This window comes from Papaver somniferum, chromosome 7 (genome assembly GCF_003573695.1).
Source record: "Papaver somniferum cultivar HN1 chromosome 7, ASM357369v1, whole genome shotgun sequence".
In the NCBI taxonomy this organism is placed as follows: domain Eukaryota; kingdom Viridiplantae; phylum Streptophyta; class Magnoliopsida; order Ranunculales; family Papaveraceae; genus Papaver; species Papaver somniferum.
Genome location: NC_039364.1, coordinates 164,099,944 through 164,172,032, shown reverse-complemented (window position 1 = coordinate 164,172,032; position 72,089 = coordinate 164,099,944). Strand labels below are relative to the sequence as shown.

Below are 72,089 nucleotides of genomic sequence, written 5' to 3'. Positions count from 1 at the left end.
CTTACTAACACATATTTCGAGATATAGATAGGCGAGGTATACTCGGCTCGAAATACCAAATGTGTATAATCTAAGTCTATATATAGCATACGACTTTTTGTCTCAAGAAGTAGGAGATAGAGTAGATAGACTTTTGAGTGACAGATAAGTTCAAGTCTTCACATACCTTTTTGTCGAGAAGTTCCACCGGTTCCTTGAGTAGTTCTTCTACTTGTATGATGAATTGCCATGAAGTCCTTGAGCTCAACTACACTTTCTATCCTATTCCGAGACTTAGCTATAATAGACTAGAAATCAAGACTTATAGTTTTGATCACTAACATTGACAAACAAGCTTGAGATAGCAACACATGCGAGATCGACCGAGCAATGCTCTAACACATGCAACAAAACCTGCAAATTTTTGGTATCATATCCCGTAAGCGATAATATAAATTCCATGTCTAATAATAGATAAGAAAAAGTTTTTATGAGCTTAAATCTTAAAGAATATTCATTCAATAAAATCGTTGTGCAGTTTACGGGAAACGAGTTTCAAAAGTTCAGTGAATATTCCAGGGATTTTTTGAATTCACGTTCGCTCCTGAAAACGAGAAACCAACTTACCATGCTATCCTGGGTGAACGAATACGTACTGCGTTGACCTAGCTGTTAGTTTTGAAACTCGACAGTGTCACGGCGATACTAGTAGCTACATGGCCTTAGCTTGATTAGTAGCAAGGCAATGGCTGCTGTAAAATTGATTTAAGCTTTGATTACCGGTGTTGGGGCTAAGGTTCACCTATCTGCATTCTGCATCAGTTTCAGAAACTTACAGTTACGAATTCAAATTTTTTGGCTTATCTTTCGATAGAATTGTACTGCTACAGCTTACATATTGTTCGCCAAGGTTTCTGAAAATGATGGTACACAGATTAGCAGGTATAAATGGGAATCAAAAAGCAATCATAATTGAAAGATTGCATTCAAACTACTACTACTAGATGCAATTCTCAAAGCTGAGTTGATTTAAACAATAAGTTCTTGTTCTGGCATAACAACGATTGCCACCATTGTGATATATAAAACAACATTTTATTGCCATAATTTCACCGGTATGCAAGTGTTAGTGAAATCTTGCATTTCTCCATCACTGACATGGAGGAGAAATTTGATATCCACGCTCTGTTAGGTGACATGAATGATTGATTTCTCTTCTACTTGTACGAACGAACCAAGGTTTTATGTATTGATTTTTTTTTTGTTTTTTTGTAAAGATATATAGAAAAAAAAGAGATAATCATGATTTAATCACCTGGGTACCTAAAATTTACGTTTTTAGTAAATCTGGTACATTTGAAGTCAGAGATTACTAAAATGTTTCATTTGAAGTTTCTTTGCAAATTGTTCCCAACCTTCGTAATCTAGATATTCACATGCAAATCACTGTCACTGAACCTTTTTGAAGATATAGTTTTGTCGATGTTCAAAATATTTATGGTTTGCATTAGATGACTCATAGATGAAATTGGTTAATCATAGATGAAATTGGGTTTCCAGGGTTTATAATTGTTCTGCACGTTTAACAGGAAGAACAAAAGAAGAAGTGTTAACAGGAAGAACAGAAGAAGAGGTAAAAGAAGGAAAGATATCTTTTTTTTCTTTTGAAAAGGAATTTGTGTGAGGATAATTTTGTCCGACTCATACAAAAGTATTGACTAGATCGTATTAGGTGGGTCGAGTACGAGTTTCCACTCCCTTGATCCAAAACCCCCCTCCCAATAGCAAAAGTGCAAAACTATATCTTAATTTATAGTCTACTAAAGTGAAGTCTCGGACTAGGATTAGAGTATGGTACTTGAGTATTAGACTTCACGGAATAACCCTCGGAGATTGAAGAACAAACGAAGATATTTGCGAGAAAAAGGGTATATGAAGACTGAACCATCCTATTTACTCACGACGTTTGAGACTATGTCGTATGATTTTGGTAGATTTAATATTGCAAAATAAAAAAATTCGAGTCAAGCATGTCTTAAAAAAATGTTGTTTTCATCATGTGAATGTTGAGTCATATCTTGACTCCTAGTAACTGATGTATCTTGTTGATTAATCATGTGCTCTAATTTGAGGTCCTTCTTTTGAAACTTCTAATTATCAAGCTATGAAGATCTATGAGATAACTGAAAAAACAAATACTTTATTTGCTTTTTGGATCCTGGTTGATCCATTAAACGGTCCACGAACGTCTGTGTACTCTTATCCCTATGAGTTTGTATAGGGTTTCTATAACAAGGGATTTTCCTTATCTCTCTTGTTCAGGAATATATACATTATATATTTGTTCGTCTCCATCCCTATCTCAAGAAAAATAAGTATGGAGAACTCTTCAAGATATGTTGAAGTGATTGATCTTGATATGGAAGAAGACATCAAAGGATGCAGCTCGTTTCAAGAACTAGTTTTGAAAAAGATGATTGCAAGAAAAGAGTACAAACTCTTGGATTGTTGAGTCTGTCAAGGATTTAAGTTATTACCAGAATAACTCAAAGGTCGAATTTGTAAACCTACAACTGTAAATAAATCATCTAATTGATGGTCAGACCAAAATCCTTGAAAGACAAAAAAGTCTTGATACGAAACCAGAAGAAGCTTATCTCTGAATGCATCAAGGCCAGACAACTTGCTCGTATTGTTGATTGAAAGGTGAATGTTCTAACTCATGAACATGGAGTCTCCACTGTCAAGAGAATCAAGGACATCAATGATACCTTTTATATGGAGTCATGGAAAGGTATGAAGTAATAAAAGAAGTCTGAATCTCTTTGTCTAGGAAACTTCTCATGAGAATTTATTCTTTGTCTATGAAACTTCTTATGAGAATTTAAGAAGGATAACTAGGGTTTGGTATAACAAATATTGTGATTATACATAGCTATTTCCAACGTTTTTCATCTTGCAATGTTTTTAGATTTATTTTATATAAATTCTAAGTTATTTGGAGGATGATCTTGTGATAAGCACGTAAGTGCTACATTTTATACCCATATTTATATTAGCTAAGAATCAATATTTTGTCTAATAACAATATTTTAGTGTTTTTGTCGAAAGTACGAGCAAATCCGATTACCTTCGATTACCGAAAGGATAAATGGCTAAATAATGAGCTAAAAAGCATTTGCCACAAAATGCGACAAAAGTTGTTGCTCATGGAACCAAAGGAATTAGCTTAGCTGTCATTTCTTTTTGCGGCAACACCCAGATGATACACTAAAGTGGGCCGAGTATTGATCTAATTGAAGTTCAAGCAGTGCTGCAATAGGGTGCGTAAGTGGCGTTCTTTTGTGGATGAAGTTGGTGTGTACACATATATCTCACTATCGGACACGTGGATACAGAAAGGTACGTGGAAAGCATGCAAGCCAAGACATCAAAACACGATGCGTCGCGAAGCACCAAATAAACCCCTAGGAGTTGCTTTATCTCATCCCCAGAAGAGGAGCTAAGATCAACGGTGGGGAGAAAGTCAGCTGACACGGACTGACAGGGGCAGAAGACACTTTTCTGACACGAGCAGACCCCTCAACCACCCGCATTAAACACTCTGAGCAGTGCACGTGTCGACCGACCTGTGGAACGAGCGAAGATGCCTCCGCGGGATCTAGGGGGAAACGCAGACCTCTGCGTGATGGACACAAGACACTAGAAGATAAGGTTCCAACGGTCTTCAGAGATGGATCCCACATTCCTACCTTATAAATACCCAATCTCCACAAAGGGGGAGGGGGATCGAAAAAACATCAGAGGAGAGAGAGAGAGAGAGAGAATAGCAAAGGTAAGGAATCCCATAGTGGAGAGAAATATGTAAACCCCAAGTCATTCAAACTATTCGTGTAACCGTGATTAATATAGCAGAACAACAAACCCCGTGGACGTAGGCCTTAGTGCTGAACCACGTAAACCTTGGTCTTACTTACATTTCAGCACTTTGCATTTATTTAGTTCCGCATGCATTTGCTTATATATGTTGTTTTCCTTTTATATTTGTACCCCATGCATAATCGCTACGCATGGGGAAGTTGGAGGAGGCCATGATAAACCCGTGGGTTTTGAGCCAATGAACCCACATCCGGGTATCATCATCGTAATCTCTTTAGACTTTAACAATTGATTGCGGGCATTCGGACCCCGCGTAGTTCGTGTGTCCACAATTTGGCGCTAGAAACAGGGACTTCGTCCCGGTAAAAGATTTATCTTGTCCTGTGATTTCATTCTAATTTGGCATACGATTGCTCCGATTTTATCAGCTCTGACTGTATAGATCATTCGTCAACATTATTATATTCAAAAACCCACCTTTTGCCTTCGATAAGAGTTAGTGTTCCAAGCATGGGTTATTGTCCTAATCCGTCGGATTTACAGTTTTCATAGTTTTTTTTATATATACTAAAGATCGCCTTTAATAAACCCGCTTTTGAAAAATTGTATTTCGACAACTAACCCGCTTCACGCGGATATTCCCGTTTCTGTTTGAATAAATTTATACAGAGAGAACGTGTTGTGAGTAAAGAAGGCGAGTTTACGCTAGATTTCGTCAACAAAAAGGCACGTGATGGAGAAGACGCAGGAAGCAGGAAAATCCAAAGCTTTGTCAAAAGAAACACCCCGGACAACCCCGATCATCACCTGAAGCAAGCAGAAAGGAGATAAAACTAAAATGACCAATCGAAGGCAGGATACAACTGAAATCACTTCACCCATGAACGCTAATTCAGTTGCAATGGCGGCTCTCAGAGCAGCAACGATAAAATACGGGGAAGCCGCGGTAGTCCCGAAGGCCGCGGAGGCTAGCAATACCTTCGCCATGAGTCAACTTAACCAACCAAGGGAAAGGGTGGATGAATCCAGAACATTCCAACCCGCGCATCTGCTAACCTTTGGAATGCCGCTAACAAATAACCAGAACCAAACCATACCGACGGCTCGGGCACCGCAAAGGGGCGCTCACTCCAATTTGGAAACACCAGCAACAGAAGTTGAACCCCTGCCACCTTTGGTACAGACCATGGAGGAGGGTGGCGCCACGGCTGTAGCGGCACGTGCGGGGACTCCCAATCAGGGGTCCAACCAATCACACCAGCTAATGGCTGAGCTCGAGGAACTGAGAAGGAACCAACAGGTTTACGCAGAAGCTGTAGCACTTTTGGCCAGAGAAAATCAAGATTTAAAGGAGCGGATTGCTCTAAGCACAAAGACCAACCAACAACTTGATGAAGCAAGCTCCAAAGCACCAGAGCCAAACCAAGACTGCAGAGTCGTCCTAGCGACTAATGAAGACGCAACAAGGAGACATAGCGTATCCGACCCGGACTATGACGATGGAGAATCAAACGGAAATGATCTGAAGAACTTAGAACACCAACGCGCAATGGAGGAACTGCGAGATGAGATGATGGCAGAGATCAGGCAATTGAAAAATAAACAAGGAGGGGGAAGGTTAGAAGAGGTTATGAGAGAAGCTAACTCCACGCCCCTGACGCATCGCTTGGCCAACACCCCTATTCCCCTGAAATGCCCTGTCCCGACGTTCGAATGCTATGATGGGTCCAGCGACCCTGCTGCACATGTTCGGTACTACAACCGCGTCCTAGAAAGATGGGGACAGAACGACGCCGTACTCTGTAGATACTTCCCGTCAAGTTTGAAGGGATCGGCGTTATCATGGTTTGATAATCTGCCACCAAACTCCATACACTCATACGACCAACTGGCAGAGAAATTCTTAAGAACATACATGTACAACAAGACTGTAAACACTGGGATGGATAAGCTTTTCTCACTAGCAATCGGCTACAAGGAAACCACGAGAGAATACACAAACAGATGGCATAGGATCTGCCAAGCCATAGGAAGCGTGGACCCAGTGGTGAGCATCAATTGCTATAAGTGGGGCTTGGACCGAATGAGTCCCCTATTTGTTGAAATTCACGGGAGCGTGCCCAAGACAGAAGGCGATCTCCGAATAATTATCGAGAAGCACGCTCGACTTGAAAAAATTCAACGGGAAAACCCGAGGGCATATCCGCAGAGGTCTCACCGCACCAATTCAGCAGAACAAACCAATGGGGCCAAAAGGGGTTCCTCAGATGAGAGACCTCACGAAGATAGAAAGGAACAGAGGGATGAACGAAGAACAGGCGACCGAAAATTCGAAGACCAAGTTTACACGAAACTCAACGCTAGCTATGCTCGTATCCTGCGGGAGATCAAAGGGAGGGAAAACTTAGAATGGCCATGGTCTAAGGGAAAGCAGCCCCCAAGATCCGAAAAGTCTAAAGATTACTGTGAGTATCACTGTTTCAACGGACACCAGACCGAAAAATGCAAGAACCTTAAAATAATGATTCAAAAATTAATTGATGCGGGAGAGCTCAAACATTACATACGGAAGGAGGTTACCGAGGACAGATCCAAACGAACCAAGCCAGTCCAACTTCCGGAAGAAAACCGAACAATCAACACCATCTCGTGTTCCGCAGCCATAGGACCCTCGCTCACAGCACAGATTGGAAAAAGGTTACGGAAGCAATTCGAAGATCGCTGCGAGTTATATAAGGTTGATGGGATAACAGTGGACGAACATGAAAAATGGATGGAATTACCCGTCATCTTCGATGCCGAGGATATCGAAGAAGATATGGAAGACCATAACGATTCCTTGGTCCTGACATTACCAATAGCGGGGTGTAACCTCAAAAAAATCCTCATAGACGGGGGAAGCTCTGTGAATGTCCTATTCTATGACGCATTCAAACGGATGAAGCTCCATGATGAACAGTTGATGACCTCTTATCACACCATCTACGGATTCAATGGAGCGGCCACGAAGCCCTTGGGAGACATTGTGCTACAGGTTAACGCAGGGCCCATGAAACTGGATACCCGATTCAGTGTGGTGGATACCCCTTCCCCCTACAACGCCATTATTGGACGACAGTGGGTACACAAGCTCAAAGGAGTGGCGGCAACATACCACCAGTACCTAAGATTTCCAACACCTGAGGGAATTATGGAGATCAAGGGAGATCGAATCGCTACACGAGAATGCCAGGCCACTCAGGATCATATCAACAACGAGCAAGAAGAACAGCGAAAAATCCGAAGAGTAAGAAATCAAGAAACCACGCAAGAGAAAGCCGTAGAACTATTCCTTAAGGAAACCACAGGAAAAGGCTTGATGATACAGGGTAATGTCCGAGGCTCGGAAACAAGTACCTCAACAATCAACAAAGAGCAGAAACACGCCAAATAGCAATTAAAGAGCGCCCCAGTCCTCGGAAACCCAAGGCCTATGTTCACACCCGTGGAACCCACTAAGGAAATCAACATAGGAACGGAAGAAGACCCAAAGAGGGTCAAAATCGGGACCATCATGGGCGAAGGGAGAGAACATTCCTTAACCAAATTACTCAAGGAATATGCGGATGTGTTCGCCTGGAAGTTAGGAGATATGCTAGGGATCGACCCAAAAGTAATCCAACATGAACTACGCATCAAACAGGGCACACCCCCGTTCAGGCAGAAAATACGAAAAGTGGCTCCAGAATATCATGAGGCGGTAGAAACAGAACTTCGGAAGCTACTAGACGCAGGATTTATCAAGGAAGTCAAGTATCCTACCTGGATATCCAACATGGTCATTGTTCCTAAGAAAAATGGAGGGGTTAGAATATGCATCGACTTTACTAACCTCAACAAGGCGTGTCCAAAGGACAGCTATCCCCTGCCGAGCATAGATCAACTGGTTGAAGCAGTTGAAGGGTACGAGGAGCTGTCGTTTATGGACGGATACTCTGGCTACAACCAAGTAGCCCTGGCAGAAGAAGATCAGCAACACACAGCATTCTATACACCACATGGCCTTTATTGCTATACCAGAATGCCTTTCGGGCTCCGAAACGCAGGGGCAACATACCAAAGGATGGTCGATGCTATCTTCAAACCATGGATTGGAGGAACCCTAGAAGTCTACGTGGACGACATGCTCGTCAAAAGCAAGCTGCGTGAAAATCACCACCAGGACCTGAGGAATATTTTCAATGCAATGAGACAACATCACATGAAAGTAAATCCGGAGAAATGTACTTTCGGTGTCACCTCAGGGAAGTTCCTCGGTTATCTGGTGACGAAAAGGGGCATCGAGGTAGACCCAGCTAAGATTCAAGCCATAGTAGAGATGCCGTCACCAAAGAATCTAAAGGAAGTGCAGAAGATCAATGGGTCCATAGCAGCGTTGGGCAGATTTATTGCACGATCTTCGGACAAGTGCAAACATTTCTTCAATATTCTTAAGAAAGGAAGCAGGTTCGAATGGACCGCCGATTGCGAGGAAGCATTCCAAAAGATCAAAGAACATCTAGCTTCGATCCCTATCCTGCAGAAACCTGACCCTGATGAAGTTTTGGCACTGTACATAGCAGCAACGGAGGACGCAGTCAGCGCGGTATTAGTCAAAACCAATACAAAGATAGAACAGCCCATCTATTACGTCAGCAAGACACTCAATCCCGCGGAAAGAAATTATACTAAGATTGAACAACTCATCCTCGCACTGGTATGGGCTACCCAAAAACTAAGAACCTACTTCCTAACTCACTTCGTCAGGGTACCATGCAGAGCACCATTGGAAGCAGTCCTCAAAAGCACAGGAAAAGTGGGCCGAATAGCCAAATGGAACACCCATCTGGACCAATTCAACATCATTCATGAAATTCAGCATTCTCAGAAGTCCCAAGTTCTGGCAGATTTCTTAGCAGACCTCCCTCTGGACAACGACGAAGAGATCAAGGGAATACCAGAAGCCGAAGAAGCAATCAAGGATCCAATGGATATCCTCGAACCTGCGAGTCATAGACAATGGGAAGTCTTCGTCGACGGATCTAAAAATAAGGAAGGGGCAGGAATAGGTATTGTCATCATCACCCCAACTGGAGAAAGAATCATACAGGCACTTAGATTGGAATTCAAAGAGCATACCAATAACATTGTTGAATACGAAGCTGTCATACATGCCCTACGTATAATAATAGAGATGGGGATAACCGATGTAAGGCTGACAAGTGATTCGCAGCTGGTCATACGGCAAATCGCGCTCGAATATAATGTGTACGACGACACCCTTTCAGCTTACATGGCATTGGTCCAAACATTGGCTTCACAAATCCCGAACATTAAGTTCCGGCACTTATGCAGAAGGGACCTCAGGCATGCGGATGCCCTAGCATACATATCATCCATGTTGAGGGATAAAAATGCCGAAGGTATTAAAATAGCAAGGGTATACGAGCCTTCGATTGCATCTCAATTCTCCTTCGCTACCAATCAAGATACGATGGAAAAAGATATTGAAGACCAAGTAGGAGAAGACATCCATAACGACTTTGATGAAGAAGACATCTTGTCAAAAGCAAATCAAGACGAAGATTTCAGCAATGAAGATGACTGGAGGGTGACAATACATGCTTTCCTCGACAAAGGAAGCCTACCTGCGGATCGGAAGCAAGCTAGAAAGACGCTCTCCAAAGTGGGAAGATACGATCTTCGGGACGGGGTCCTATATAGAAAATCTTTCCTCGGACCATTACTACGCTTTTTATCCCGAAAAGAAGGGCATCGAATTCTAAAGGATATCCATTATGGTGACGCAGGGAATCATAGCGGTATGAGATCACTAGCTGACAAGGCAAAAACGCAAGGATATTACTGGCCGACCATGATACAAGATGCTGCGAGGATGTCCCGACGATGCGAAGAATGCCAGCGCTTCGCGAAAAAAATCCACGCGCCGGCAACATTGCTAAACTCTGTCGATAGCCCGTGGCCATTTGCAAAATGGGGAGTAGACATCGTCGGGCCTTTCATCGAAGGATCCAGGAAGAGACGATTTTTGATAGTAGCCACGGACTACTTCAGTAAATGGGTGGAGGCTAAGGCCTTGGCCAGGATCAGAGACGCGGATGTGTTCACTTTCATATTCCAGAACATCATTTGCAGATTTGGTATACCTGCTGAAATTGTGTCTGATAACGGCAAGCAATTACAGGGAAAAAATATAGACATGCTCTTCGACACCTTTAAAATAAGAAAGAACAAGTCCACTCCCTTATACCCTCAAAGCAACGGACAAGCGGAAGCTACCAACAAGACCCTCGCCCTTATACTCAAAAAAAAATTAGACGAGCATAAGGGAAGATGGTGCGAACAACTGCACAATGTCTTGTGGGCATACAGGACAACACGAAGGTCCGCTACCGGAGAATCCCCGTTTCTTCTTACTTATGGAGCTGAAGCAGTCATACCTACAGAAATCCTCATGCCAACCACGAAGACTGAAGCCTGGGAGAAAAACCTAACAACAGATATGATGTTAGAAAGGTTGGACGATTTGGAGGGAAGGAGGGAAGTAGCATTGCAAAAGATGGAAAATTATCAACGAAGACTAGCAAGGGAGTACAACAAAAAGGTAAAGCTACGAAATTTTGTAGAGGGACAGTATGTGTTGAGAACAATCCCACGATATCAGCAAGAAAAGAAATGGGGAAAGTTAGCACCTACATGGGGAGGACCGTTTATGATCCACGACATCGCGGGTAATGGTTCTTACTACCTCCGTAATCTAAAAGGTGAGGTTCTCCGGCATCCTTGGAATGCTAAATGGCTCAAACCATACTTCCCATAGAAGCAACGCAGATTTGAATCTGCTGGGAATATACCAGAAGAAGAAAGGAGCCTCCCCGCCCAACATGTTTCTATCTCTGGAAGAGGAATTGCAAACCTCAACTTATCAATTAAACAAGCTTTCAAATTATCAAGTCTGAGGAATCTACCTACAATATTGGGGAAAGTAGTTAATCTACAATCTCTCAGGGCTCCCCCATCAGTGTCCATAAGTGTAGGACCAGGGGGAAGGCACCCAGCAGAAAGAGATACCCAACCAATCTTAAGGCAACGGGTCGACGGAATGGGTGCGTACATATTTTACGCCCCATATCCTAGAACGTTGCCCAGGCCCCCGCCGTCTGGGAATCCTCTGGCCCAGGATTTGCCAGCGGGGTGACAGGTCTCAAGACGATCACGGAGGTACCTTCCTTTCGTATCGCACTCAAAAACACTTAACTTTTGTTTTGATTTTTCACAAACTTAAAATACAAAAACATTGTAGGTCTATCAAGAAGAGAATTCATTTCATAAAGGGTGATTACAAGAAGTGAACGGCCAAGGCCAAGGATACACAATCAAAAAACATTCCTTTTACATCGTTACAAAAAGCACAATTATGCCGCGGACCCTACAGAACGCTGCCAGCTCTACCTAGGTGGCGGTCCCGTCATCCGGATTCTTCCGCAGACTTGATGGGACGCTCCCACCAGAAGAGGGGCCCGAGGAGCTGGGCAATGCAGCAGGAATGGGACGACGAGGGTAGTTCTTCACGAGACCATGTTCATTCCTTAGGCCAAGCTCAATCCTCTCCAGCATCCTGTTCGTCTCCTCAGCCAATTGACAACGAGCCTTATGTTTAATAACTGTTGTCCGCTGTTGGGCTTGGGATAATAACGAGGATAGCCGGTTCACTTCTCTGGAAGCAGCACCAACGGCCTCCTCGCGGGTGGCTGCTAAATTCTTGAAGTGATTGGTTTGTTCCTTTTGCTGTGCTAAGGAAGATTGAGCCTTTTCAAGTTCTTCATTTGTGACGCGAAGCCGTTCCTCGATCCCTGAAAAAGACAACACCACGAAGTTAGAGTAGAAAACAAACAAGATCACACTCGATGAATTGGGATTATACCTTCGACACAAGCCGAAGCCTCTTCATATTCATTAACAACCGCATCTCGCGCTTCATCAAGATGATCATATTCCGCGGATAATTTCTTATAGTCTAGTTGAAGGTTGGTGAGAGTAAATTGACAGGCATCTAACTCTACCTGCTTCATCGAGTCCATATGACGAAGGTGGTCGACCTCTTTATTTATCTCTGAGACCCCTTTGCTGAGTCTATACATGCACACTTCAAGATTCCTCTCAGACTCAGCAAGACGGGCTACATCGGCACGAGACGCGGAAAGAGCATTGCTGAGAGCATAGACTTCAGCACGAGCATCATCTCGTTCCCTGGCAAGACCAAGCATATTATCTTGGACCCCCGAAAGAGGAATGGACCGCGCCGTCTGTAATTCTTCTTCCAATAGATGAATCCTAGATTCCAACAAGGAAGTACGCTCGCGGGATTCCCGCAGATTATCACTGGTCCACAGCAGTGTGCCATCAAATAAAGCACGATCATGGTTGTACAGATTTTGCATGTCGACCATCTGAACATGCCGCGCGCGCCATACTTCAGCCCGAGCATCCCATTTCCTAGCCTCACTCTTAATCTTCTCAACCAAATCTCTAATACGAGATTTTTGCCGAGCTCTTTCGTTTCGAAGCCATACCAGCTCGGGGATGCCACCCACTGGACATAGGGTGGGGAGACTCAGACAGAACAACTAAGAGAAAAGAATGATGATAAACGGCGAAGGAAAAGAACCAAACCTGTGAAAGTGGAAACTTGGATACGAGTTTGCTCTAACTCAGCGCGCACTGCAATAAGTTCTGAACGAAGATCAGCCTCTGCTTCACCCAGTCTTTCTTTTTCCTTAAGGCTTTTCTTCAGCTCTTCTATTTCCACCTCCGCCGCAGATAATTCCTTTTCCCGATGACGAAGCTTAGCCTCGAGCTTCAGAGATTTTGCTTTAAAGAACTGATATAGCACGTGGTTGCAATGCTCGCTCCTCATCATCTACACATCAAAATGACAAAACATTATTCAACCAAAGCGTCCTATTCTCACGAACAAGAATGTACGAAAATTTACCTCCAGCACGCGCTGTTGCGGGAAGCCATATTGATACCCGTCGGCAACATCCATCATATCGGCAACAGAAGTAGTAGGCTCCGGCACGAGGGTAGCTTCGGGAACGGTCAACCTTGTTCCCCAGGCTTCAGACACCTGCGCCTTCGAAGACATCTCCATCATACGACGGGTATACGCGGTTGATTCCTTTTCCCCAACAACCACAGGAGCAGGATGAGAGACAAACAGAAGATTCTTCTCCTTGAACCAACTCATGATGGCATCCTCACCCTCAGACATTGGCGACTGGGGAAGACTATCGGCGGGCGCGTCCACAACAGATTTTCCTTTGACCGAATCGACCCCCTCAGCACGAACGTTGGCATGTTCTCCCGCGCCTACATGCACAGCAGGCTCCTCCGCACCAACACCTTCTACAGCAGCATCACCATTACCATCACCACCAAGAACATCCCAATTGTCATTAGGGGAAAGTAAAGAGAAGTCCTCGGGAAAATCGAGGGCTTCGTCAAAGAACTCTCCCGTGGAATACATCCGATCGAAAGAAAATTCTTGAGAAGTAGGGAGGGTATCCATAACATCACCCGCAGGGACGGAAACATCCTCGATGACAACATCATCCGCCACTACACCCTTGTTCCTTCCTCCATCACCGGTGGGACCAGCAAAGACCTCTTCTTCGGCATTGATAGGGGAGGTACCAGTACTTCCTCCCCATCTGTAATCTCGTCCTCGGCAAACTCTTCGTTCACAGGACTAGTAACTTCTTCTTGGACCTCAACCTCACCCACCACCATAGTAGAAGACTGCTTCGGCCTAATCTTTGTCTTCTTCAATACCTGAAACCGACACCACAAAGGAATTATTCTTCCCGTCCGATGGAAGTTATAAAAACGAAACACAACTAGAATCTGCGTACCTGAGCAGCTGAGACATTCTTCGAGGGGAGTATAGCACCGGAACCATCCTCCTCGTCTCCCTCTACGACATCCAGGGCATAAGGAAAATTCATGCCCGCAAAGTTCAGACGCCAGGGGCAGAAATCTCCATAGCGAGCGGGAGGAGATTCGCGCGGCTTACTATTCTCGGTTGGCCGCCATCCGCGGGAACCGGGAATCCAACCATAAGCCCACGGACCTACTATCTCAATGACAGTGGCGTGCCACTCGTAGTCATGATCACGCTTGATCCTTTCTCGCGCGGGGAAGAGTTTCCGAAGATTGGACGCCTCCGTGCCAGGAACATACTTCAGCTTGGCATCGCTGACCTCATTTAACAGACGAATCTCGCCTCGAGGAGCAGGAAGATTCCGAAGGCTGACACTCCACGGCTTGCGATTCCTGCTATTGACGTAATCACCGAAGGAGTTATTAAAATTCTCAGGAGTGTACCATTCCTTCTCCAAGGGATTGGGGACGTAGCAAGTCATCGACGTTTCCCCCTTACTCCGCAGATAGCATTCCTTCAGAGCGCGGAGATAATTCCCCGATAATTGGGATACGGAACGGCTATGAGTATTTGTGGAAGAACCCTCACGACTAGCAAGCACGTCGTAATAGAAGGAATCACCCGATTTGTACAACGGCAGCATCAGACCAGCCTCGAAGGCCCCAACCGTCGTTAACAAGTGAAATTCATCGAATTCGTACTTAGAGATCAGCTCATACGTAATATCATCCTCGGGGGCATAAAAACGAACCCCGAAGGCTTGGAGCTCATGTTTCTCCTTGAATATTTCAAGATCGATATGCTTGAAGGTTACTTTTCTCCTGCTCACAGAAACACTGCGTATCAAGGGAGCAGCCTCTTCCTCCTCGGCGGGACCGGATGAACTAACAAACGCTTCAGACGCTTTTCTCTTCACGGGGGGATTCTTTGAAGATCCAGCCGCAGGAGCTACGCCCTTTGTATTCTTCCCTTTCAAAGTTGGAGAAGACCGTGGATGATGCTCGGGCACTAACGAACGTAAAGGAGGAACGTCAAAAGCAACAGCGCGGGGAGGAGCCTGCGTACTCCGAGTCTCTTCACGAGGACGCACCATTGACTGATTAAATATTCTCCGTGAGCCAGACGGAATTATTGGAGGAATCTCTTCCCGAGAAGAAGAGGCTCTCGCTCCGGAAGACACTCGACTCCGACGAACATCATCCTGAGACTCTCGACGCTGAGGAGATCTCGACAACCTAGAATCAGGAGTCTCATAGGTAGGCCGTGGACGGTCAGACATGGCTGCGGAAAGAATAAAATCAAGAACAGGTTACACACAATAACCAAAAATCAAAAAACACATTCATAGCAATACAACCACGACAACAAAGAAACCCTAAAATTAGGATACAATCTCAATACTCCACCCTCGAAGTAATGGCTGCCTTAATTTAAGATGAAGAACAGGGGCAAACTAGTATGCAAGCATCAGAAAGAGTTCTTCATCACAAACAAGGAACAACAAATAGCAGAAAATTCACAATTCAACACGGCATAAAACAGTGAAATCAAGAAAAGAAAAACTCACCGGCAAAAAACAGCAAGTAGAAGAAACGAACAGGGGAAGATCCCAGGTGCAATAAAGACTGACAGAAGATAAGATCACAGGTGCAATGAAGACTGACAGAATTTAAGGTCACAGGTTTAATGAAGGCAGGTAGGAAACTTAAAGGAAGAATGAACTGAGAGAGTGTTTAGGAAGAATGAAATTAAATTTCCTCTCCATCCTTAAAATACCCGAAAGAAAAGAGGAAATTAAGGGAGAAATAGGAAAACGTGCCCGTTACATAAGCAGTTAATGCACGAATAAAAGACGTGCCCAAGTATCTAGGAGAAGTTATTAGGAGTGAGAAGGATATGCGACGATAGTTTTTCTTCAAGGCACCCCTTAGTCAGTTAAGCCTGAAGAAAAGGGGCAAATTGTGTACACATATATCTCACTATCGGACACGTGGATACAGAAAGGTACGTGGAAAGCATGCAAGCCAAGACATCAAAACACGATGCGTCGCGAAGCACCAAATAAACCCCTAGGAGTTGCTTTATCTCATCCCCAGAAGAGGAGCTAAGATCAACGGTGGGGAGAAAGTCAGCTGACACGGACTGACAGGGGCAGAAGACACTTGTCTGACACGAGCAGACCCCTCAACCACCCGCATTAAACACTCTGAGCAGTGCACGTGTCGACCGACCTGTGGAACGAGCGAAGATGCCTCCGCGGGATGTAGGGGAAACGCAGACCTCTGCGTGATGGACACAAGACACTAGAAGATAAGGTTCCAACGGTCTTCAGAGATGGATCCCACATTCCTACCTTATAAATACCCAATCTCCACAAAGGGGGAGGGGGATCGAAAAAACATCAGAGGAGAGAGAGAGAGAGAGAATAGCAAAGGTAAGGAATCCCATAGTGGAGAGAAATATGTAAACCCCAAGTCATTCAAACTATTCGTGTAACCGTGATTAATATAGCAGAACAACAAACCCCGTGGACGTAGGCCTTAGTGCTGAACCACGTAAACCTTGGTCTTACTTACATTTCAGCACTTTGCATTTATTTAGTTCCGCATGCATTTGCTTATATATGTTGTTTTCCTTTTATATTTGTACCCCATGCATAATCGCTACGCATGGGGAAGTTGGAGGAGGCCATGATAAACCCGTGGGTTTTGAGCCAATGAACCCACATCCGGGTATCATCATCGTAATCTCTTTAGACTTTAACAATTGATTGCGGGCATTCGGACCCCGCGTAGTTCGTGTGTCCACAGTTGGCTTGGACATTTGTCAATTTCTCCTCCATATTTCTTCATCAGCGTCTTATGTTCTCTACCGAACACAAAAGACATTTTTATTTCTTATGCAAGCTGGTGGCTGTCTGCATATGTTAGTCGTGAATTGCAGTTGGCAGCGGGGTTTAACAACATGTACAGATCTTAAAATGAATGAATATGGGGTACTGATTGTTTGAGATGGATCGAATTAGCTGCTGGCAGTGGTGGTGATTGATTTGAGCTGAAGGTACTGTTGGGTTAAGGCATTGATCGTTCTTGTATGGAATGGATATCCAGGAAGGAAGTGCAGAATGGGTTATGTAGGAAATGATCTTGGTTAGGAGGTCGTTGTATTACAGACCTGCAGTCCCAAGACCTGAATTGCTGTCTTTCGAACAAAGGAAGAGTATAGGTTCATCTGTATGAGAATAAATTGAGAAATAATACAACAGTAAAGTTAAGGTCCGTGTGATTTGAGTTCAAGTCTGGTTGAGTTCTAATGATGGTTGTGAAGGCTGGTGTGTACATGAACTGCCGATACTCGAATGGAGATGGCAGCAAAAGCTTGGATCAAAACTGGTGGTGATGAACTGAGCTATAGAAATGGAAACTGTTGATGGGGTTGGATTTCTGCGGTGAACGGAAGTGACGAGAAATTGTTGGCTGTCACTTTTGATGAGATAGCTTTCGAAGAATTAGGGCATGTCTTGAATACCAAATCAGTGGAAGGCAGTGATGGTGTTTTCTGTACTTTGAAAGGGGAGTTATGGTCCGTGAATTGGTTGAATCTTTCTATGGGGAGATGCTGGTCTCGATAACTCAGAAGAAAAGGGCAGCAAGGTCCCAAAACAGGATATTGGCTCGAATAGAAAAGATTACGGGGTTGTATAAACGGGCTAGACGAAAACAGAGATGCATATAGCTTAATTGGTTCGTATGCCAAAAAGAGTAGGTGCTCTTGTGAAATGGAGAAAGGGAAGAAGAAAACACAAAGTAAATACAAGAAAAAGGGATAAATTCTACTAATCTCTATGTATTAGACAAACATTATAGCCTCTATTTATAGGATTAGACACAAGGGCATCCCAGTAATAAACGAGATTCATCCTAGATGTTCTTAACATACTTACACGTTTATAACAGGTGCTTGTGTTGTTTGAACCTGTTCCTGAGATTCAAATTAATAAGCACCGAAGATGAAGTTGTTGTTGAGTTTCGAAGGAACTGAGGTTAGGTGTCAGAGAATGGTAGTTGGGCTCAGTGAGAATTGGGCTTCTAGAAACACTTATATAGTCCAGTTGCAGGACTTCACAATACATATATTTTCCGAGATACATAAAAGAAGAGTGGGGGACAGGTTTGGAGGCTACAGAGCCGACCAACAGAAGCAGAAAAAGAGGCCGACGTCCAGAGAGCTTGAGAAGACAAAACAAGGGAAGAAGAAGAGGATCGATTGCCGACGGCGATAATAGTTTAATTTATTTTTTTCTTTTAATTCATTTTAATGGGTTTTAAGAAATCAATTTTCATGTCTTGCGAGACTTTTATGTAACTAGGTTTTATGGTGAAAACTACTTGGGGTATTAGGCTATTTGATTTAAATAATTGAGCAAAGACCATTATGATTTGAATAAAATAATTCTTGAATCTTGTTTATTGATTGATTGAAAATTAGTTGTTGCTTCGCCGGTTTTAAAAACCTATGTGCTTAATGAATTAGTTTTACAAATATGTTTGTCTTATAATTTGATGATCCATGCTTGGTTAATTCTTTGACGGGTTATGCTTTGAAAAGCCAAATAAAATTTGTGAATTATATTTAGTCTCATATAATTTTCTCGCTTATGCAATTTCATGGTACATGCTTAGATTTAGTCTTTTGATGTGTTATACTTAGGGTATACCAGTGATATTTGTGACTCTAATAAATATAAGGACAATTTGATAAAGTGCCCCGTTTTTTTGGTACACACAAAAAAAGTGCCCCCGACATATTGAACTTTTGTAAAGTAGCCTTAGTGTTTAATTTTCCGTCATGGGCCCACATAATCCAGTCAATCGTCATTTACCTAGTCAAAAAAAGGCTTAAATTACCATAAACCCCTGTACCAAGACTAAATCTAGTCAGTGAAAGTAATCTCACATTTTCTTCCTCATGTCGTTCAGTTTCAGAAGAGGGGAAAAAATTGGCGATTAACTGAATCGCAAGGATAGTTAGTAGTATTTGATTTTGGTTTAACTGATTTATTGTATTGAAGATGAACTCTAATTATTCATCAATGATGACGACGGGAAAGGAAAAGGTGATGTCCAGGTTAGAAATTTTAAAACCCTAACTTTTGATTTCTTTTAGATCTGTACTTGCATGATTTTTGTCGATTTAAAGTGGAACCCTAACTTTATTGGATTGAAATCTAACTTTTTCATTGTTTTATCATTTTCTTTTGTTTTGTCTGTGAAGATTCTTCATGACCCATCATTTTTTTCGTTTTCTTTTTTGGCTGTGACTCAACTGGATAAAACCTATCTGTGAATCGAATCTGGAAAAAACATGTGCACTCGAATCTGAAAAGCAATGTTATAAAATCCAAGAAATTTTCCCCAGAAAAAAATATATTTATATTTCTGTATTGCTGTATTTCTGTATTTGTTGTATTCCATTATTTGTTGTATTTGTATTTGCTGTATTCCCGGAAAAAAAACATGTCTTTGCTGTATTTCTATATTTGTATTTCTGTGATGACACAATTTTGTTTGATTTTTTGTTTTTTTGTGTTTCTGTATTGCTTCTGTATTTGTAATTAGAGTGTTTGTAATATATTTGTATTTCTTCTGTATTTTTCAGTGGTAACATTGATAAGGGAAAAATCAGATTTAGAGATATAAATTGTTATTGCATTGAGAGTAAGATTGAGTTTGCTTTCAAACAATTAGAAAGAGATAAGACCGGTTTGAGGATATTTTCGCAAATGATTCGGAGAAAGTTATGTTTGGAAGATATAGATGATGTTATTTTACTATGGATGTCAGAACATGGAGTTCCATGGACTCTAAAGAATGATCATGCTTTCTTTTGGTTTTGGGAGAATGCTGCAGTAAACAACAATGGTTGTATTCAGTTGCTTGTCAAGGTTCAGAATCCAGAATGGGATAAGGAGCACACACCTAAGAAAACTGCACCAAAGTCACCTCAAGTGAGAAGAAGCCCAAGACTTGAAGGTAAGAATAACAAAAGTGTAGGTGGTTCTAGTGCTAGGAAGTTGTTTGGGCAGGATTGCTCACAACCTATTCAAGCAAGTGTTGTTGGTGATAACTTGAGAAGAGGAACAAGTAGCAAACCAGTTCTAGTAGATGAGGAACCAGTGCAAGTAGATGATGATTGGGATGAGGACTATTGGTTACAGAAATTGAAAGAAAATGATGAGATTGTAGTTCAACTTGAGAACAAAGAGGTGGATGAGTGTCATCCTGTAGAAGATCCTGAAGCTGCAGCTGCAGCTGCTTATAATAGTGATGAAGACAATGAAGATGCAAGTGATGTTGAACATGTTGGAGATGAAGGTCCTTATAAACTCCACCCTCATTTACTCTCAAGCAAGTTTTTGCAATTATTATTATGAATTATTGTTGTACTAACACTTTAGTGTTTTGCAGATGATTCAAGTGATGATGGTGCAGAAGTAAATGAGGAAGGTACAAAATGTAGTTACCCTTTAATATTTTTTTTTAATGGTTGTGTCATGGAAATGGTAAGTATGGTGGTGTGTTGATGGCTGCAACAGGGTTAGATGGTCAAAATGGATTAGTTTGGAGTTTTCAAATCTGAGACAATTGAGAATTGGATGATATTTCTCACTGACTTGAAGCCATTACTCGAAGGCCATCCAATGCCATTGACATTCATTTCAGATAGGAAGAAAGGGCTACTTGAAGTTGTTCCTGCTGTGTTCCCAAAAGCACATGTTAGATATTGTTGGAGGTGAGATTCTCAACTGTTTATTTACTTGATTAAGAAATAATCTTATTGAGTTTGTTATTTATATTTTGGTGTTGTTTCAGGCACTTGTATAGCAATTTCAAGAAGCACTTCAAGGGACAAAAGTTGTATAACTCACTGTGGAATGCAGCCAAATGCTACAAGAAGAAACATTTCTACGTAACAATCTAATATTACTTATATCAGTTATTGTATGGTTATATGATGATATTTTTATTTTTTGTGTATGCTGATATTTTTATTGTTTGTGTGTGTTGTTTGCCAGAAACACATGGAAGATATAAGGAAAGAAAATCTTGCAGCTGCCAAGTACCTTGAAGATGTTGGTATTGAGTCATGGTCTAGGGCCTTTTTTGATGACACCAGTAAATGTGAACACCTAATTAACAATTTTAGCGAGTCATTTAATTTCATGCTAAAAAATATTAGGGACAAACCCATCTGTAGAGTAATAATTCTTTATAATCAGTTGGTTAGGAGTTTGTTTTACAAAAGGAAAAAGGAGAGTGCAAAATGGAATCCTAAAGAATTGGTTCCAACTGGAATGAAACTGATCGGGAAGATGTTGAAGTTGGTTGGTGAATTTCAAGTTGACCCTTGTGTTTTTGGGAAACTGTATGAGGTTACAAATGTAGGAAGCAAGGCAGTTTTTATTGTTAACTTGGATGAAAAGAAATGTACTTGTCTACAGTGGCAACTCAGAGGATTTGTTTGCCAACATGCTGTTTGTTGTTTGAAGCCATTTAGACCTGATTGGACAAAGTAAGTGCATACTCATATTTAACCTTTTTTTGTGTGTTTTATGTCAAATGTCTTATGCACCAATAACTTCTGATGTTGGCAGGTACTGCTCTCACTATTATACAGTTGCTACATACAGAGTTATATATGCACCAACTGTGTTTCCATTTCCTGATAAAGAAGATTGGCCTGAGGTATTTGTATTTTTCCTAGTTATTTGTGGATTATTCCCATTTTTTTCTAGTTATTCCCATTAGTGGCTTGATTTTCTAAGGATACCATTTTAGTTGGAAGAAGATGAAAAGATTGATTTGGAACCTTCACTCAAGACAAGGAAAACAGGAAGGCCAAGATCTAAAAGGAGAAGAGCATGGGATGAGCCTAAAGCACAGAAAAAGACATATTCATGTAGAATATGCGGTTCAACTATAACAAAGCTACATGTGCAGGTGGTGATGTTGGTTAGAATCCTAAAGCAAAGAGGCAAGGAACTCAAGTAGATGGTTCTACCTTCACCAAATTTGAAAGACCTGTTGCATCTACTTCTAAGGCTAAACAAGCATCTCAACCATCCAATATTTCAAAAGCTGCAGCTCTATCTAGTACTAAAGCAGGTAGAACTTCAAAGAAGTAGAAAATGACTCGAGCAAAGAAGTGAATGGTTGCAGTTTAGTCCTGTAATTTGCAATAGTATTTATGTCTTATTTTGATGAGATGATCTGTTTTTTGGTTGATGAAAACTCTTCGTATGGAAGTTTCTTTAATCCCCTTGAAACTTTATGTTATTTTGGAACATACTTATTTATGAAATGAAGTTTGTTTACACATTGACTCGACTGAGCGTTTCGGATCGGTGATTCAAGTAGAATCGTCTCTACTCACCAAAACGGCTTTTAAGACTCTTTCCCGTTGCCACCTAAGCTTTAACGGCTTGTAACGGCCGTTTACCGTTTTTTGAATAAAACGGTCAAGCTAAGGGTATTTTAACAAAATTCAAAAACACGTGGACATTTTAATTGTGTAATTTCAAAAGCAGGGGTACTTTATCAAAAAACCCTAAATATAATATGTGATATCAATAGAATGAACAGTAAACATATATCAATCAAATAAGATGACAGTTGAATCTAAATACTGGATTCTCCTTCATTCTAACCCCACAAAAAGCTGATGTGGACAGCTCTGGCATGAGTATTAGAAAATAGAGTTTTCTCATTGATTGTGGGCCCACACAAAGAATAATTTTACACCACAATTACATCTGCAACTTTTAACCCACTTCCGGTCCTTTTGACTCCTTTCATGAAAAATTAACTGCGTAAATCCACTAAACCCACTTCCTTCATGTGAAGAGATAAAAAATCCATGATCAAAAACCAACCCTTACCTCATGTTTTATTTTGCATTTTACTGAACCAGTTTGTACATGAAAGCACAAATTTCAGTTCTTACGCGGGTTGGTATTATTTCAACAAGTTCAGTTTAGATTTTCACAATTTTTCAATTGATATGGTTAAATTGATGCATTGTTCAGCAGGTATTATAAAAGGTTGTACCTATCAAAATATCAAATGGATCTCCAAAAGTATTGTGAACACATAAATCACGAGGGAATCCACGTGTTCAAAAACAATATTCGCACATACAAAAAACTCTTGAATTGAATGTGAAAGATGCATAGAAAAGATGATATTATCGATTCATCGACTCAAAGCCTTCGGGCTCATCACTGCCTGGTCGAGTAATATCAGGAGTTGATCGTATAAGGAGCAAGAATACAAACACGAACATAAATACGAAACATAAGGGATATCCGATGAATATAAAAGTGTTGAATCATAAATAAGATGGAGATTTACGTGGTTCGACACTAAGGCCTACATCCACGGGGGTTGGTGTTTCACTATGTATTGAACGGTTACAAAGATAGTCGAATGACTTTTGAGTGTACATAGGTCTGCGGAGATAAAGGATATACTTACTCTTCATATTTCTCTCTCTCCTATCTTCTCCTCTAATTCTCTAACTTTTTCCGACCCCTGCTCTCTTGGTGGAGAGGGGTATTTATAGGGTTGGACCGTGGGGCCTACTTCTGAGAGCCGTTGCAACCTTATCTTCTTGTGCTTTGTGTCCATCATGCAGAGGTATTCGTCCTTTACGATCCCCATGCGTTCCATGCTTGATCACGAAGGGTTGTCCTCGTTCGTTCCATGGGTTGATTGACACGTACACTGCTCAGAGTGTTTAATGTGGGTAGTTGAAACGTTTGCTCGTGTCAGACAAGTGTCTTATGCCCCTGTCACATCCGTGTCAGTCAGATTTCTCCTCGTCGTTGATCTTGGCTATTTCTATGGATAAGATAAAGTAGATCTTTGGGAGCTATTTGGTGCTCCGCAGTAACATCATACTTCGGTACACCTTAATTTTCTGCCATCGGATTATCTGGACGAAGATCTGATGTTGATGGGATATGCTTCTTGGTTGTAAGCGTGTCTCATCATGTTTTGATGGCTTGATTCGCATGCTTTCCACGTGTTTCTTCAAAAACACGTGGCTGATGGTGAAATATGTACACACAATTTGCCCCTTTTCTTCTGACTCGGGTGTTAGTGGGAGTTTAGAAGAAAAATAACGTCACATATTCCTCATCTCTCTCCTAATAACTTCCCCTAAATATTTGGGCACGTTTCCCAGCCCCTGCAATAACTGCTCTCTTAAAGGAAAGGGACGGTTATAGTTTCTCTCCCAAGCTTATTAATAAGAGAGAGAATGTGAATTTTGTTTTTAGAAATAAATTTCATTCTCTTTCTGCCAGTCTTCATTTTTTTCATTCTCTTTCTGTCAGTCTTCATTTTTTAGAAAATTTTAGAGATTTTTGTTCTTTCTCCTTGTTCTCTAGCTATTAAATGCTCCTGTCCTAGCATTAATCACGCCCTGCTCCTGATTCTTTCTGATTCTTCTGCCCTTGCCCGTTTGTTGGTGTTTGTCTTCTTCTTTGTGGTGTTGTGGATTCTTTCTATATAGGTATGGGTTTTTTTTCACTTTTTCTGCTGTTGGTTTGTTCATCTTCCGCTGTTGTATCGATTTGTTTATCTTCTGCTGCTGTAACTTGTTTGCTTTGTGATGAAGAACACATATGTCGAGGCATATATGCTTGCCCATGTTATTCTTTACAAAGCGAATACGCCAGTATTTCGATTGATTGATTGTTCTCTAGTTTTTGGGTTTTGGGGAGAGGCTAAGATGAACTGTCAATTTATTGGTTTTTTGATCTTTGGTGGCCCCCTCGTATTCACCTCTAACCTGTTTTTGTGTTTCCTCGTAGCTATGTCTGATCGTCCGCGGGTTCCTTACCAAACCCCGCCGTCTAATCCGCCAAGATCCCCTCCACGTGGAGACTCTGATATATCTCCACTTGGGGGAGGCTCCTCAAAATCTTCGCAAACGGATCCTCGTGGTCATAGGGTTTCATCTTCTTCTGGTACGAAGGCTTTTCCTACTAAGAAAGGGGATCTGTCGAAGGGTCCTTCTGGGTCTAGGTACAATGTTAACCGCGCTCCTTCTCGTCCTCGTGAAGATTCTAGGAATACGCAGGCTTCCTTTCGTGATGATTCTAGGAGTACGCGGGCTCCTCCTCCTTGTAGTGAAACATTGGATGTTCCGCTCCTTCGTTCCGTGACCCCTCCTTCAGTGCCCCTACAGAATCCTTTACCGCATCCTCCAATAGTTTATTTCAAGGGGAAGTACTCCAAGGGTACTTTGTTGAAAGATGATCCGCCTAAAAATCTTCCTTCCAAAAGGAAGGCTTCAGAATTGAGTCCCACGTCAGATTCCGCAGACGAGGAAGAGGCTGCCCCAGTGATACGCAGCGTTTCAGTTGGTAAGAAGAAAGTCACATTCAAGCATATTGACCTTGAGATGTTCCAAGAAAAACATGATCTTCATGCCTTCGAGGTTCGCTTCTATGCCCCTGGTGATGATATCACTTACGAACTCATCTCAAAGTATCAGTTTGATGAGTTTCATCTGTTGACTACGGTTGGAACCTTCGAGGCGGGTCTCATGTTGCCCCCGTATAAGTCGGGTGACTCCTTTTATTATGATGTGCTGGCTGGTCGTGAAGGTTCTTCCACAAACACTCATAATCGTTCTGTGTTGCAATTGTCTGGGAATTATCTTCGTGCACTGAAGAAATGTTATCTGCGGAGCAAGGGGGAGACGATGATGACCTGCTACGTTCCAAATCCTGCTGAGAGAGAGTGGTACACTCCTCAAAATTTTAATAGCTCCTTTGGGGATTATGTCAATAGTAGGAACCGTAAACCGTGGAGTGTTAGTCTTCGTAACATTGCTGCTCCTCGGGGTGAAATTCGTCTTTTAAGTGAGGTGAGCGATGCCAAGCTGAAGTATGTTCCTGGCACCGAGGGATCTGCTAAACGGAAACTCTTTCCTGCTCGTGAAAGGATTAAGCGTGATCACGATTATGAGTGGCATGCCACTGTCATTGAAGTTGTTGGCCCTTGGGCTTACAGTTGGATTCCTGGTCCGCGTGGTTGGCGTCCTTCTGAAAACAGCAAGCCTCGTGAAACTCCTCCTGCTCGTTATGGAGATTTCTGTCCGTGGCGTCTGAATTGTGCGGGCATGAATTTTCCTTACGCTCTTGATGTCGTTGATGGAGATGAGAAGGAGGGTTCTGGTGCTACCCTTCCTCCGAAGAGTGCTGCTACTGCCAAGGTACGGTTTCTTCTTATATTCTCTATTCTATTTGCCCCTTTTTTTTTTCCTTGGTTGAAAAGTCTTTTAAGCGAGGGAGAAAATGAGCCTTTGTTGGAACGTGTACTGGTTTGTAGGTGTCGAAGAAGAAGAAAATTGGGCCCAAGCAATCTTCTACTGTTGTGACTGGTGAGGCTGAGGTCCAGGAGGAGGTTACTAGTCCTGTGAACGAAGGGTTTGCTGAGGATGAAGAAATGTCCGATGGAGAAGAACGCATTGATACTTCTCCCCCTGATGACGAGGGTGGTATAGGTGAGGAAGAAGTTTTCGCGGGTGATGATGGTGAAACTGAGAGAAATATTACCGCAGATGGTACCGGCGAGGAGGGATCTTCCCCTGCTGGCGATAATACTGGTGGTGTGGGTGCTGAAGGATTTGCTGCTGGTGGGAATGAGGTTGTGGGTACTCTGCCTGTTGTTTCCCCAGAATTTTCCTTTGGTAGGATATATTCCGCAGGGGAATCCTTTGATGTAAACACTGCCATGGGTCTTGCCGAAGACTTCTCATTGCTTTCCCCAAACGATGATTGGGATGTGCTTGGGAATCTTCGTAAAGAGGGTGCCACTGGTCAGCAGGATGAAAGCGCAGGTGGTCACGCCGGGGGTTGTGATGTTGAAACTTGCGCGGACGAGGAAACAACAACCAAGGAGAAGTCTGCGGTTGAGTCTCCTTTGGAGGATTTCCCTCACTCGCTGATGCCTGAGGGTGAAGATGCCATTTTGGCTTGGCTTAAGAAGAAGAATCTGATGTTCGTCCCTAATCCTGCCCCAGTGGTTACTGGTGAGAAGAATTCCGACGCTTATACTCGTCAGATGATGCAACTGTCTTCTAAGGACCGTGTTGCGGAGATGTGGGAGAAGAATTTGAGAGCTTCGGAAGCTAACCTCGTGGTTGACCCTCCATCCTCTGTTGCTGATATGATGTCCATAGTCGATGGGTACCAGTACGGTTTTCCCCAGCAGCGTGTCTTGGAGGTAAGTCCTTGTACTTTTTTCTTCGTGATATTTGAACCCTTCGGTGTAATAATGTTTGTCGTTTGAAACATAGATGATGAGGAGCGAACATTGTAACTATGTGATGTATCAATTCTTCAAAGCAAAATCTTTAAAGTTGGAGGCTAAGCTTCGTCATAGAGAAGAGGAACTGTCTGCGGCTGAGGTGGAGATAAATGAACTGAGGAGCCGCCTTAAGGAAAAAGAAAAACTGGGTAACGCTGAGGAGAGTCTTCGTTTAGAGCTTGCTGCAGTCCGCAACGAATTGGAGCAGACTCGCAGAAATGTCTCGTCCCTCACAGGTTCATATTTTACCAATATTTCACTCCTCGTGATTCCCTACTTGTACTTTGGTGTTCTGTCTGAGTCTCCCCACCCTATCTTCAGTGGGTGGAGTCCCCGAGATGATATGGCTTCGGAAAGAAAGGGAACGACAGAAATCTCGTGTTGTAGAGTTGGTGGAGAAGATGAAAAGCGAAGCCGAAAAGTGGAACGCTCGTGCTGATGAGCACAACGCCTTAGCAGCTGAGTGGCGCGAAAAGCGAACACAAATGGTTGATATGCAGAATAAGTACAACCATGACCGTCTTCTATTCAATGGTACGCTGCTATGGACGCGTGATAACCTGCGGGAAGCTCGAGGACACGCTTCAGACTTAGAGGCTAGGGTGCGCCTTTTGAAAGAAGAGTTACGACAGACTCGTTTCTTCTTAGGCCCCGTGGTTAGGGATAGTATGCTGCGTCTTACCGAAGAAAGAGATAATGCTAGGGCCGAGGTCGGCGTTCTTAGTAAAGCCCTAGCAGCGTCCCGAGATGATGTTGCCCGCCAAGTGGAGTCTGAGAGAGATATCAAAGTAAACATATATCGACTCCATAAAAGGATGGGGGAGATGAATAATGAAGTCAACCATCTTCGTCACTTGGATTCAATGAAGCAGGTAGACGTAGATGCGAGTCAATTTGCTCTTACAACCTTCAAATGGATTATAAGAAATTATCCGACGAGTATGAATTTCTTGATGAGGCACGGGACGCAGTTGTTAATGAGTATGAAGAGGCTTCGGGTAATGTCGAAGGTATAACCTCGTTTTATCGAGTGTGATTCTGTTATTTCTTTGTTTTAACCCCTTGGTATTTCTTGTTTTCAGCGCTCGAGGGACAGCTTCACGCAACAAATGACGAGCTTGAAAAAGCTCAATCTGCCTTAGTGCAGCGGGAGGGACAAACCAACTTTCTTAAAGGGTTGGCCACGTCTCGCGAGGAAGCAGCAAAGATTGCCTCCAAAGAGGCGGAACGCCTATCTTCATTGTTGTCTCAGGCCCACCAGCGGACCGCTGCTATCACATATAAAGCTCAATATCAGTTAGCTGAGGAGACCAACAAAGTCCTAGACAATATTGAACTTGATCTTAAAGCCGAACACGGTCTTGTCAAGAATTATTCGCGTCGTCTCCCACCCGCGCCCTTGCCTGGTTCTTCTGGGCCTTCTTCAGGTGGTAGCGTACCTTCATCTCGCAAAGACAACCCTGCTAATGGAGCTGTCTCGTCCAAGTAGATTTTTCTTATTAGTCATAGAAAGTTGATCCTCGTTGATTATACAGTTTTGGATCATTTTTTGATGTGTTTCTTGCTCTATCTTATTTGCTGAACTTATTTGTGGCACCGTAGTGGAATCATTACCAACGGCACGCTGCGCGCCTCAGTGTGAAAAGACGGTGCAAGCCTTGTTATGCCAGTGAGGAAAAACAACCAAATCTATGTTCAATTTGTATTGTAGGTAGCCATGAACCAAAGGTTTGTCCTTTGATGTATTCTAGATGTAAACATATGCCTTGTAATGACATTAGGCAATTACTTAGATCAAACACAAGTGAAACAGATGGTAAAATGTTCTTCAAGTGCTCAATACCTACCTGCACATACTTTGAATGGTTTTCTTTAGCCATTGATGCAGTCAAATGTGTTGATATCAAGCTACCAATTGAGATATGTTGTTGTGATTGTGGAGAAGCTGGTCATTTCTACAAAAACTGTCCACTGCATAATCTTCAGTGCTTCAAAGGTCACTGCAAATCAGTAATGCACCTGAAATTATGTAAGAAAAATCACAACTTCAACATATCTTATCTTACCTGCACAGATTGTGATGCTTTTAGATGGGTTTCTGACCACATATTCATTGCTGCAAAAAACAGAGTTATGCATTCAAGTATTCATGTCAAATAAATATGTGAGGAAGTCGAAAAAAAACTTACAATGTAATCTTCAATACTACTTCGATATAATAAACGTGATTAACATTAAAAGGTACTTGAAATAATCCATAAAAACATTGTTTTGTCATCACTAACAAGTTCAGACCCAGAAAACACTTGAAACAGAAGAGAAACAAAAGAGAAAGGATCACAGTTCCAACAACAAAGTAAAACAGACACATACATTACTTCTTCTTTCCTTTTCCCTTATTTCCCTTAGCCTTTGTGACAGTAACAATATTTCGAGCCAAATATCCAATACCAGCAAAGGATTGAATGAAATTTTGTATGTTGTTAGGTCCTGCATATGTTACGCCTCTGAATTCCAGCAAGACTCTACGCACTTGATTCCCTTTGTTGATCTCATCCACAACTAAGAGTTGCTACGACCCAAAGTCGAAGACTTGATAAACAAATCTGTCTCACACAGAAAAGTCTATTGAATAGATAAATCTGTCTCCCACAGAAGTACCTACGAGTTTTTATTCCGTCTTTTGATAAATCAAGGTGAACAGGAACCAATTGATACACCAGACTTATATTCCCGAAGAACATCCTAGTAATATCAATCACCTCACAATGATCTTAACCGTATGGTAGCGAACAAGATATTGTGGAATCACAAACGAATAGACGAATATGTTTGTGACTACTTTTTATCTTACCTATCGGAGATTGAATCTCGAGCAAATATTAGAGAAGATAGTACTCAACACGATAGAACAAAGTAAAATCAGAACATGCAACTACAGAGAAAATAGTTGGGGCTGGATTCAGAATACCAATGAAGTCTTTAAGTCGTTAACCTATAATGGTTTTAGAAAAACCTAGGTTAAAGGATAATTGACTCTAGTCGCAACTAGTATGACACAAGAGGTGTGGGGATTAGGTTTCTCAGTTTCTAGAGTTCTCCCTTATATAGTCTTCAAATCAGGATTTGCAATCAATGTTACCTTGGTAACAAAGCATTCAATATTCACCATTAGACGAAAACCTGATTAGATTCAAGCTAATATCTTTCAACCGTTCGATTGTCTTAGCTTGTTACACACAAATGAAACATGAGTTCATTTAGATATGGGTAACCATACCTAAACGTGTACACTTAGTTAGATATGGGTACAATAGTTAACCGAAGTTAGCCATATCAAAACTTTCATATCAACCTTGTTCATCTTAATCACAACTAGTTCAAATGACTCAAATGAAACTAGTTATAGAGTTGTTCAATTGTTTATATTCCCATAAACTTGACAAACAAGCTTGAGATAGCAACGCTTGCGAGTTCGACCGAGCAGTGCTCTAATAATCAGTACTTCACATACGTACTGGTGGATCTATATTCCAGAAACACAAAAAACAAACTAAAAGTGTTAGAAATAGTACCTTTCTTCAGTTTTGCAACCTTTTTATTCTTTTTACTCTGTGTTCTTATTTTCGGTCTTTGTAACTCTTCAGAATCATCTTTCGATGAACTATCAACAGGTTTCTTCTTTGATTTTGGTGTTACTACCTTTTTACTGTTCTTCCTCGTTGATCTTCCTGATTCTTGTTCTGATGACCTTTGAGCAGTACTATCATGCTTTATTACTTCTACTTCTTCAATTGTTCTTTTGATTCTTCTTGTAACTATTTTGGAAAATCAATTTGTAAAATCAGAATCTAGGTTTTTAGTTTTTGCATTTTTATGATTGGTTTCAAAATATCTGATTTAGGTTTGCTGATTTTGAGATCTATTTTTGATCTTACTGAAAATTGGTTTTCTGATTTGAGATTATCTCTGAAACTGCTTAGATTTCTCCGTTAAATGATTTTCTGAATGTTTTTTGTGGTTGTACGGGGAAGAAAACCGTAAATGTAGACGTGGTTTACATGTGTGATTCTTCACACGTGGTTACTACTAGGGTCTTTTGGTCATTTTCTTATTTTCAAAATATTATAGACCTAATGATAAGGGTGAAACCCGGTTGGACCCTACTATAAGAACCATTTTTTAGGGACCGTGGTTTTTTTGGGGGACCATTGTATTATTAGGACAACCTCCCTATATTTATAAGAGGTGTCCTAAAGTTAAGTAAATACACATTTACCCTTTACTTTAATTTAAATTAAAACTAACCTAATAACTATATAAATCTAATCATATACATCTAATCTAAATGAATCTATTAACCAAAATCAAATCAAAAACAAAAACATGAGGGGAATCGAAATTTTTTAGTTTTGAAAAAAAAATTATTCTCTTCTTCTTCTCTCTTTCCTTGATGTTCCTCGTTCGATTGAAAAACCCATCAATCTTTTTAATTCGTTTTTTGATTGGGAAAATTGAGTAGAAATCATCAAAATATGATTTAAATGGAAGTTAAAGTGGCATGCTCGGTTAGGAATAGTTTTAAAAAAACTAGTTTTGTAACCGAACATTCTGAAACCAAGAACACGAAGAACACTTCGGTTATCATGAATTTAATTTTTCGTAACCGTACTCCGAGTTCGGTTGGTTCGCAAAAAATAGTTTTAACCGAACTCCTCATTGAAAACCAATATATTGTGTTCGGTTGGTTAGGTTAATTGGAATTTTTTTTTCTTTAACCGAACACTTGTATTCGAAAAACAAATGCTGAGTTCGGCTGGTTCGCAAAAAAGAAAAATTGCTACCGAACCGAATCCTTCTCTGAAAATCAATATGTTGAGTTCGGTTGGTTCGCAAAAAAAAAAGGTGCTAACCGAACCCTTTCTGAAAATTAATATGTTGAGTTCGGTTAGTTCGCAAAAAAAAAAGTTTTCTAACCGAACTTCACTCTAATATTGAGTTCGGTTCAGTCGAAAATTAATGTTGCAAACAGAACATTACTCTGTATACTATGGAATAAAAGTTCGGTTACCTGTCCCGGAACCTGTTAACCGAATTCATCAAAACCTCCATCAAAAGCGAGTTCGTCTACCTGTGTATTTTGGATTTATTAACCGAACTACATTTGCAGAAAGTTCGGTTACATGTTCTTCATATAATATAACCGAACTATGTTGACCTAGTTGAAAATTTTTCTTACGATTTTCATTTTGAAGATATTTTAGGCAATTTATAGCAACATTAACTAAGTTAAAAGCATACCTCAATACCAAAAGGATGTTTTTTCTCCATATTCACCGATCTCAAAAAAGAAAAGAAAAAAGAAATCTCCATCTTCTTCTTCTACTACTTTAATCACTCAATAATTCTACTTCTTTTTAAAAAAAAATCATCTATTAATTTAACCTTAATCAATGGTTAATTATACTAATCATTACACAAAAATAATCAAGAGGGTGTTTTTGGTATTAAAATAAATATATGGATAAGGGGTGTCCTCATACTACTTCAAATAACTTGCCCAAAATAAAAGAAGGCTATTATTGGGGCGTCACACTCCAATAGAGGGGCTTCACTTGGATTCTTAATGTCCGAAAAAGTGGTTATGGGATATCCTAACACATATACAAAATATCTAGATTACCCTTTAACTAAAATAAAAACTTAAAAACCGTATAAGTGATTTTACGTCCAGGTTTGAATTAATTCCAACCATAGAATTTTATTTGCATGTAGTTTTACGTCCGGGTTTGGATTAGTTCCAATCGTAGAAGCTCATTTTACGTCCAGGTTTCTTTTAATTCCAACCGTAGAATCCGATTTTACATCCAATTTTCTTTTAATTCCAACCGTAGAAGTGATTTTACGTCCAGATTTGAATTATTTCCAACCGAAGAAGCGATTTTACGTCCAGGTTTGGATTAATTCCAACCGTAAAATTTTATTTGCATGTAGTTTTACGTCCAGATTTGAATTAGTTCCAACAGTAGAAGCTCATTTTACGTCAAGGTTCCTTTTAATTCCAACCGTAGAATCTGATTTTATGTCTAGTTTTCTTTTAATTCCAACCGTAGAAGTGATTTTACGTCCAGGTTTGGATTATTTCCAACCGTAGAAGTTTATTTTACGACCAATTTTTCTTCCCACAAAAACTTTGTCCCAGAATTCACCAAGTATATAACAAAATTCATTAATTTAATTTTTATCTAATTAAATTAAATTAAAATTAAGTAAATAAGTATTTTTTAGTCATTACAAATTTATTTTAGATAAGGGATTTTTGATATTACATATGGGTGACCTATTTTTGTCCTATTAGGTGACGCCCCTCTAATGGAATGTGACGCCCCAATGATAGCCTTCAAATAAAATGATGGTCCCCTCAAAAAAAAAAAAGGGTGAAAACTACATCCACACCCATTTTTCGGATTTTGAACACTGTGAAACCCACGCTCAAAATAACACATGCGCGCACCTATTTCTTAGGTCAAAATTTTTCCCAGACCCAGAATTTTTAGAATTTTGTTTTTCGTTTTTTAACAGTCTTCTCTTATCTGTATCTCTTTGGTTTTGATTTTCATTACAAAACCTCTCCTCGATTCGATGGGTATTCACCATGGATCTAGACCTCTCCCTAAAGCCGAGAAGAAGAAGGAAGAACAGAGTGAATTGCTGGCGGCCTGAAATTCCATTGAAATTGGTTGGTAGTTGCTGTTAATTGAGTAGCGGATGGAAGATTTACAAATACAAAAGCTTTAGTGGGGGTTAGACTGAGGTTCTAGTGTCGATACTTCTTCTTGCTGGGACCAATTTTTCGCCAACTTAGCAGTGATTTTAGAAGGTGTTTACAAAGGGGATCTGTTGCAGTGATTTTAGTGGGTTCTGTTGGTTCGATTTGGAGGAGATTTAGCTTGTTATTGATCTGAACTTCAGCTGGAAACAAGTCGTTACTGTGACTGATTATATAGACGCATTGACTGGGTTTTGTGTTGTTGAATTAATGGTTGTGGTGTTTCTTTTCCAAAGGGGTTGGGACAAATTTCAGAAGTATAACGAAATGGAACTGTAATGCTAATTCAAGAGAATGAATCTGGGCGACTTTGGAAGCTATAGAAGGTTGAAGCTACAACAAGATGAGTATATCATACAACCTTTTCGAGTAAATGCCTGAAACACTTCTGCTTAAGTTGTTTGCAGCTGCTAGCAATGGTTTGATGGCTGTGTAATGAGGATGTTTAGCACTGGCTAGTTGGTGTTCTCGACGCCAACTGAGAACAGAGGAAGTAGATACGGAAGTACAATTTGTACGAGTAGTTTGAGAAGAAAGATGAAATTGCTGCTATAACTGAAGTAGTAAGAACTGTTGCCATGGAAGTGTGAACGTGATTGAAGAGTCCTGACTCAATTTAGTAGCATTCATGAAGAAACGAAGAAAAAGAAGAGTTTAATGCTTTTGAATTTTCTGATTTATGTCCGTTCTGAATAGACCACAAAGTAACTTAAGTTGTTTTGTTGCAATAATGGGGCTTCGGTATTCTTACTTGTTGATTTAACGCTCATCAAACAGGGAACGTGGAGAGATGACAGCTTAACTTAGGCTGTTTTGTTGTTCATTATCGTGTGCAGTGCACTCAAGCTTCTCCCCATAAAAAGGTCAACCAAATAAAGAACTGTCTTACTTCTCTCGGCAGAACATGAAGTGGTGAAACATAGAATCTTTTATTCCTTGATAAATAACGTTTGGCAAGATGGTGAAGTCCACTAGTAGCTAAAGGACGTGTCTCCACTTACTCCACTCATTTTTGGATGAGTTATAAAGACGCCGCATCTTATTTTCTATAGCAGTAAAAAGAAAGCAAATGGTTTTAAGCACCATTCTTACATTGCCCGTGAAGGAAGCATCTCTCGGAAATTGTGATTGTGGTGAATTGAGAAGGGTGTTAACTCAAGCAGGTGAAGAATTAAGAAGAAGAGAAAGAAATGCATGAATGATGGCTTTGATAATTGCATGGGTTTTGAAATAAATTATTGGTGCTGCGGATGTGATGCATCTAAAGAATTTTTGTTACATAACTTGTTATGCAGTCCCGAAAATGGTTGCATAACATGTTATGCACCTATTATTGTAGATGGATGATAAGTTATATATCTTTTTCTTTTTCCATAACTTGTTATGCAGTACAAATAATGATTGCATAACACGTTATGCAGCTGTTTTTTGTTAGTGTTGGAACCAACAAAAAAAAAGGCTGCATAACATGTTATGCACCTATAATAATATCTGCATATCCAGTCGAGAAAATGGATACATAATCTGTCACGCATCCGAAAATATGACTGCATAATGCATCATGCATCGAGAAAATTGGTGCACAATCTTTTATGCATCGAGAAAATAGATGCATAACCTGATATGCATCCGTAAATATGGATGCATACTATGCATCAATTTATTTATGTACACACTAAAATCAACCAAAACAATGGTTACCTAACTTGTTATAGATGCATAACGTTGTTATCCAAATGCATTATTTGTTATGCAGTGGAGAAAATGGTTGCATAATTCGTTTTGCATCTGCAGAATGTGTTATGCATCTTTTTTGGTGGCTGCATAATGGTTATGTATCAAGTTTTCGAAAATTTTTCCTAAAATGATGATCACCTCCGATTTTTTCGTGAAAAACAAAAATTTGATATTCTTGTTTGTACTCGTTGCGTAGCTCTCTTAAAAATATTTCCAACGATATAAAATTGGTAAAATTCCAAGGCGCGAATTTTTAGATATGTTATATCCAAGTTGCGTTGCCAATTATACCCCTGAAAAATTAGGTTGCACAGCGAATTATGCCTGAAAAAATAGTATGCATAATGAGTTATGCCTGAAAAAATAGTATGCATGACGAATTATGTATTGATTCTTAATAATTTCGGATAATTTTGAGTGAAATAATTATGGGTGCCACCGTACCCAAAATTAATTGTGGGCCCGACAATGAGAATATTATTTATTTTGGGTCTCCCCTAGTTTTCCCAAAAAAAGGAACGATTTTTTTAGGGAGCATGGCTTTTTTGAGGGGACCATGGTTTTATTAGGTCACCTTCCCTATAGTTATAAGGGGTGTCCTAAAGCATTGAAATGACTAACCTACCCTTAACTTAATTTAATTTAAAACCAACCCAATAACCATCTATATATATATATATATAACCACCACCTCCTCCCACCACCACCTCCCACCATTGCCGATTACCACCACCACCACCTCCGATTATCACCACCACAAACCACCGATTACCACCACCACCACCGCCCACCACCGCCAGTTACCACCACCACCACCTCCGATTATCACCACCACCAACCACCGATTACCACCACCACCTCCGATTACCACCACCACCAACCACCACCACCACTAGATATATATATAGCTTAATTTAAAACATTAACAAAGATATTCTCACAAGCCCATTACTTGTCATTCGTTTTTGGTTGAATAAATGAGAAGTAATCATTAAAATGAGTTGAAAATGGAAGTTGCAGAGAGGTTTAATGGAGGTTTTTTTTTTCCAGAGAAAAGTTTTATCACAAATTAATTTTTTCTTAACCGAACTCAGAGTTCGGTTGATTCGCAAAAAAATACGTTTAACCGAACTCCTTGTATTAGAACAACACAAGTCCATAAGTTCGGTTCCTTCGCAAAATAAGGATATCACCGAACTTTAGTTTACGAAAATAATGAGAAGTCCACAAGTTCGGTTCGTTCGCAAAAATATTAAGTTTTCTTTGTAACCGAACTCTACCTTTGAAACTTTGTAACCGAACTCTACCTAATTCGCCAAGAAATAAATTTCGTAGTAACCGAACGTTTGCCTAATTGCATATATGCATATATAAGCCCAGTTCGGTTGATTCGAAAAATATGTTGAAGTTTGCGAACCAACCGAACTTCTAACACTAGGTTACTTTTAACCTGCAGTTCGGTTGGAAACTTGGTTGCGTTGAAGTTTGCGAACTAACCGAACACACAAGATGTACCCAAATAAATTGTTAAGTTCAAAGTTTGGTTACCTACCATTTTATCCTAGGTAACCGAACATTACATTGTACGACCAAAACCTCCATTAACGAGCGAGTTCGGTAACCTGCGTGTTTGGAAAACGTAACCGAACTACACTTACAGGTCTGTTCGGTTACATGTTCTTGACATATGGTAACCGAACTGGCCCAAACTACATAAAAAATTTCATTTTTTTTGAAAGTTTGGAGCAATTCAACCAACATTATCTAAGTTTGAAGCATACCTGGGTACCCAAATACCCTTCCTCCGGTTGTGGTTGGTAAAATCCATCGTTTTTCATGTTTTCCTTCTTCATCTTCTCTAACTTTACTCTCTCAATAATTCTACTTCTTTAAAAAAAAACCATATGATTTTTTAATCTCACTAATTATCTTTAACTTAATCATCTCACTAATCCATTACACTAACTATTGTTAACACTAACTAATCATCACCCAAAATTAATCAGGAGGGTAATTTAGGTATTAATATAAATATCTAGATAAGGGGTGACCTAGATTTACTTCTAATGTCTTTACCCAAAATAAAACCATGGTCCCAAAAAAACCATGGTCCCCAAAAAATCGTTCAATCTTGTTAAAGGGGCGGCATGTTCCATTGGAGGGGCGGCAAGAGTGATAGCAATGTCCTTCTTATTGGTTAGGGGATGTCCTACAGGGGGTGTAAATTGACCAGATTACCCTACTCCTATTTTTAACCTAATGGAATCAGAAAAATCAAAACAGTTTTTTTGATTTTTTTCATCTTCTCTTCTCTTCTCCTCCTCCATTAAAATTGAAATTTTCATCGTCCTCGATTAATCAGCGATTTGAAAAATTGATAATCGTTGATTGAAAACCATATTTCCAAAAGACCCAGTTAGGGTTTTGTTTATTGTATTTGATTTAAGTTAGTTTTGTATCAAAAATTAGGGTTTTGGATCAAAATTGAAATTTATGCGTTGCATGTGAGTTACGGTTGGTAATAACTCCAATTGGAACCGTAACTATAGATTTGGTTGACGTTACGGTTCATTTAACTCAAATACCAATCGTAAGTTCTTGATTTAGAGATAAAATATTCAGTTACGAAATTTTTTTCCAACCGTAAATTACTTACGGTTGGTCTCGTTACTTAAGTTACGAACCGTAAGTTGTCCTGAATGTTTCATTTTCTTTTTACGTACGGTTTGTAATTGCATCACTGTTACCAACCGTATTTGAATTACGACTTGTAACTCAAATAACCTTACCAGCCGTAGGTTAATTACGGTTGATCTCGATTCATTAGTTACCAACCGTAATTTGTTACGGTTGCTATATGTTGTCATTCTACCAACCGTAACTGGTATTATGATTGGGTTTTCCCCAATTGAACCAGTTACGGTTGGTATTCGATACTTTTGGAACCGTAACTGAGAGTTACGGTTGGTAACGAACTAAATTCCAACCGTAAGTTCTTCTGAAATTTTAAAAGTTTCGATTTTTTTTACGTACTTTAGATAATTTTGAGCGACAAAAAGCTAATGGGAACTAATTTAGAGATTCACCCATCTCAAATTTGTCACTGGAATCACTCATTTTGGTCGAGTGAATCAAAATCTAGGATTTCAAAAAAATGTCTTTTTTCTTCTCCTCACAACTTTTTTTTTTCAACTCTAAAAATCTGATTTTAGAGTTATTATAAGTGAAAATTAATTATCAACACTTATCTTGATTATCATCACTAATCTTGATTATTAATAATAAGAGTTAATTGGTCATTTTCATATTTTTTTGATAAGGGGTGCCATGAATTACCATGTAATGATCCTTTTTGTCTTATTAGGTTGCCGCCCCTCTAATGGATCATGCCGCCCCTTTAACAGGATTGAAAAAAAGTGGTGCTCAAAAAACGGTTCTACCATAACTAAGTACGTGGGCTTAGGACCAAATACCAAATTTCTCATTCCATCCAGGCCCGATTAATGTTTTCTTCCGTATATGCACACCAGACTGGATGACTTCCATTGCTTCATGAGGGGCAAGTAATGGTAGCGCCACTGGATGAAGTTACACATTTTCTTTCCCTTGTGCACCGGTCATGATTCTGATGAATAAGAAAGTCAATGATCTGATTTCAAAAGGATTGTTTGACCAAATAGTCAAATTCGTCGGAACTTCCCAACTCCATTTTCCCGGAAATCTCGAATTCCATGAAAATGCTTATTCTTCACTTCTTCCTTCCATTTTCAAAGCATGCTCTGTTTCGCCAACCCAATTCCTTCCTATCGGAATTCAATTCCACGCCGTTTCAATCAAAACTGGTTCCGACTTGGAATCGATTACATCCAATTCACTCCTTTCAATGTATGCAAAATCCGGTCAGATTGAATATGCCCGTAAAGTGTTTGATACAATGCCTGTAAGAGACATCATCACTTGGAATTCTATGATCATTTCTTATATCCAGCAAGGATATTTTGTCGAAGCAATAGAGAAGTTTAAGGACATGTATTTGTTGGTTCATGAACCTAAGAAGCCTGAGTTGGTTGCTAGTGTTCTGTCAGTGTGTGGCAAGACTGGGGAGTTGAGGTTAGGGAGACAAATTCATGCACGCATTGTCTGCGATGGGATGATGACCAGTTCACCATCTTCCGTTTTTGTATCCACTGCTCTTGTGGATATGTATTCTAGATGTTTTGATGTGTTTACGGCTTTAGAAGTATTCAGTCAAATGATTGAAAGGAATGAAGTGTCTTGGACAGCTATGATATCCGGGTGTGTTACAAATGAAAATTTTAGCAAGTCACTTGAGCTATTTCGAACAATGCAGATTACAGAAGGTATTGAACCCAACAGAGTTACGCTTATCGAAGTGTTACCTGCTTGTGCACATTTCAGTGATGTGAAGCAGGGGAAACAGATACATGGGTATGCGATTCGTCATGGGTTTGATTCAGAATCTCGTTTCGAAGCAGCTCTACTAGATATGTATTGTAAATGTGGAGCGGCAACACTTTTCCATGCTTCACTTGTTTTCGAGAGATCAGCGCAGAAGGACGTTGGTATGTGGAGTTCAATGATCAGATGTTATTCACAAAATGGAGATACAGGAAGCGGTATGAAGCTTTTCCAACAAATGAGGATGGCAGGAACCAGACCAAACTCCGTGACTTTGCTTGCAATTATTGATGCATGCACTTTTTTGTTGTCAGTGAAGCATGCTGAAGTAGTCCATGGGTACATTGTAAAATCTGGATTGAGTTTATATGTTTTTGTAGGGAATTCCCTCATTGATATGTATGCAAAATGTGGATACGTTGAGGCTTCTCGCAAGATTTTCAGTCATGAGATCCATACAAGAGATTATATATCTTGGAGTGCCATCATCCATGGTTATGCTCTCAATGGGAATGGCAGAGAAGCTCTGAGGCTATTCCGCGAAATGCAAAAGACAGAGATTGAGATAGATGGAATAACGTTCCTTTCTGCTCTATCAGCTTGTAACCATTCCGGACTCATTGAAGAGGGTCAAGAGCTCTTCAACAGTGTGATCCAAAATAAGAGCATAAGTGTGACAGTAGAGCATTACGCATGCTATATTGATATTCTTGGGCGCTCTGGCAAGCTTGAAGAAGCCTGCCAAGTCTTAAGTAACATGCCCATGAAACCCAGTGCGGCAATTTTGAGCTCTTTGGTATCATCTTGTAAGGTCCATGGTAGACTCAAAATGGCAGAAGTTCTAGCAAAGTGGCTTATTGATTTGGAGCCTGATAATGCAGCAAACTATACCTTACACTCTATGGTTTCTGCAGAAATGAATAACTGGCTCGGAGTTGAAGAAATAAGGAGAGGTATGAGAAGCAAAGGACTAATAAAGTCCTATGGGTACAGCTGGATCGAACCTGATTGCGGAGCTAAACAAAGAGCCAGTATCTTCTAGCTCATTCTCTCTTTCTGCAAGTAGTTCTTTGTAAGTATTCAATTTGACCCACTCTAATCATTCTGAGACCAAGAAATATCTTGCATACCAGTGAAGTAACTAATAAAACTTATCATGATGCTAAGAGCTCTACTAAATTTTTCTAAGAAACATAGAAGGAACAAAAAGCTTATAATTCATTCTAATTATCTGCACATTGTCGCCACTACAGTTTTAGAACTATGGAACTTGTGTTGCCAATTAGCATCATTTGCTTCAGATAGAACCCTATTTATTTCCTGTCATCTTTCGCAACTCAGCCGTAATTACATATTTGGCCTCTCTCAATTAACTGTTACGCGTCGTAGCAAATTTCTTGTAAGAGAAAGAAAGAATACTAATTTGTGGCTTCACTTGAAATGTAACACACGTCGATTCAGGTACAGATATAAACTTCCCATCTGTCACAACTGAAAAGTAGTGATTAGATGTGTCGATGAATCCAGGTTTTCATCTAACAATAATGGGGAATCTGAAAGATAAACTCCAAGCCACTCTTTATACCCAAGCATTTGATATCTTATCAACAGTTTCATGTGTTAGCCTATTCTCAGACTGGATTTAGACAAACTAGTTACCTTAGTTAGCGACACTTAGTGACTTCTGTCAACACCACTTCAACCCCTTCTGACACGTTTGTGATTCTAGAGATTCCTGTCCTGTCACCTAAAGAGGATCCCGCAGAATATCTCACTAAGTGTAACATAAACGATTAATTCTACACTTACGGTAAGAAAGTTTAATTCTAAACTTAAACATAGAGATTATATACTTATTCCATATGATTTACAATGAACAACATATTTATTAAATATAGATTCATCTATCTCAATGTCACATATATCTTTCCATAAAACTTTTTCTCCCCCAACTTTACATCTTTGAATTATGAATCTCTACTTAATATGTCCCATATCAGGTCTGGCTGAATCATTATTGGCTCCTCTAACAAGAATTTTTCCAGAGAAAAGGTAAACATATCAGGTTCCGTCACGCCAATTGCCAAATGGGATTCTCCAACAGCATCTGCTGTGCTTCTTGTTTTACCCGCTGTAATTGGTATCTTCAGGTCACTCTCCAGTTCTGGCTCTGCTGAGCTTGTGGTATTTGTTAAAGATGATGCTGAGCAAGGGACTGACGAAGAGTTTGGTGATGCAAACCTTGTGGCAACTGCTTTAATGTCATTTTTCGAGTAGGAGATTGATGGGCCATCAGGAATTTCAGGTCGCTTCTCATCAGGAAAATTAAACTTCCCTTGTGAACCTCGAAGACAGTAGAGTGCTGCATCATAAGCACGGGCAGCTTTCTCTGGAGTATCAAAGGAGCCTAACCAGATACGAGATTGACTTTGGGGGACCCTTATTTCTGATACCCATCGACCCCATTTTCTCATCCTCACACCCTTGAAAGGTCCTTTGGTTTTTTTCTTTCGGGTAACGACTGTTGCTGTACTCTTGTCAGATGTAGGAACCATCTTAATCCAATGTCTAATTCACAGACTAACAGAGAAAACAAGGAAAACAGATTAGGACTTGATGGTAAAAAAGAAAAGAGGGTGGAGCTTTGGAGGGGAAACTGATGAAGGGGAAGATACAACTCTAGGGGTATTTAATGGCAAATGAAGGAGAGTTTATTTGCTGTGAATGGATAAGTAATGTACCTCAGGTGAAAAGGGATTTGCACGTGTAGACGACTTGAGGATGGCACTTGATACTGTCAACAGCACGTGGCACAGTAGATCGAGTTGTCGTTTACTGCGTCGTATCCAACAGAAATCAATGTAATGTATATCATCATCTAGACTTTCCTGGCTCACTATCCGGTAACACGGAGCAATGAATAGCAAGCCACGAATCAGCAGTTACTTTTGCCGCTTGTACATTTTCTCCAGACACACAAACTGATATCATAAATGAGGATTATCATTTCTGCAAATCTATTATTGTCAATCTTATACATAGAAAAACATCTGTAGCAGAGAATATTTGCTTTGAATTCATGCTTCCCAAATTTGGTATACTTAATAACACTTCTATACCAAATTAAGCAGTTTCAACAAAGTAGGTGTACTTGTGTGACGAACTTCTCTGAAAGGGCTAGCATCTTCCGGGTAAACAAGTTCATTCTGGACGTGGTTAGCCCTCTTATAATAAACTACATTACTTTTTTTTTTTGCCACTTCCCATTTTACTTGAAAGTTTAAAAGACCTGTTCTAGCTTGTGCAGCTTCTTGGTTTTCTTAATTTCCATGGGTCTGGAGTTGTTCACATATAAACTGACTACTGCAGTCCTGTCAAATTTTGATTTTCCAAGTGTAGATGTGTGATTGCTTTAAGATCGTCTGTTCATTCACAGAAGTCCAGGTTTCGGTTATGAAAAGTTTCGACAATGGACTGGAAGACCATAAGCTTTGAAAATGGATTACCTAAGAATCACAACTAGTACTCATAGGGAGGTATAGGTCACTACTTTAAAAAAATGAAGAAGAAGTTGTTTCACCATCAACACATAAGATTGAGTGCCTAGTGGAACATTCCGGACTTTGTTCAAGTTTTCTGCAACAACCTGGTATTCTTTGTTTCTTTCGGCTCAAAATATGCACAATTGCACATCAATTATGAATCAGCCTTTGGGCCAAGGAAGAGGTTTGGTCCATGGGCTACATTTTGGGTCTAAAGGTTGAATTTGGGATGCAGTCATGCAGATCAATTCTGAAGCACGAGGCAAAAATGGCAATGGGTTACTCACTAAGTAAAATTAGATCATCATAGATTTTAGATTATGAGATTTTTTTTTTTGAGTCATGTGATATATTTTTAGTGTCTGAGTATGCTTTGCGAGGACTATATCGGGTCTTTATAACAATTTTAAAATCACGAGTAGATTTTGGATCAACATGAAAGTTTTGGTACATAAGTTTGAGTTTCTATCATGATGCAACTGTTGAGTAGCATGGAAATATTTAGGTTGATCTTGTAGCACTGTGTGAATTTTAGGTCACAAGGCTGACTTTGGAACACAATACAGATTTTAAATTAGGTTTTACCTATTTCCTATACCCATTTTTTCTAAATCCCATCCCAATCATATAGACCAAATTTTATATAACTCTTTTTAATTTAGGTGAACAAAACTCATTCCCGTATTTTCCATTGTTAAAGATCAGGCTAGAACTCAAATCACCATTTTCATTAAGTATGAAGCTTGAATTGGATAATTTATTTTTATTCCCGTAAATAATATGATAGCTCGTTGACAGAAAAATAATCCATAAAATAAAAATTATTAAAACTGGTGATAATTAGTTATAGTGAAAACCTAATTAAATACTGAGAATCCAATCATACGTTCCCTTGGCATCTTAATTTTAATTTCATACATTGTTTCCATCCGGATTTCACATGAATTGGAAATATCAATAAAGAAGGAAAAAAGTTAATTGTCGATTTTGTGGTTGACCATAGGCATCGTTCTTTTACCACCGTTATTAGATCATTAGAAGAACACAATTGTAGCAGTAACATTAGCTACAGAGGTCAGTAGTGGTACCGAAGGAAAAAACAAAAGTTAGCAGATAGTAATGGTAGATAGATTTAGGATTAGATTCCAGAAAAAGGGGAAGAAGGTTAGACGGTGATGAAAGTTACTCCAAAAAGGAAAAAACAGGTTGAGTTTTGCTCACCTAATTTAAAAAGAGTTATATAAAATCTGTTCTGTATGGTTGGGATGGGATGTAGGAAAGTGAGGATGGGAAATAGGTAAAACCTTAAATTATGAGATAAAATTTGGTCTAAGACCTCTGGGACATAATGAGAATTTTAGGTTACACGGTGGAATTTGTATCATAGAGTCCATCAAGTAAATGTCTGGGGTCATAAAGGAAATTTTTAGGGATCTAACGCGCCAGTGCCATATTGTAATCTATGAAGATCTTAGTTTTCATGAAATTGCTGGGGTCACATGACAAATTTAATGTTGTCTGGAAGAGTTTGGTATACAACTTTTGGACTTTTTTTTTTTTTTATATATATAAGAAAAAAGAGTGTGTACTCAAATAAGAGCAATAACTCAAGCTTACAAACTGCCCTCCTCTGGGCAACACATAGCACCAAGAGGTAACACCAGGGGTTGATCATGATTATTACAAATTGTCTCAATATTCCTGACCTGACTTGACTGTCATAGTTCAAAAAGCTGTTGAATATTTGGACTCTTCCAATTTAAGTTTTGGAGAAGTTTAGAGTGAATTAAAATATTGGCTAATGTAGTAAATAATAAGTTTTGCTGAGGGGTTAAGAGAAGCAGGTCTCCTAACACAAAATCAATAACTTGAGAATTTGCGTCCTGCATCTGACTGAGATTTGGTTAGAATCTTTCTTGAACCTCCATTTGGTATCCTCTCTGAATGGCATGTAGAGTTGCTTCATCCTCAGCAGCAAAGTCAATATGGGATTTCTGCATCTCATTTCCCCATCCAATGGCTAGATAAGCTCCTTTGGCTGATCTGGAAGTTCTGCAGACATCATTAGCTGTGTCTTTGTAGTTTCTTGCTCCCATACATCAGCCTGTAAAGGACATAGCAACAAGAGAGAAGTTAGTATAAGGTATAAGATCACCAGTAACATTGTTAGTATTGACTTCCATGATACTAATGCTAATAGTGATTCCAAATTTTCCTTTGTGCATTATTATAAGTCTGGTATTCCTAGAATGCTCCTCCATCATGTTGTCTTGATAATACATATTGTTAAGAATATGTCCTGGATAGTGGATAACTTTTCTGTAGGAGCATAAGTGTTGGGTTATCTTCAAGGCAATACCAGCAACCGAAGGGGTTATATTCTTGAAAAACAAATCACATTTGGCTTTCCAGATGAACCAACATATAGTAGCATAGGTAGCATTCCAGCTTTCATTATGATTCTGATCCATAATACAACTATTAAACCAATCATGGAAGGAGCTATAGGCACTGAAAATATGATGAATATTTCCAAATAATTTGCTCCAGACATCAGAGGCAGCTGGACAGGTAATAAGAACATGAGTGATATCTTCCTTTACATTTTTGCATATGTTGCAGATGGGATCAATATAAGTTAGGATACTGACATTCTTAGCATTAGTAGGTAGGATACCATGTGCACACTTCCAAATGAATAAGTGTATGGCTGGAGTAGTATCAAGATTCCAGATTTTTTTCCCATGGAGAAGTGATTGTATCATTAGCATATTTCTCAGTAATCTGTTTATCATAGAGAGATTTAACAGAGACCACTCCTTTACTTATTAAGCTCCAAATTATAGTGTCTTCAGTAGTATGATTTATGTTGAGTAAGAAGAATATTTTGTTGAGTATCCAAATTGAACCAAAGTTCCAGAATTTCTGTATCCCATTCACTAGTAGGTTTGAAAAGTCGGCTTATATGGATGAGATTGGTGGGCCAGTTGGGTGGCTTAGCTAAGATCTTATCTTGTCCTTTAAACCATCTATCTTCCCAGATGTGGATGTTATTCCCTTTCCCAATTTTCCATCTATAGTATTTCTGAATATTAGCAATGCCTTCAAGAATTCCTTTCCAAATTCATGAATCATTCTGTTTGGGTGTGGTATCCATTATAATTAGTTCATGGTTTGGGAAATGAGCAACCTTCATTGAACAACTCCATAGGGAATTTGGCTCAGTGATTAATCTCCAAGCAATTTTAGTGAACATTGCATTGTTGAAGAGTTCCATGTTCTTGAAACCGAAGCCTCCCAGTTCTTTAGGTTTGTTGATAGCATCACAAGCTATATAGTAGAGTCCTTTAGGTCTTCCTGTTCTTTATTCCAGAAGAAGTCTCTTTGGATAACATTTATCTCCTTGCAGGTGCCTTTTGGGAGCTTGAAGCAGTTCATTTGATAAATACTTGAAGTGGAAGTAACAGACTATATCATTGTGACTTTTCCAGCATTAGATAAAGTAGTTTTCCCCCCTGCTAGCCTGAATTTTAATTTGTCAATGTATGGTTTGAAAGCTTGGACTTTACTTTTGTTGGTGAAGAGAGAAGAACTCAGGTATTTATCCTTGATATCAATTTTTTTAACTGTCATTGTAATGCTTATTCTTTCTGAAAGCTCTGGATCAGAGTATTTCTGCTGAAGAAGATGCCAGACTTGTCAAAGTTGATCATTTGACCAGAGGAGTGACTGAAATCTTGTAGTAAGTTCATGAGATTGTTTCATTCTTCCATATTGGTATTGCAATAGATCATGCAATTAATCATCATCAAAGAGAAGATGACTGATGTTAGGAGCCTCCATACCATGGATAAGATTTTGAGATTCAGCATGAGTAAGATATCTAGATAAAGCCTCCATACAGAAAAGGAATAGATAGGATGAGAGAGGGTCTCCCTATCAAAGACCTCTGGTAGGCTTGAAGAATTTACCAGGAGAACCGTTGACCAGAACAGCAAGATTGGTGGTGGATATACATTGGAGAATGAGATTACACCATTGAGAGATGAATCCCATTTGAATCATTATTTGGATTAGAAATTCCCAATCTGTCAAAAGCTTTTGCCATATCAATCTTGATTCCCATTGTACAATTGCTGCCTTTTTTTCCCTTTTCTAGTGTTCATATAATGGATGAGTTCATGAGCAATGGCAATGTTGTCAGAAATTTGTCTACCATGGATAAAAGAAGATTGAAAGGGAGATATGAGTTTAGGTAGAAGGGATTCGAGTCTTTGGGCCATGAGTTTGGATATTATCTTGCAAGTAGTGTTGCATAGGGAGATAGGTCTGAAATGAGAGGGAGAGGTTGGATTATCAATTTTAGGAATGAGGGATAAAAAGGTTGAGTTCATTTCTTTTAAGATAAATCCAGTAGTAAAGAAATTTTGGACCATAGTTGTGATATCCTCACCCACAGTGTCCCAGTTAGCTTGAAAGAAATTTGGGGAAAACCATTTATCCCAAGAGCTTTATCACCAGCCATACTAAAAAGGATGGATTTGATTTCAGAATTGTCTGGAACCCTGAGAAGATTGGAGTTTTGAGTGCTGGAGATATTAGGGGGGATAAGGTTAATGATAGGTTGGTTGATATTGATAGGTTCAGCTGAAGCCATTGCAGCAAAATGATTTACAAAGCAGTTGGAATTTTCTTCAATTTTATGTAACCAAATACCATCATCCCTTTGAATGGAAACAATCTTATTTCTTCTGTATCACTTCTTAGCACCATCATGAAAGAACTTGGTATTTTTATCCCCTAACTTGATGAATTGATCTTTGCTCTTGGTTTTCCAAAAACTTTCTTGAATATTCTGCCAATGTTCAACATTCTTCTTAGCTTTCCTAATATCTCTTCATCTGTGAATATTGAATTGATTGTTTGTGATACAATCCAAATTAAGAAGACCTTCCTCAAGATTAGTCTTAATATTACCATAAACTTATTTACTCCAAAATTTAACTTTAATCTTAATATCTATAAGTTTCATGGCTATCTTAATTGCATAAGATCCCTTATGGTTTGTTTTCCAACATTCAGCTATGATGTCTTTACAGTCTTTATAGTTGAGCCAAGGTCTAAAGAATTTAAAGGGTATGAGACCTTGCTTCCAATTAGGATTTTGGGTATGGAGCATATTTTATATGGAGCTCGTTTGGGTCACTAGGAATATTTTGGACCAGGTGTTAGATTTACCTCACATAGGAAGATCCAGTGCACGGGCAGCTTGAAGCATGGGTCGTCAGTTTCGCACTTAGCCCAGCTGGCTCCTTAGCTTAGTTTTTGAATCTTCGGAAAATGGACCTTCAATTCCATTGTATTTCTTTTTTCCATGTAGTAATTCACTTTTACTGCTTTTGTCCACCCATACTTACATTCCTAACTCTTACCTTAATCCTGAAAAATGATGCATATCTTGGAAGGTATACTTTGGATCGAAATATTTATTTTGAGTCACATATGATATATAATTTTGGGTGTCAGACACGAAACGCGTTTCAGATAACCAAGAAAATGTTATGGACGTGGCTAATAGGATATACTAGAGAACTGCTCGGTCGAACTCGCAACCGTTGCTATCTCAAGCTTGTTTGTCAATGCTAGTGATCAAAACTATAAGTCTTGATTTCTAGTCTGCTTATAGATGTCTTGGACTATGATAGATTGTGTAGTTGAGCATTAGACTTCACGACGTTCAAGATGAAGAACTACTGAGGAGAGCTTGTGGAACTTCATCAACAAAAAGGTATGTGGAGACCGAAACTCATCTATCACTTGGAAAGTCTATTTCTACTCTATCTCCTATATTGAGACATAACTCGTGTTACGATATAAGTTTTCTATTATACACATTTGAGATTTCGAGCTGAGTTTAACTCGCTTACTGTAGATGGTGAAATTTGGATAAGGAGCAAAAGGGCCATCTCAAGACCGTAGGCAAAATTCAACTTTCACGAGAGAGATTAATCCCTTGACACTCAAGGAATTCTTAGCCACGATTTCTAGTATACGTCCCGGCGAGACACTGCTGGTCGTGATACCGTGACTCCTAGCGCACATCCTCAACGAGATATTGCTGGTCACGTAGGTTCTGTAGAGCGTAAAACGTCCCCGGCAGACTTATGAACCAGAACAACCACAATTCCAGCATGTCTTCGCGAGACGCAGCTGATTGTGATGCCACTATTCCTAGTATACATCCTCAACGAGATGCTATTGGTCATGTAGGCTCTGTAGATGTGTAAAACGTCCTCGGCGGACTTATGACCCAGAGCGGAGATTTGCATATCTCCTGTAAGCACGACTAACCCTATTTGAGAACAAAAAATGATTCCTAGTACATCATCGCGAGATACACTGGTCATGTCTGCGCTAGGCTCTGACTCGACTTACTGAGGTTTCCGGATAACTCCTAGGACATCCCCGCGAGATACGCTGGTTATTCTACCTATGATCCTTTCGACAGACTCCTAGTACATCCTTTCGAGATACGCTGGTCTTATTGGCTCATCATATGGACAAACAGTTGATTCCTAACACATATCTTCAAGATACGCTGGTCAAAGACAAGTGATCCAAAGTCTCGTACAAAGCCTTTTCTTTCTCTCCAGGCCGAGTCCCAGCTGATCGCATAGAGATACGGATCTGTTTTAAGAAAATCTTCAGAGAGATTTTGATCTGTCCGTAAAAATCACTAAGAGATTCAAAATTTCTCTGCAAAAATCATAGAGAGATTTTTCGAGCCGCCCGCAAAAACCTCGTAGAGATTCAAATCTCTCTACAAAAATCATAGAGAGATTTTTGAGCCGTCCGCAAAATTCTCTGAGATCAAATCTCTATACAAAATCTTGGAGAGATTCAAATCTCTCCTTAAAATCTCGGATAGATTCACATGATAGGCACACGCCTTACCTAGTGCTCAAGCCTATTTCTCAGCCTCTCAAATACACTCACGGCTAGTAAATTGAGCCTGAATTATACATATTTATCCATAACTTGGATAATCTCTCTTGAGCTCCGCATGCTCAACAAAGGGAACCACAAATAATAATACGGTCTTCACATGACAAATGTGACCGGCCATGGAGATAAGGAGATCAGCCTCAGCTCCTCTCACACTCTGCACACGTACGATTCCCGAGGAATTCCATGGCTTTTCACGTGACTCATCCTAGTCATTATCACAAAACAGAGAATATCTCTCTATCTTGGCCAACTCGGCTAAAGATAATATTTCTCTCTATCAACACATCATCACAAAGGCTGACTCAGCTTCACACAAATGGGGGGATATCAATTAGGGTTTTGGTTTGGCGGTCTACGACACATGTGAGGAATACCCGGCTTATTTCTCACCGCAAAAGAGATTAAAGGCGGTGGAATAATAAGATAAACTCAACCTAGTTTATCCCTATTCCTGAAGAGACGGGAGAATTATTCCGCACGACACGGAAATCAATCCTTATCTTCACCAACTCGAGATTAGAGAATTAAGATATAAATAGGTCATCTATTTTCCAAGCTACGATCATCTTTCTCATAACCTCTCAGAGCAATAACTTGTTCTCTGATCTCTCTCTTCATCTTCTTCCCTCCTTAAGACCAGCCCTAATCCTTCTTCCATGTGACTGAAGCAGCCTTTGAACGGCCACTGTGCGTGGTTTAGGCGAAGACTGTTCGTGCTCAACCTCCCGTAACTCACTTTCAGAATCCCTAGAATCTCACTTCTAGCCTCTCTCAGATTTTAGGTAACTACATTTTGGCAACTACAGTGGGAGGTTGTTCACTCAGTTACAGATATCAATCAAGGTCTCTTAAGAAGGAAGACGATTCCAACAATCCAAACACAAAAACGTTTCATTGATTCAGTCTCTGTAAATCCATTATGGACTTAGCCGAGAGATTTATCCCTACAAGCACTTCCTCTCTCTTTCAAGTTTGACCTTAGTGAATAGGTTAGTGCGTCCCGGATCACTTGGATCTCTCCCTGCATAACAAAACGCCCCAGTAGCCTTTTTTCATGAAAATCTATTGTTAATCCTTGAAAACGTTGGGTAAGCACCAAGACGAGCTCCTAGGGACTCAACAGAATCTTGCAAAATCTCATATTGACATCCAAACTTATCTGAAAACACATTTAGAGTTACCAATAAGGATAGATCCAACAAATCTAGATCGAGTACACGTTTCCTAAAGAAGGAGTACTAAAACTGTGGAGGATAGCACCGACAGGATCTTGCCTGCAATCGACCTCACCGGAGAAGATAAAGCTCATTACGAACGCGACATAGCAAAGGAGCAACCATCCAACCGACCTTATCACTCTCAAGGACCAGATGCCACTCTAAACTTGGATATTCTGACGAATATTTGTTCCAAAATTCGTTTAGGTCAAGGGCCCTCAACCTGGTCACAGGGGACTCGGGAAGTTTACTTAACTTTACTATTTTACTTATAACTCTTTCATTCTGTATCCGATTGACCTAGTTCTTTTTTCGTCGGATTTTTCTTTTCGTCGTCTACATGATAAACCTAGCAGAAACTTGGGAAGGCTCCAAGAAATTTTTAACCTAGTCAAAGGCGTTGCAGAGCCACGTAGGGTCATAAATCGCCAAGAAAGATACATGTTGTCTCCCTTCTTGCTCCAGAAGATCGTGACAATAACACGACAAAGTATGAGGCGAAACTAGATCCCAAGACAAGGCTCAACCAAAACTCAACTTTATCCGAAGACTTAAAGCTGCTAGTCGATATGTGAAAAAGCGTGGGTCTAACAACACCGCCCAATATTTCGCTTAGCAATCTGTATGGACTAACTCCGAAATACTTTCTAGAGAATGAACTAGACAGTCAGACTCAATCTAGGTAAAAGTATCTCAAGGAGTTAATATCTCTCTCTTGTTTTGATTTACTCAAGCTAATAAAAATCAGTGAGTCCTAATCAAACACAATGAATAACTTGGACAGTACCAAAGACCAATGTCCAAGAATCAATCAATGACAATCAAACAGCCAAAGGTTGGATTATACCAATTGATGATCTACACGCACAACCTGTATTATTTCTATTATAAAGATAAACAATATAATGCGGAAACTGAAATAACACAGACACCAGAAATTTTGTTAACGAGGAAACCGCAAATGCAGAAAAACCCCGGGACTTAGTCCATATTGAATACACACTGTATTAAGCCACTACAGACACTAGCCTACTCCAAGCTAATTTCAGACTGGACTATAATTGAACCTCAATCAATCTCCCACTGATCCAAGGTACAGTTGTAATACCTACGCCTCTGATCCCAGCAGGATACTGCGCACTTGATTCCCTTAGCTGATCTCACCCACAACTAAGAGTTTCTACGACCCAAAATCGGAGGCTTTAACAATAAACAAATCTGTCTCACACAGACAAGTCTATCAAAGAATCAATCTGTCTCCCACAGAAAAACCCTAAAGTTTTTGTTCCGTCTTTTGATAATAATCAAGGTGAAAAGGAACCAATTGATAATCCGGTCTTATATTCCCGAAAAACAGCGTAGATTAATCAATCACCTCACAACAATCTTAATCGTATGGTAGCGAAACAAAATGTCGTGGAATCACAAACAATGAGATGAAGGTGTTTGTGATTACTTTTTATATCTTGCCTATCGGAGAAATCAAACAATCTCTAGCCAATCAATATGATTGTACTATTACGATAGAAGATGCAAGATCAGATCACACAACTACGATAAAAATAATATCGGTCTGGCTTCACAATCCCAATGAAGTCTTCAAGTCGTTAACCTGGTTTTAGAAGAAGAAAACCAAAGGTTAAAGGAGAACCGACTCTAGCACGCAAACTAGTAGCACACGTAAGGTGTGGGGATTAGTTTTGCAGAGTTGCTTGATGTCCCCTTATATAGTCTTTCAAATCAGGGTTTTTTCCTTAGTTACAAAGCAATCAATATCCACCGTTAGATGAAAACCTGATTTAGATTCAAGATAATATTTCTCAACCGTTAGATCGAAAACTTAGCTTGTGATACACAAATGACTGTATGCTTCTAGGTTTGTTAACCGCACCCAAACGTGTACATTGTTGGTTCAACAATAGTTTACCAAAAAGGTTAACCATAAGAGCATTTCATACGAACCATGTTCTTCTTCAACATAACTAGTTCAAATGACTCAAATGAACTAGTTAAGAGAGTTGTTCAATTGCAAGGAAATCTTATGTAACTGCACAAGACACAATTGAAGCAAAGATGATCTGATTTACAAGAATCAGTTCATGAACTTTAACAGCCACAGTTTGCAAATGCATTCCTTAGTCTTTTAAGATTAAGTTCAGAGATCATATTTAGATATATAACCTTCTCAAGTTCGCAGACTAGGTTCGCGGACTTATGACACCGGACGGAGTTTACAAACTCCAACAGAAATTCTCGGGTTTGAGAACTTCGCCGGTTCGTGGACTGGGTTTGTGGACTTGGCTCACGCAAGTAGTTTGTCAACTCCAGCAGAAATTCTGGGGTTTGAGAACTTCGGCAGTTCGCGGATTGAGTTTGCGGACTTGGCACTTTCCATACTTCCGGTTCTCTTGATCAACAAAGTTCGAAAACTTCGGTTCAAGGAATACATTGGTTATGTAATCTAAACTCTCATTCCAATCATTGAAACATTCTTAGAGGACGTTATATAGTTGTTACACCATTTCTCGTCAAAGCAATTTTCAAAGTGATTGAAACATTCATGAATTTCGTCACTAGATAAAGATAAACTTGGTCGAAGCGAAAATCTTACCAACATATATTTCGGGATATAGATAGGCGAGGTATACTCGGCTCGAAATGCCAAATGTGTATGATCTAGTCTATATATATAGCATACGACTTTTGTCTCAAAGAGTAGGAGATAGAATAGATAGACTTTTGAGTGACAGATAAGTTCAAATCTCCACATACCTTTTTGTCGAAAAATTCCACCGGTTCCTTGAGTAGTCCTTCTACTTGTATGATGAATCGCCATGAAGTCCTTGAGCTCAACTACACTTACTATCCTAGTCCGAGACTTAGCTATAAGAGACTAGAAATCAAGACTTATAGTTTTGATCACTAACATTGACAAACATGCTTGAGATAGCAACGCATGCGAGTTTGACCGAGCAGTGCTCTAACGATATCCCCCTTTGTCAATTTTAGTACAAAACTATCAATACATATGGAATACAAAAAAGATAATGAAACTTTAGTATCTCCTATTCCACATGTCTCATCTTCAACATTCCTCGAAATCTTCGTCAGTTCCAAGTACTCCAATGATCCCAAAGGTTGTAAGTTTAGCACCATCGTTGTTGAAGATCCGTAGCTATAACAATGAGAAAGCATCGGTCTCGATCATTGTTATACATTGTCATAGTATTATTACACAGTGTCAAGCTCAATTGTATCACAACTTCAACAATAATACTATGGTGATATGTATCACTCCCCCTTAGTCAATACTCCATATCACATGAAAATCACTCCCCCTTACACAATGATCCGAAAACCATATGTATTTGTAGTGTGAACTACATATTAATTCTCCCCCTTTTTGTCAATAAAATTGGCAAAGGTACAAGAACGGGTTCATAATGAGATTTCCGTAAGAGACATTTCATGACTGAGAGAAAGAAACACACATCATCTTATTTAGATGCAATCATATAGCCGAAGCTAACAACATTCATCAAGGAGTTTAAAGATACAAGATAACCCCTCTAAAATTCCACAGCCGCACACCCCTCAAGATATGACCATTAAGCACAAGTTCAAAAGAACTCTCCCCCATTTGATGTCATTCCCGAAAGAACAACAACGAGCGACCTTAATTTCAAGAGAAAAGAAGGATTTTTATTGGAACCACGAGAATGATTTTTATATCCAAAACTCAATCAAATTAATCATAAGTAAGCCCATGATTAATTCAATTGGAATACATAATTAAATTAAACATAAAAGTGATCAATTTAATTCATTGTGCTCAACATAAGTAAACTTACGGAACAACGACTAAGTTAACCATACAAGAGAGTGATTGGCTTAATCGTTCATATACTCAACACAAGAGAAACTTGTGGAGTAATAACTAAACAACCAACAAGATGATTAATTTAGTTCTAATATGCTCAACATAAAGTATGTTACGGAACAACCAACAAGGCTAATAAAAAATAATCAACTTTGTCGTATCGTGCTCAACATAAGACACATTACGGAGCCTCACGGTAATACAAAAAGGATGGATCAATGAAGATCAATACCTTGGATTACACAAGGATTCATTCTTTGCACAAGCATATACAATAGCAATAATCCTTGGATACAAAAGATTTTAACCTATCTTCCGTCAAAGATTGACAATATAGGCTTAACTTTTGTAAATGCCAAAAGTCTATTCATTCTTAAACCAATAAACGAATATCGATCATGAACGACTTTACTTTTGAAAAAATATGGGACAACATAGTTCACGGACGTAAAAACCAATATCCCATAATAAATTGTAATATAAAAGATTAAATAATGCAAAACATCATCCTCCAAAAAGTTTTAGAATCAAAAACCTATAAACAAGAAGATGAAAAATAATAGCTATGTGTAGTCACAATCATCGCTATTCAAAGCACTAGTTATTCTTCCAACTAAGCCAAAAACAAGACATACTAGGCACCAAGCACATCTTCTTCCTCATCGGAGACACTCCAAGATTCTTTAATTGTGTTTAATTCTTTCTCGAGCTCGGGAAACTTCGTTGCAACCAAAGACAATTGTTCTTGAACACACTTCACTGTTGAATCAACCTTACACACACCTTTATGAATTTTTTGAAGAAATATCATGGTAGTAGGGTCATTAAAATCAAGAGAAGCGATTCTTTGTCGCTTGCAAGCATTTTCCCTTATGCGCCTAAAGGTACATGGACGAACCGGTTTGGGAACCCCAAGAGAGTTTCCAATTGAATCACACCCACGATCACGACAGATTTGACTAATCAAGCAAGGGTAACCCAACATCTTGACCGGTGAAGTCATCGAAATCATTTGAGAGATAACGAAACCACAAATATCGAGACTTGAAATACCTGAATCAAGGAAATAGACCAATTATGCAAACTCGTGACTCCACCAAGAATTTTCAATTGTGGAGGGACAAAGATTGAGAATACCAAGTTTTCCGAAAGCCATCAAGGAAATACTAAGATCACTAGTAGGGAACGTTCCTTGACTCCAAGCGACCTTCTTGCCACAAATCCCAACCGAGATATCATCACAAGATGGACGTTCATCACTTGGTCTAGGAAGCCGTACATTCCCCAACGAGATTTTGGTAATCCTTGAAATTAATTCTCTATCAACAAGAAACCTTTCTCTACCAATCATGGATTTGAATTCCATCTTGTTGTAACCAACATCATGAATATTGGCATAGAAAATCCTTGTAAGAGAATCAAATCCTTAACCAAGACCATCAAAGATATTTCCAAGCTTGAATTTTTAAAGCATACCAAATCCTCTTCATGCCCACTAGAAAAATCCAATTTCTTTTCTAGGATGAAACCTTTTGAAGCAATCTTATCAAACACTCTAACACAAGAATCATCCACAAAACTAATTCTAAGAGAGTTTTGGTCACAAGAAGAATTCAAGCTAGAGGTTTTTGGGTTTTTAGAACTCCTTTTAGTGCTTCTAGAATTCATCATGGGACAAGAAATATGAAAGGATCAAGAGAAAATTACTTACTTGGGTTGAATCTTGAACACCCTTTCTTTCAATTTTTCCAATGAAGCTTCAAAGGCGGAAACACACAAAACCCTATATTCACGTACGCGGACTGGTAAACAAGAAGACTAGGGTGCGTGAACTTCTTCTTTATAAAGACCACACTTGGGCTTGAACCCGTCCATGAAACGCGACCTATATAAGAAAGATAGGATTTTATTAGCCACTTGCACATTAAAGGTTATGCACTCCGTGACAACTCACAAGTGAATGACAACGAATGCAATAGAAAGCTAAAATTGATATTTAATCACAATAACAAAACTGTACACAACTCAAACCATTTTCTTGCCCCATTCCAAGATATATACAAATGGGGAATTGCCATCATTGTTACCAAGAGGCATAATGCTCAGAGGAATTCTCAAGCGACATTTCTAGTTGATATGTGTGAACAATCCCTGTAGTATAATCAAAGTAATGATGATAGTCAGGGCAGTTAGAGCTTTATATCCTTTGTTTGTTCTGGCTAGAAGGAGGATACTTCTGATTTCTGGGTTGCATGGTATTAACAGATTCAACACATACAGAACCCTTTTCGGAATGATTCTTAGTAACAAATTTAAGTTTTTCTAAGAATTTAAGAACGCCTCCGAAAGCTATGAATATATCTTTATCAATTGATACACCACGATAGTATTACTGAAAGAGATCAAGAGTTAATCTAGTGAGGTTCCATATCCTTGAGCGTGTCGAGCATTTTCTCAATCTTTCCTTCTTTTTCTTTTTTCCTTCTGATTGATTCTTAACATCTAAATCTTCCCTTTTAGATGAAGTAAGATTATCATGAGAACCCAGAGGTTTTAGCCATAATAATCTTAGAACAATCTTCAAGGAAATTTGGCGTGCGCTACAGATGCCAAGAGCAAGTTTTCCAAAGATATTTCCTATGGGACAATTTTTAAGGAACGAACAAATACAAACTTATGAGGTTTAAGGTGTTTGCCTGCTCTGATACCAATTGAAAAAGCGGGGGTCTAACAACACCACCCAATATTTCGCTTAGCAATCTGTATGGACTAATTCTGAAATATTTTCTAGAGAATCAACTAGACAGTCAGACTCAATCTAGGTAAAAGTATCTCAAGGAGTTAATATCTCTCTCTTGTTTTGATTTACTCAAGCTAATAGAAATCAGCGAGTCCTAATCAAACACAAGAAATAACTTGGACGGTACAAAGACCAATATCCAAGAATCAATCAATGACAATCAAACAACCAAAGGTTGGATTATACCAATTGATGATCTACACGGACAACCTGTATTATTTCAATTATAAAGATAAACAATATAATGCGGAAACTGAATAACACAGACACCAGAAATTTTGTTTACGAGGAAACCACAAATGCAGAAAAACCCCGAGACCTAGTCCAGATTGAATACACACTGTATTAAGCCACTACAGACACTAGCCTACTCCAAGATAATTTCGTACTGGACTATAGTTGAACCCCAATCAGTCTCCTACTGATCCAAGGTACAGTTGTACTCCCTACGCCTCTGATCCCAGTAGGATACCGCGCACTTGATTCCCTTAGCTGATCTCACCCACAACTAAGAGTTGCTACGACCCAAAATCGCAGGCTTTAACGATAAACAAATCTGTCTCACACAGACAAGTCTATCAAAGGATCAATTTGTCTCCCACAGAAAAACCCTAAAGTTTTTGTTCCGTATTTTGTTAATAATCAAGGTGAACAGGAACCAATTGATAATCCGGTCTTATATTCCCGAAGAACATCCTAGATTAATCAATCACCTCACAACAATCTTAATCATATGGTAGCGAAACAAGATGTCGTGGAATCACAAACAATGAGATGAAGGTGTTTGTGATTACTTTTTATATCTTGCCTATCGGAGAAATCAAACAATCTCTAGCCAATCAATATGATTGTACTATTACGATAGAAGATGCAAGATCAAATCACACAACTACGACAAAAGTAGTATTGGTTTGGCTTCACAATCCCAATGAAGTCTTCAAGTCGTTAACCTGGTTTTAGAAGAAGAAAACCAAAGGTTAAAGGAGAACCGACTCTAGCACGCAAACTAGTAGCACACGCAAGGTGTGGGGATTAGTTTTGCAGAGTTGCTAGATGTCCCCTTATATCGTCTTTCAAATTAGGATTTTTGCCTTAGTTACAAAGAAATCAATATCCACCGTTAGATGAAAACTTGATTTAGATTCAAGCTAATATTTCTCAACCGTTAGATCGAAAACTTAGCTTGTGATACACAAATGACTGTAGGCTTCTAAGTTTGTTAACCGCACCCAAACATGTACATTGTTGGTTCAACAATAGTTTATCAAAAAGGTTAACCATAAGAGCATTTCATACCAACCATGTTCTTCTTCACCATACCTAGTTCAAACGACTCAAATGAACTAGTTAAGAGAGTTGTTCAATTGCAAGGAAATCTTATGTAACTACACAAGACATAATTGAAGTAAAGATGATTTGATTCACAAGAATCGGTTCATGAACTTCAATAGCCACGGTTTGCAAAAGCATTCCTTAGTCTTTTAAGATTAAGATTAGAGATCGTCTTTAGATATATAACCTTCTCAAGTTCGCAGACTAGGTTCGCGGACTTAAGACACCGAACAAATATTACAAACTCCAGCAGAAATTCTCGGGTTTGAGAACTTCGCCGGTTCGCGGACTGGGTTTGCTGACTTGGCTCACGCAAGTAGTTTGTCAACTCCAGCAGAAAGTCTCGGGTTTGATAACTTCGGCAGTTCAGGGACTGAGTTCGCAGACTTGGCACTTGCCATACTTCCGGTTCTCTTGATCAACAAAGTTCGAGAACTTCGGTTCAAGGAATACATTGGTTATGTAATCTAAACTCTCATTCTAATCATTGAAACATTCTTAGAGGACGTTATACAGTTGTTACACCATTTCTCGTCAAAGCAATTTTCAAAGTGATTGAAAAATTCATGACTTTCGTCACTAGATAAAGATAAACTTGGTCGAAGCGAAAAGCTTACCAACACATATTTTCGAGATATAAATAGGCGAGGTATACTCAGCTCGAAATACCAAATGTGTATGATCTATTATATACATATATAGCATACGAGTTTTGTCTCAAAGAGTAGGAGATAGAATAGATAGACTTTTGAGTGACAGATAAGTTCAAGTCCCCACATACCTTTTTGTCGAGAAGTTCCACCGGTTCCTTGAGTAGTCCTTCTACTTGTATGATGAATTGCCATGTAGTCCTGGAGCTCAACTACACTTACTATCCTAGTCCGAGACTTATCTATAAGAGACTAGAAATCAATACTTATAGTTTTGATCACTAACATGACAAACATGCTTGAGATAGCAACGCATGCGAGTTTGACCGAGCAGTTCTCTAACAATATGCTACCTCAACACCCGTCCTATCAGAAAGAAAAGGAGTCCTAGATATTATACGACTAAGTCTCGATGAGCCTCCACCTCGGCTACACCAACGATTATCCAGCATCATTTTCCGATGGGACCTCAATTCACCCAAGATGGAGAAGGAAAATATCTTCGCACCCGAACCTATCAAGGGAAAATAAATATGAAGTGATACTCGTGAAGCCAATAATTCAGATAAAACTTTATTACTTGACATGAAATCACAATCAACTACTATCACTGAAGTAAACATGGGAAGGATCCGAGACCTCATCTCCACTATAAGTTACTCATCCAGAAGATCGTAGTAGTTCCCGAAATTAAAGCTTATTCTCTCTAAAAAAAAGGCTCAACAAGCTGCCTCATTTGTCAAAGTCAGACGTAATGACTGAAGGAAAAGATATGACGATCACTTATGACTTTTTCAGGTCAAAACACTATTATACCTCGTGAAGGAATTCCTAGAAGATTTCTAGAGAACTATCCCATCAACAAAGTCTCCACAAATCAATTGTTTAGCCACATCCATAGTTATGCTAGTCCTAGAAGGCGTACAGTGTTCTCCCAAAAGAAAGATAGATCTCGATAGATGATTTGTATAAAAAAGTTCACATGAATCCCTGTCAAGACACCTACTATAGGTGGAACAATAGCTTCATCTTGTCCCAGAAGACACTCTACATGACTCTCCACGGACGTCTCCAACCCGCAGAGTATCGCTTTCTCTCCTTCAGACTCAATCTCTTATGCTACAAGGGTTTTACCTCATTTTTCCAAGCATCCCGAGTCGATGAGAATCCCTAGTCATATATCAAACTGGGGATTAATGAAGAACCGTACGTCACGCACCCACATAATCAACATGACGTATCCTAAACATCCAGTTTTCATGTAACATATTTAGAAACTATCAGCGCAAGAGTCTCAAAAGATCGGGACACATCAAGACCATTCAAATCCTCAAACCCACATTATTACATGTTATTACTTGGGGACTATGATATTAGAGTTCGACCTTCAAAATCGTGAAGGGTACTTATCTGTGACTCGAGAAATCTCGCATGTCTCTCCGGTCTTATCGTAATTCTCCTCCATCAGCATATTCTCTGTACTCAGCAATTGCAACTATGTCCCGGATCAAGATAAAATATTTTAGGGTTTTATGCACGTGCAACATGACTATATCAAGTAAACAAAGCATTCAAATTATCCCTCGACAATAAACGCATGCAGGAGACAAACTAGGGTTTGCAATCGGTTTGAAGAGGAGTCTATCGTTTCCGCTCTACTCAGGCGCAACTCATATTTTAGTCATATAACTTGACGAACTGAGAAAAATGGGTAGAGAATTCGACAATGCACCCTTGATGAAAAATGTCCGTCTATGTCTCTCATACCACGTGTTTCGAAATATGGTCCAAGAGATATCATCAAAACACTTGAAGGAATTGCTGTTGAAAATCTCTGAATTCACAAGTTTAAATTCACGTGGATTTATCATCGGAAAAACAAGCTCCATATCCTAATTTTACTCTATTAGATGAAAGGAAGGTGTTCTATGTTCGATAGTTAGGGTAAACCACTGAAGTCGGACGTCAAACAAAGTTTCTACCATATCTTCATGTACTATGTTTCATTCCAGATTAAGAAACTCTCTAAAATACGAGGACCTGAACTCAACTCACCTCTACGGACCCTGACAGAATCGAGCCACTCTCGCAACCACCTCATATTGAAAGCAGAGATTCTCACGGGGTTTCACGGAGTTCCCAGGTTTACAAGATCATCAGAAGCAAGACCGATCGAAGTTATCATTCTCATGATATAAACCATCGTCCGCCTCATCCGCATTCTACCAAGGTCGAACTCATTCTAACCATGAAGAATACTCTACAAACAAAGGGAAGATCAGTAAGGCTGCAAAGTTCAAACTACATAAGTTAAAATCAAGGGAAACACGTTTTTTTCACGACAAAGGATATTCAACAATATTCGATGGTTGTGCTCCGTATCTTCGGGTTTCTTTTACGCGAGAATTATTGAAAGCTGGGGACTGATGGGTGGCTGAAGCATCGTCAAGAGAAGATATTTCTATTGTATTTATATCAAGTACATCTTGAGTATTTCCCACGTCATGAGTCTACAAAAACAAGATGGAATCAACCCAGGTTATTGAGATATGAAAGTAAAAAAAGCAAATTTAGGCTTGGCGACTGAATTTGTTTCGCAGGTACGATTAGGGTTCGCGGAGACTAAAGCCACGTCTTATACTAATGTAAGGGAAATTAATGAAGTCATAATACCTCAGTACTCAAGGCGTCACAACATGCAAAGGATCAAGGAATATGGGAATCCTCTTGCAATTAGGATTTCTGTACACTGCCATGAGAAAACGCGTTAATTGACGAAAATTCGTAAGGAATTTTGGGGTACTATCTTGATAAAATATGTTTATCTATGTCTATGCTACAACATATCCTAAAGGATCATCAAACGGACAAGCAATCTAGGAGATGTGGTCCCAACATCGAAGTAAGCGCAATCTGAAACGCTTCTGAAATTCTATACGGGATTCCTGATGACAAAAGTACGTGACTGGTTGACTGACCTAAACAACTCGGAATTGGGTCATTCTTTTTGTGTTGAATAGATCGTTATTTTCTATTTTCAAATTGTGGTTGGGATCTCAAATCCTACATCGTATGAAGATTTTACAGTCATTCAACGCAAGTCTCTCAAAACTGAACTTTTCTGATTAACACCCAAACGAAGAGTCCTGATACAAACAAAACGTGTAAAATAAGGATGGAATGACCTACATACCTAGGTGACGCACAAAATAGGTGGAAAATAGTTTTATTTTCAAGCCTATCTCAAAAGGGAAGCCATCAAGAAAAAGGAAAAGGAATTAGAGCAAAAAGAGGAAATTAAGGCAATTTGGATAAGGAAACCTAGGCTTTTCCTCCTTCAAAAATTTCCTCCAAACCGTGGACAAGACCTTCCACACTCGTGTAAAAACACTTTCCAATGCCAATGGGACGTCATCCATTCCCTCAGAATTTTTCAGAAGAGAAATTTGAAAAGAGAATTAGGGTTTTGACCAAAAAGCCATAATTTCATGAGTTTTACAAAGAAAGGGGTTTATCCAAAAGGAAAGAGCCAAGCCCCTCACACGAGCAAGGATGCTTCTACAGAATATTTGGACGTTACATATTCTCTCGGAATTTTTTGGAAAAGAAAAAAATTAAAAGAGAATTAGGGTTTTGACGAAATAACCCTAATTCTGGAAAGATGGATGAAAAATGGATTTTTCTTCTTATAACAGGGAGCCGAGCCTCTCCCTATTCTCTTGGAAGTTTATCTACGCCTGCTTCAATCCCTTTTAGCTCATTGCTCTTCAAAAAAAAAAAAAGCTCATAAGGGATTTTGACCAAAATATCCTTATATTGTAGTTTTATGTATTTTCAAAGGAGGAAGCCTTAATACAGCTACACATTAAGGCCTCATGCACGTGAATATTTATTTCTCTAAGTGTCCGAAGAAGAACGAGATTGAAACAGAATCCAGAAAAGCAGACTGTCAGAGAAAATAAAAGGAGTTTAGCTAAAACAAGGAAGTTGAAGTTCATAATTTTCAAAACCAAGACCAGACATGCGCCTCTCTCCCTCTCTTTTAAGTCGTGACCATGCCTAAAGATTATCACAAAGTCTTTCATGTTAGAAAAATCATGCTCATATTAGCTTTTGACGAAAATACCCTTAGGTTTCAAAGATAGGTATTTTCTCTCGAAAAGGAGTGTCTGATTTGTATAAGGGATTGAACAAGTTCTTTTCATACAAGGCGCTAATCCCACAAGATAGATTCACACCTTCCAAGCCTCGTCAAGCCTATCCAGAACGTCTGAAGGAGTCAGACGCGAACAAGAGGGAAATTAGGGTATAGGTGCAGTACAAGCCTGAATTCAGAATTTGTATGGGATAAGAACTCTTGTAACTGCAAAAGAAAGTGTGAATTTATCATCATAGGATTTTTACCAACTTCACGGAGATATAGGAAGCCGCTCAAATCTCTTCTCTTCCCCAAATACTCGCTTGCACAAACTTAGAAGCTCAATGACGCACAAAGAGAAAATTAGGGTTTCGTACAAGGAAACCCTAATTTGAAAATCCAATTCAACCAAGACGGAAGTTTCCTCTGCAAGACTCTATTTCCATGACGTTTTCCAATGAAAAAGGTCTAACAATATTCCAAGACCAGGGATAATTCCAAGCTCAGATTGGTACAGAAAGAAGAAATTAGGGTTTTGGTCAAGGAAGCCCTAATTCGCAAGTCTAGTCTCTCAAAAACGGAAATTTTACTACATCAAGGCTCAAGTGTCGCAATAGTAATGTCTCCTAATACAAAATTCCAGAAATCTCCCAAGTCCAGAATAAATTTGAAGTTCAGAATCAGAGCAAGCAAGGACTAAGCATCGGGGACTCCGCAAAAAGTTGTAAATTCGTACATGAATGATATTCAACCATCTATATACTCATCATAGAACAATCAAGGTTCTACTATGAGTAGGGGACTAAATGTAGATGGTGAAATTTGGATAAGGGGCAAAAGTATCATCTCAAGACCGTAGGAAAAATTCAACTCTCACGAGAGAGATTAATCCCTTGGCCCTCAAGGCATTCTTATCCACGATTTCTAGTATACGTCCCCGCGAGACACTGCTGTTCGTGATGCCGTGACTCCTAGCGCACATCCTCAACGAGATACTGTTGGTCACGTAGGTTCTGCAGAGCGTAAAACGTCCCTGACAGACTTATGAACCATAACAACCACAATTCCAGCATGTCTTCGCGATATGCAGCTGATTGTGATGCCATGATTCCTAGTATACGTCCTCAACGAGATGCTGCTGGTCATGTAGGCTCTGTAGATGCGTAAAAACCTCCTCGACGGACTTATGACCCATAGCGGAGATTAGCATATCTCCTGTAAGAACGACTCACCCTATTTGAGAACAAAGACTGATTCCTAGTATATCATCGCGAGATACACTGGTCATGTCTGCTCTAGGCTCTGACTCGACTTACTGAGGTTTCCGGATAACTCCTAGGACATCCCCGCGAGATATGCTGGTTTCTACCTCTGAGCCTTTCGAAAGACTCCTAGGACATCCTTTCGACATACACTGGTCTTGTTGGCTCATCATATGGACACACAGTTGATTCCTAGCACATCTCTGCAAGATACGCTGGTCAAAGACAAGTGATCCAAAGTCTCGCAGAGACATTAACCGGGGGTACAACGCCTTTTCTTTCTCCCCAGGCCGAGTCCCAACTGAACGCAGAGAGATACAGATCCGTTAAGAAAATCTTCGGAGAGATTTTGATTCGTCCACAAAACTCTCTAAGAGATTCAAAATCTCTCTGCAAAAATCACAGAGAGATTTTTGAGCCGTCCGCAAAAATCTCTGAGAGATTCAAATCTCTCTGCAAAAATCACAGAGAGATTTTTGAGTCGTCCGCAAAAATATGTGAGAGATTCAAATATCTCTACAAAATCTTGGAGAGATTCAAATCTCTCCTCAAAATCTCGGATAGATTCACATGATAGGCACACGCCTTACCTAGTGCTCAAGCCTATTTCTTAGCCTCTCAAATACACTCACGGTTAGTAAATTGAGCCTGAATTATACATATTTATCCAAAACAAGGATAAGCTCTCTTGATCTCCACATGCTCAACAAAGGGAACCACAAACAATAATACGGTCTTCACATGACATATGTAACCGTCCATGGAGAGAGGGAGATCAGCCTCAGCTCCTCTCACAGTCTGCACATCCATGCCTTTTCACGTGATTCATCCTAGTCATTCTCACAAAACAGAGAATATCTCTCTATCTTAGCCGACTCGGCTAAATAGAATATTTCTCTCTCTCAACACATCATCACAAAGGCTGACTCAGCTTCACACAAATGGGGGGATATCAATTAGGGTTTTGGTCTGGCGGTCTACGACACGTGTAAGAAATACCCGTCTTATTTCTCACCGCATAAGAGATTAAAGGCGGTGGAATAATGAGATAAACTCAACCTAGTTTATCCATATTCCTGAAGAGACGGGAGAATTGTTCCGCATGGCACGAAAATCAATCCTTATCTTTACCGACTTTAGATTAGAGAATTCAGCTATAAATAGGTCATCTATTTTCCAAGATACGATCATCTTTCTCATAACCTCTCAGAGGAATAACTTGTTCTCTGATCTCTCTCTTCATCTACTTCCCTCCCTATGACCAGCCCTAATCCTTCTTCCATGTGACTGAAGCAGCCTTTGAACGGCCACTGTGCATGGTTTAGGCGAAGAATGTTCGTGCGCAGCCTCCCGTAACTCACTTTCAGAAATCCTAGAATCTCACTTCTAGCCTCTCTCAAAATTTAGGTAACTATACTTACATATTTCTCGGAATATGTGTTGGCAAGATTTCGTTTCGACCAAGTTCATCTTGATCATGTGAAAATCAGTGAGCAACATCTTATATGATTCGTGTGATACAATCATTTGGTGTAAACTTGTAATGTTTCTATTATGATAATTTCAATAGCTTGAAAATTGCTTTGATGATAATAATGTGTGAAAACGGCTATCGTCATCCTCTAAGAAAGTTTCAATGATTGAAATAAGAGTTTAGAATACTTAACCATCATTGGATTATAAACATATTGTGCATTCTTACATGTATGTGATCGATAACCGGAACTAAAGTATGCATACCCGTATGCGTACTTGAAGTTGTGAAATTCCACGTACCAAGTACACATACCGCTAAGCATACTTGCGTAAGGTATAGGTCTGGAAATTTCAGTTGGGATTTGGAAGTGTACTAAGTATGCGTGTCCGTTTTCATACTGGCGAACCCAAACTCAGACCGGTTACTTAAGTATGTGTACGCGTTTGCATACTTGAGTGGTTAAAGTTCTGAAATCGGTTGGCTCATGAACTAATACATTTATATATTAAAGAATGCAGTCTTTGCGAACCGTGGATATAATGTTCATGAATTGATTCGAGTGAATCAAACCGATTTTGCTTCAATTGTATTCTTGTATACTTCTATGAGAATATACCAATTGAACAACTCTTTAAATAGTTTCATTTGAGTCATTTGAACTAGTTATGGTTAAGATGAATAAGGTTGATATGAGAGTATTCATATGGTTACATAAACCTAAATGAGGGTACATTTCATTTTTGTATAACAGCTAAGTTCGATCTAACGGTTGAAAGATATTAGCTTGAATCTAATCAGGTTTTCATCTAACGGTGAATATTGAATGCTTTGTTACCAAGGTAACTTAGATTGCAAACCCTGATTTGAAAACTATATAAAAGAGAACTCTATTAACTGGGAAACCTAATCCCTACACCTCATGTGTGATACTAGTTGTATAAGCTAGAGTCGATTCTCCTTTAACCTTAGGTTTTTCACAAAACCATGTAGGTTAACGACTTGAAGACTTCATTGGGATTGTGAAGCCATACTCAATTATTTTCTCCGTAGTTGCGTGATTTGATCTTGTTGTTTCTATCGTGTTTGAGTACGATTTTCTTTAAGATCGGCTCGAGATTTTATCTTTGATGGGCAAGATAAAAAGTAGTCACAAACATCTTCGTCTTATCATTTGTGATTCCACAATATCTTGTTTCGCTACCATACGATTAAGATTATTGTGAGGTGATTGATATTTCTAGGCTGTTCTTCGGGAATATAAGTCTAGTACATCAATTGGTTCATGTTCACCTTGATTTATCAAAAGACGGAACAAAACTCGTAGGTATTTCTGTGGGAGACAGATTTATCTATTCCTATAGACTTTTCTGTGTGAGACAGATTTGTTTATCAAGTCTTCGAATTTGGGTCGTAACAACTCTTGGTTGTGGGTGAGATCAGTTAAGGGAATCAAGTGCGTAGTATCCTGCTGGTACCAGAGACGTAAGAAGCGCAACTGTACCTTGAATAAGCGTGATATTGATCGGGGTTCAACTACAGTCCAGTCCGAAGTTTATTGGTAGTACCTAGTGTCTGTAGCGGCTTAATACAGTGTGGTCTTCAAATCTGGACTAGGTCCCGGGTTTTTCTGCATTTTCGGTTTCCTCGTTAACAAAACTTCTAGTGTCTGTGTTATTTCTTTTCCGCATGATATTTTGTTATATAATTGAAATATCACAGGTTGTGCATTGAATCGATCAATTGGGAAATCCAACCTTTGGTTGTTGATTGAAATTAATTGATCCTTGAACATTGGTCTTTTGTACCGTTCAAGTTATTTCTCTTATATTCAATTGGGCTCGCAAATTCCTATTTGCTGATTGCAGATTGATCTGAGAGATAGAGATACAAAACTCTTTGATATACTTTTCTCTAGATTAAGTCTAACTGTCTAGTTGATTCTCTTGAAAGTATATTGGAGTTTGTCTATTTAGATTTCCAAACAAATTGTTGGGTGTGATTGTGATACCCCCTCTTTTTCAATTGGTATCGGAGCAGGAAAACACATTAAAGACCTTATAAGTCTGTGTTTGTAGCAATATGAATATGGACAGAAGTAAAAGGTTTGTTTCTATGAAATCTATTAAATAGAAATATTTGTCAATCTCGAATATAGACGAACCTAGTGTTCCAACAAAACAGACTTCCATTGACAGGTGTTATCTGGTTTACCTTACTGACGAGTCTGATTCTGAAGTTGAAAGGGAAGCAACCAAAGAGAGTGCAGTGATTCTAAAACTTGTTAGAATCCAGGCTGATGATGTCAATCAGTTGAAATACAAAGTCAATGTCCTTATTGGTATGGTAAATGAGCGTGACTCTCTTCTAAAGGTCCTTCTTGATGAAAACGCCTCAGTTTGTTCTTCACGAACTCTGCATGAGGATAAACTCAAAGAGGATGCTTTAGAAACTGAACTTCTTATGATTAAACTCTCTATTCAAGAATGTTCCAAAGAGTCCACTATACCAACTTCTTCTGATTTGACTGGAAAAATTTCTGTTCCAGAAGAAAAATCGAAATCCCTTCATGTTGGAAAAAATGTGCCTGTGTTTTGCTCTAATTAAGGAATATACACATCACTTGGAAGGAAGATATCTCTCAGTGATGGGATTAAGACTTTTCTGTCTAATCACTCAGGATCAGAAAATGTGTCTCTTTTGTGATTCAAAAGGACAATGTGAACAAAAGAGAAAATCTAGGTTGAATGAAAAATCTATTGATCGTCTTCAACACACCTTAGATTTAATTCTCAAAGGTGTAACTGACATTCGTATGTTTAAACAAATTAATTTAGTACTTACCCTGTGTACCCCCCAGGAAAGTCAGTTCGATGTGTTCCTCAAATGTTCAATTGCGAAACAGTCTTCCTAAACCATTTCGTCCAAGATGAGCTCAAAGGTGTTCTTCTATCAAAAATGGAGATAATGTTGTTTATGATGTGAAAAAGGTACCAGAAGAACGAAGCAAAAGTGGAGAGATGGAAGACAACCTAAAAATGATAATTGAAGGTTATAAAGAGATTGTTAACAGTCTGTCAATTCCCTCTAGACAAATTTCTTCAGGTAAGAACAAAATCTATGTGTCATACTTTGATGATAGTAGGTTTTACGATAAATTTTCGCATCATAACGGTTTTCCTCCAGAGATCAGGAGAAAGAGGGTTAACCGAAAAGGACGTTCATTTGATGAGCTCAAGGCTCATACTTATGTTAATTAATCACAAGGTTGAAATCTCACTCACAAAAATCTTGGTTGAGCGAGATATGGTCAGGTATACATGATGGAATTTTTTTTTTTTTTTTTTTTGCTAAATGACACAAATTTTATGTATCAAGAGAAAAAAGTTTACAATAAGCAAACTGAAACAAAGAAGAAAAGGCCAACTACATAGGCCCAAATTAAACCAAACTCAAAACTTGCTAACTGAACCTATAATAGTTCACTCCTGGCATTTCAATTCTTGCTAGATGAGATGGTCTTCCTTTGAATATTTGTCTTTCTCCATCTTGTAGTTTTGCACCTCTCTTAGCAGTAGCATCTGCTGAAAAAATTGCTTCTCTATAGCTATGACAAAAGATGATTGAGCCAATTTTACTAGCTGTCTTGACCTACCTAGTTCTAAAAAACCATGGGACTTGTCCTTGTGCAAAATCAGTTATAACAGTTTTTGAATCAGAGTTTAAAATGATATGATGCATATTCCATTGAACAGCTAATTCAGCAGCACATATTAAAGCATAGACCTTTGCAATATAGTTTGTTGCAATTCCAATTCCACCAGTAAGTGTACCAAGTACCTGACAAAGATGATCTCTGACTACAACTCCAAAACCAGTTGCTCCTGGATTTCCAATTGAGGCTCCATCACAGCAAAACATTATTACTCTAATAGTTGGGGGATTCCAATGACAGATACTGATTTTCTGAAATTTGCTGCTTCTTGGCCCAAGATTAAAGAATGAGATTACCTGCAAATCATAGTTCTGATTCCACTTATGACCTTTCATTCTTAAACCACCTTCAAGCACCATCTTTTTGATTTTACCTTTGAACAACTGTGCATTAGGTTTGATCCCATCAAAATATCTTCTGTTTTTTTTTTTAAACCAAAGTTCTTTCAACACAGAGCAGCTGGCAGTGATCCACACCTCTTTGACTAGAGGACTTTTCTTGTTTGCTTTCTGCCATAAATCTCTGAAGCTTTGAGGAGGGGAAAAGTCAAAGACTGCACATAGCCAACTCCAGATTTCTTTGCTGAATTTGCACTCCCACAACAAATGGTCCATATTATCTTGCTCTTCTTCACATATGCAACATCTTGATACCATGTCATACCCATTTTTCATCATTATTGTATCATCAACATATATCTCTTACAAATTTTCTAGACATTGCTGGCAGTGCTTGGATGTAAGAACAAATATATTTTGTCCAATTAAGCTCAGGTTCCTTTTGTCTTCTTTTAGTGATTGCAGCAGAAGTGGTGAACAATCCTTTTAAATCACACCTCCAAATCATTTCATCTCTTATACCTCC

At 39.4% G+C, this 72,089-nt stretch overlaps 4 protein-coding genes across 5 annotated transcripts; 3 read left to right on the top strand and 1 right to left on the bottom strand.

Moving 5' to 3' along the window:
- The first annotated feature begins 18,794 nt into the window (after window positions 1-18,794).
- LOC113295485 lies at window positions 18,795-20,423 on the top strand. Its single transcript, XM_026543818.1, has 3 exons — window positions 18,795-18,967; window positions 19,499-20,214; window positions 20,308-20,423. The coding sequence occupies exons 1-3, from the start codon at window positions 18,912-18,914 to the stop codon at window positions 20,421-20,423; spliced, it is 888 nt and encodes a 295-aa protein (XP_026399603.1). The 5' UTR covers window positions 18,795-18,911.
- Window positions 20,396-22,214, top strand: LOC113293136. The gene is made up of 5 exons (XM_026541883.1): window positions 20,396-20,632; window positions 20,713-20,809; window positions 20,916-21,412; window positions 21,495-21,585; window positions 21,679-22,214. Exons 1-5 carry the CDS (start codon window positions 20,496-20,498, stop codon window positions 21,889-21,891), a joined length of 1,035 nt encoding a protein of 344 aa, XP_026397668.1. The 5' UTR covers window positions 20,396-20,495; the 3' UTR covers window positions 21,892-22,214.
- Window positions 22,215-39,326: 17,112 nt separating this feature from the next.
- Window positions 39,327-42,491, top strand: LOC113298962 (pentatricopeptide repeat-containing protein At4g31070, mitochondrial-like). 2 transcript variants are annotated; one of them, XR_003334523.1, is made up of 3 exons: window positions 39,327-41,279; window positions 42,208-42,259; window positions 42,358-42,491. XR_003334523.1 is itself a non-coding variant. In XM_026547863.1 (2 exons), the coding sequence occupies exon 1, from the start codon at window positions 39,408-39,410 to the stop codon at window positions 41,247-41,249; it is 1,842 nt and encodes a 613-aa protein (XP_026403648.1). In that variant the 5' UTR covers window positions 39,327-39,407; the 3' UTR covers window positions 41,250-41,279; window positions 42,208-42,340. The 2 variants fall into 2 exon arrangements, 1 of the variants encoding a protein (XP_026403648.1); XM_026547863.1 differs by lacking the exon at window positions 42,358-42,491 and having other exon boundaries at window positions 42,208-42,340.
- LOC113298963 (ethylene-responsive transcription factor ERF015-like) lies at window positions 41,327-43,315 on the bottom strand. Its single transcript, XM_026547864.1, has one exon. It carries the CDS (start codon window positions 42,760-42,762, stop codon window positions 42,175-42,177), a length of 588 nt encoding a protein of 195 aa, XP_026403649.1. The 5' UTR covers window positions 42,763-43,315; the 3' UTR covers window positions 41,327-42,174.
- Between the last annotated feature and the right edge of the window lie 28,774 nt (window positions 43,316-72,089).

What these genes read in the sequence shown, in the direction of transcription:
- LOC113298962 (XM_026547863.1), top strand. Translation starts at nt 39,408, where the DNA reads ATGATTCTGATGAATAAGAAAGTCAATGATCTGATTTCAAAAGGATTG.
- LOC113293136 (XM_026541883.1), top strand. Translation starts at nt 20,496, where the DNA reads ATGATATTTCTCACTGACTTGAAGCCATTACTCGAAGGCCATCCAATG. An exon ending in ACAAGAAGAAACATTTCTAC is followed by an intron (nt 20,810 to 20,915) that starts GTAACAATCTAA and finishes GTTGTTTGCCAG; the next exon opens with AAACACATGGAAGATATAAG. An exon ending in ATAAAGAAGATTGGCCTGAG is followed by an intron (nt 21,586 to 21,678) that starts GTATTTGTATTT and finishes ATACCATTTTAG; the next exon opens with TTGGAAGAAGATGAAAAGAT.
- LOC113295485 (XM_026543818.1), top strand. Translation starts at nt 18,912, where the DNA reads ATGAACTCTAATTATTCATCAATGATGACGACGGGAAAGGAAAAGGTG. An exon ending in AAGGAAAAGGTGATGTCCAG is followed by an intron (nt 18,968 to 19,498) that starts GTTAGAAATTTT and finishes TGTATTTTTCAG; the next exon opens with TGGTAACATTGATAAGGGAA. An exon ending in TGAACATGTTGGAGATGAAG is followed by an intron (nt 20,215 to 20,307) that starts GTCCTTATAAAC and finishes AGTGTTTTGCAG; the next exon opens with ATGATTCAAGTGATGATGGT.
- LOC113298963 (XM_026547864.1), bottom strand. Translation starts at nt 42,762, where the DNA reads ATGGTTCCTACATCTGACAAGAGTACAGCAACAGTCGTTACCCGAAAG.